The sequence below is a fragment of the Lathyrus oleraceus genome, chromosome 2 (genome assembly GCF_024323335.1).
Source record: "Lathyrus oleraceus cultivar Zhongwan6 chromosome 2, CAAS_Psat_ZW6_1.0, whole genome shotgun sequence".
Lineage (NCBI taxonomy): Eukaryota > Viridiplantae > Streptophyta > Magnoliopsida > Fabales > Fabaceae > Lathyrus > Lathyrus oleraceus.
The window spans coordinates 377,840,688-377,912,776 of NC_066580.1; the positions used below are offsets into that span (position 1 = coordinate 377,840,688).

The 72,089-nt window shown below is 40.0% G+C and overlaps 1 pseudogene; it reads left to right on the forward strand.

Moving 5' to 3' along the window:
- Window positions 1-30,565: 30,565 nt before the first annotated feature.
- On the forward strand, window positions 30,566-36,894 carry LOC127121447 (serine/threonine-protein kinase AFC3-like; annotated as a pseudogene).
- The last annotated feature ends 35,195 nt before the right edge of the window (window positions 36,895-72,089 follow it).

Consider the following 72,089-nt stretch of genomic DNA (forward strand, 5'->3'; position numbering starts at 1 on the left):
GTTATGTGTATTTGGTCTTATTAATAGGATGATTATGCATGTTTTCAATTAATCTTTTCATATTCACTCATATTATCGCATTTGCAAAGCACAAACACATACTTTTCCACTTCACCTTCTTTATCACACTATTGTTAGTAAATGTTGGAAGGAGGATGACGAAAACAAAATACTCATAATTGCTGATTGAATGCTTTCGGATAAAATCCTGCTAATGATGTAGATGCATTGTTTCAAAACCCCAAACACTAGAGACATAAGGAGTTAATCCCTAGTCAACCACTTCGAGCCTAGAAGTAGGAGTTTCTTCCGGATCTACAAACCCTTACGCTTAACCTGGGGCAGTGTAGTGTTCAGTTGATTTGATTACGCATTCAAATTACAAAATGAAATATCCCATACAAGGATCAATCACATGATATTCTTCGCACACATCCTGAAGTGTAGAAGGAACTACACAAATCCAAATTTTATGTCGGTTGTTCTTCAATGACCAATGACTTGGCAGTCACAATTTTCCAAAAAAAATAATTAAAGAAAGAGCCCACTAAGTCCAAAACCCTAAAAGGAGACTTAGGCAAAAACTGGGGTAATCCCGATGGATTAAAGCTTCAACAAGCGGTCCCTGCAAAAGTTAGGGATCAAAACAAAAATCGAAAGAGACAATGAGAATCCTCAACAAGACAAAACAAGATTCGGTGACCGCTATACCAAAATCAAAGGGTCACCAACATCCATGAAGAGCAAAATAAAATGACTGTCATTTCAAGAGATCTTACACTGCTGAACTCTCGTAAAAGTAAAGTGTGTGTCGAATTAACTGAACGTAGGATTAGAGATCATCATGAAGAAGGGGTGGGTTAAAATAAACTTTGAGCCTTATATCCTTTCGTTTCAATAACCGTGAACCAAGCCACGTTACAACCTTCAAAAGACCTAATTGAAGTAGGGTTTATTCTGAAAGCATACTACAACAAGGTTGCGTAAGCTGACTCCTAGAGATTTGCTAATATTCTATTCTCACTATATCACTCACACGCTAGTGTAAGAACCCAATTTTGACCCTAAGATCCCTCATGGCATCATAACATTGCGTTTGCATTGCCTCAAGGATCTTTAGCATCTTGGTTCCCTTTGCCTTTGGGTGGGACTCCTTGTGATTGGTTTGAGATCACCAAGCATGCTTGAATTATACATCATTGTTTCTCTTACTAACCAAAAGCACAAAAATGTGTCACTAACATCTTTTGTTTGAAGCTTGAGTATCATCCAAGACACTTTGTGGGTTCTATTTAGATGATCAGTCAACACAAGGGAATGGCTTGAGATACTTCCAACAGGTTCAAATGGGGTCTATTCGTCAGTCAAAACGTTAATCTTGAAGGAGCAAAAGTTTGTTCATGAGCTGTCATGATCGCTAGGCGATCAGAATGGGTCGCCTAGCGAGTCCCAAGAAAAGCCACCAGAATCACCTACGCTCAGAGGAATTTCTTGAACTGTCATGCTCGCTATGCGAAGCCCACGTGTAAAAAAAAAGAACGAAAACGAAAAACGAAAAAAATAAAAATAAAATAAATAAATAAATAAATAAAATATAACAGAAATTTTTTGGACTTAGGCCTCTCTCATTTGAGCCCACAGGTCCATAAAAATCAGGTTATAAATTCAGAGTTTCAGTGAAACAAAATTCCATTCTATTCCAATTACCCTGGCAGGGAAAAAGATAGTGAGAGAAGAGCTAACAGAGTTCAGAGCAACCTCTAGAGACTGAAGGGAACTCATCTACAAAGAGCCAATTCCATCTCATATAAACCCTCAGATTGCTTTGCAAACCCAACCGGGCAATTCAATTTCATTCGATCTCTCCAGTCAGGTTTGCCTTATTCCCATTACTTTATGCTTTTAATTTGAATGCTCTGAATGTATGAGGTATTATGGGTGAATTTGATACCCTTTTGATGCATGTGTTTGACAAGAGGTTTAGGCCTCCTACCCTTGGTTGCTTTTTGTAAGCTTTTTGTGAATTTTAATGGCATGATTCATGTGGTTACATTTTGATTTGGGGGCAACTCTTGATTACCCTGTCTTGTTTCTCTAACCTGTTTGTTGAGTTTTTTTTATGAGGGCTCACATAACTCTTGCAGAGATGGCTTGCCTGGTGTTCCACTTTATTTGTGGGATACCACCTGGAGGTTTATTCCGATTACCTGTACTGACTCACTTTCTTTGATGGTGCTAGCTTGAGAGATCTCTGGGTTTCTTATCTCTTTAATTGCTGTTACTTCGGATCTTTATCCGTACGGTAGATCTCTCGATCCATTTACTTTTCCCGCATGTTACCGATTTCTTAGGTTTCGTATAGCCTCTCGTGGCATGTCAATTAAGGTTGTGCGGTTCCTTCATCTAGGACTGCCTTTTTGCATGAGCATCCCTAAAACCCCAAACTCATTGATTTTTCTTCTCCTAAGAACACATTATCTCTTTCTACTACAGGCGAGTAAGTCTCCAAAGGTCGAGCATCCGGTAGATTGCGTAGTAACGTCGTTCACCCCAAAACACAACCCTTACCCCGTAGGTGGTCGAACTACGTTTTGCTATAATTTTCATCCCATATGAGATACGTAGGCATAAGACGCGATGTCTTAGCGAGCACACTCCTCTTTAACCCATAGGTAGCCGAGCTACGAAGACTCTGATTCTCAGATTCAGATGAGATACGTATGCAGTGGATGCAACGTCTGTGCGAGTCATTTTCTTTTGACCCTTCGTTTAGTAAGTAGTACATTAGATAAACATACATGCTTTTCTCATCCCTTTAATCATGTTTGCACAAATAAATTTTCAAAAAAAAACAACAACCTTTGCAACAAATGTGAAAAGGGCTCCCTAGGAGTACCTAGGATGCTTTGGGTGCCTAACACCTTCCCATTGCATAACCAACCCCCTTACCCAGATCTCTGACATTTTTACTAGTTTTTGATTCGATAAAACTTTTAGGTTTTTGTTCGCTTTCTAACCATTCCTTTGGATAAATAGAAGTGCGGTGGCGACTCGACTTGTATGATTTACCTTGGATTTAGTCAATATCTCTAATGGTAACGAATACCCCGCTATAGAAAAGTGGCGACTCTGCTGGGGATTAATAAGAAATCCTAGTGGGTTTTGCCTACTTTTCATATTTGTTGTATTGTATTGTATATTTTTTTTTGTGACATATTTTTATGCAATTTGGGATTACTATATTGTATGTAATGATTGAATTGCTTGAATATTAATTCCTTGTATGCTTGGTGATCTTTGTGAGATGAGTTCTATACCCGAACTCGAGTGCACTTAGGATAGGAGAATGGCACAGTCTTGTCGACTTGTGTGGAGTTATTCCTTAGCAAGTTGACTTGCAAGTCCATTCACTTGGTGGAGGTCATGTTGGGATCAATAATGTCACACAAGTAAGTTGTGGTTAGACATTACTCTTTCCAATATAGACCTTAGAAGCCAAGGACCTTAGTTTACCAAGCCCATCTTGGCCTATTCTTAGGATAAAGTGCGAAAGTCGTTCAAGTGTAAGATTTGATACGGTTGTTACGCGATACTACACTCATAAGAGTCTCTCTTGAGAATATTTTCGGAATACGAGTAGTCGTTTCTCCAATAATATCTGAAAGATGGGATGATGACTATGAGAACCTCTTTTAGAACATGTTTGGCAGGTTTAAACCCTAGTACACTCCCTTTTGGGTGGTTCTTAACCTAACTCCATGCTCGTGACTTACAACAAACCCTTGATCCATGGTTGATCCGTTCAGGTATCCTTAATATCAATGGAACTTGGGTGTTGATAAGGTGTAAACCATAATCCACCAAAATGGATGATTGATATTAAGGATAACATGATCCATCCCATGACCTTTGTTTGGTGTGCTTTGCTTGATCCTTGAGTGTGATTGTTGCATTCATGCATTCATGCACTCATTTGCATCCATATCATCAATAAATAAGAAAATTTTCAAGGAACTTAAGGGGTTTATTTGCAAAATTATCAGACATGGAAAGACAAAGAAGGAATACAAAGAAGTACAACTTCAGGCAACCAGATTTGAAAGAGTTAAGAAATTTGACATCTTATGTATTAGATCCTTTAGGTTTCAAGGCTCGTTTTGGGAAGCTTCTTCCTCTTCTGACTACTCAGGTGGATGAAGGATTGGTGAGTGTATTGGTGCAGTTTTATGATCCCTTGTACCGTTGCCTCACGTTTCCGGATTTCCAGCTTTTTCCTACCCTTGAGGAGTATGCTTACCTTGTGGGTATACCTATTCTAGACCAATTGTCGTTCAGTGGCTTGGAGAGTATTCCTACTTCTCAAGAGATAGCTGACATGTTACACATAGATGAATCTCTGGTTGGTGCTCATATGACTACCAAAGGTGGAATTCAAGGTCTCCCTTCTGAGTTCCTCATTGCTCAAGCTACTATATATGGGAAGGCCATGAGTGAGGATTCCTTTGAAGCCATATTTGTACTTCTCATCTATGGGACAGTGTTATTCCCCAACATCGACAAGTTTGTGGATGTGAACGCTATTAGGATTTTCTCTACTCTTAATCCCGTTCCGACTCTGTTGGGTGATACCTACTTCTCTTTGCATATGAGGAATGCAAAGGGTGGTGGCGCCATTGTGTGTTGTTTGCCTCTGTTGTATAAGTGGTTTATTTCTCACTTACCTCAGACGGTCGCTTTCAAGGAGAACAAGGAATGTCTACGGTGGTCCACGAGGCTTATGTCTCTCACTAATGATGATATCTTTTGGTACAACCGTGTTAATGATGGTGTGCAGATTATTGACTCTTGTGGCGAATTCTCCAATGTACCTCTTCTTGGTACGTGTGGTGGAATTAACTACAATCCTGTTTTGGCATGTCGGCAACTTGGGTTCCCCTTAAAGGATAAACCCAATAACATTCTGTTAGAGGGTGTATTCTTTCAAGATGGTAAAGATCCCCAAGGCTTGAAAGCTAGGATGGTCCGCGCTTGGTGCAAGATTCATAGGAAAGGAAGGAAAGAGTTGGGTCCTAAGAATTGCATCGCTTTGGAGCCTTACACTGTTTGGGTTAGGAAGAGGGCGTCTGAGTATCTCATGCCTTACGAGTATCCGAGACCTACACCTATGATTATGGCTGGGCCTTCAACCCTCCCTAATCAAGGAGTAGAGGAGTTGAGAGACGAAGACCGTTCACGTGCCTGGATCCGTGAACGTGAAGAGTTGCTTCAGCAAATTAAGGAGAAGGATGCGTTGATTGAGTTTCTTGAGCATCAGGTTATTGATGACCCTGATAATGTATGGACTTCTCTACTTCCTCAATCTTCTAAGTTCTGGAAGAGGAGGTACGATCGACTCGCCAAAGAGAAGGTTGATATGGAGGCAGCCTACGAGAGGGAGGTGAAGAGGCTTCGCGCATCTTATCTTCCTGTGTCCCGAGCTTTAGATGATTGTTTCTAGGGATCCATAAGACGATTATTTTCCTTTTCTCTTGTATATGATTGACAATGTTGCACTTCTTTTCCCTGATATTATTTGGTGAGATATTTCCATATGTGATAAAATGCTTAATATTTCCAGAATTTGCAAATAAAACTCTAAAGTTCCTTTGAAATAAAAAAACAAATCATATGCACAAACATTGCATGCATCATATGCATAAGCAGGTTTTGTTTCCGGTCCCTTGCCCTGTGGTCTAACTCTGTGTCCTTCATTTATTTTAAAGACAAGCTGACTCATCGGTACTACACTAGAGCCAACATTTCAAGACTGATGGATCACTTAGAGCAAGAGAACCGCGAGCTGAAAGAGGAAGTGGCCAGATTGACTGCCCTAATGGAGTCACTCATGGTTGCCCAGAGCCAGTCTTCTCCGACACCTTCAACTCCTCCCCAAAGGACAGTTATCTCCGAGATTGTCTCCTCTACTGTGCCCGCTGCCAGTGCACACTTTGTTCCAACAGCCATGCCAACCAGGTTCCCGTGGGGGATGCCTCCCAATTTCATGCCTGAGGGTCCTGTTCCTACCTTTGCTTCTCTGCCGGCATCTAGCCCGGTCATTGCCGTTCCTCCTCCTGTCGTGCATACTTTGCCTAGGGTAGACAACACCATCTATCATTCTGAGCCGTCTGAGGGTCCAGATGTCTATGAGAAGATGGATTCTATGAACGATCAATTTCTTGAGCTTCGCAAGGAATTGAAAACTCTCAAAGGGAAGGATCTTTTCGGCAAGTCTGCTGTCGAACTCTGCTTAGTTCCAAATGTGAAGATCCATGTGAAATTCAAGGTCCCTGACTTTGAAAAGTACAAAGGAAATACTTGTCCTCTCAGCCACCTGGTCATGCATGCCAGGAAGATGTCTACTCAAACTGATAATGACCAACTACTCATCCACTACTTTCAGGACAGTTTGTCCGGTGCCGCTTTGCGTTGGTACATGGGTTTAGACAGCGCGAACATCCGATCCTTCAATGATCTCGGCGAAGCCTTCGTCAAGCAATACAAGTACAACGTGGATATGGCTCCCGATAGAGATCAATTGAGTGCCATGTCCCAGAAGGATAAAGAAACATTTAAGGAGTACGCCCAGAGGTGGCGAGAGGTGGCAGCACAGATCGTGCCTCCGCTAGAAGAGAAAGAGATGACTAAGATCTTTTTGAAGACTTTAAGTTCTTTTTATTATGAGCGGATGATTGCTAGCGCTCCTTCTGACTTCACCGAGATGGTGAATATGGGGATGCGTCTAGAAGAAGGGGTCCGTGAAGGACGGTTAACCAGAGAAGAAGGCTCTTCTGCCAAACGTTATGAGGCGTTTGCAAAGAAGAAAGATGGAGAGGCACATGTTGTGATCTCCCATGAGAAACCAAGAAGACCCTCTGTGAGGAGGAAGACTGTGCGTCCCGCCAGTAACCAGCACCAGGTGGCTCATATAGCACCTGTTTTCAGAGACAATCAACAGTATCAGCAACATAGTAACAATCAACAACCACATCCGCAATATCAGCAACAACAGCACCGACCGCAGCAGCAGGCCTACCAGCCTCGAAATAGTAATCAAACCAGCACAAGTCACGAGAGGAAAAGGGTCACCTTCGATCCTATTCCTATGACGTACGCAGAGTTATATCCCTCTTTGATAGAAAGGAAGCTGATTACTCCGAGAGACCCACCGGCTATACCTGCTAACCCCCAGTGGTGGTATAAGCCTGAGTTACATTGTGTTTACCATTCTGGTGCTCCCGGCCATGACGTGGAGAATTGTTACCCTTTGAAGACCAAGGTTCAAGACCTTGTGAGGTGTGGTATTTTATGTTTTGAGGACGTAGGCCCTAATGTGAAGAAGAACCCATTGCCCGAACATGGGAAATCTATCAACATGACCATGATAGATGCCGAGTCTGCTTTGTTAACCGATTGGGTTGTTGCCAGGTGCGCAAGGATGTTCAGGAAATGCTGGACGAAGGAGTCATTGAGATCCTTCAAAACAGGAATGTTGATGAAAATGAGCCTGAGGTCAATGTGATCTCCCCAGTGTTCCGGATACCCGAGCCTGTTATCATCAAGTACAATGGTAGCAAGCAGAAGGCTTCTCCCGCTCTGATCATTAAGCCTGCTGGTCCTGTGCCTTACTCTTCTGAAAAGGCAGTTCCCTATCGCTATAACGCCGTAGCAGTAGAGAATGGGAAAGAGGTGTCCTTGCCCTCTTCTTCTGTTGTGAATATTGCCGATGTTAGCGGTTTGACCCGTAGTGGCCGTGTATTTTCAGCACTGCAGAAGCCTCAAATTAATGTTGATTTTGTTGAACGCCCGATTGGGAACATTGTGAATTCTCCGAATCCGGCACTTGCTGTTAAGCCCTCCTCCGTACTGAAAACTCCTACTTCTGTTGGCCCGAGTGGCAATGCGAAAGAAGACTGTGATGAGATGCTGAGACTCATCAAGAAAAGCGAGTACAATGTTGTAGACCAACTTCTACAAACGCCATCCAAAATATCTATGTTATCCTTACTCTTAAATTCAGAACCACACCGAGAGGCTCTGCAGAAGGTGTTGGATGTGGCATATGTGGATCACGATGTCACTTTGGAGCAATTCGATAGCATTGTTGCAAACATTACTGCTTGTAACAACCTGAGCTTTTGTGACTCTGATCTCCCTGAGGAGGGAAGAGATTACAACCTGGCATTACATATATCTATGGGTTGTAGAGACGACGCCATGTCCAATGTACTGGTGGACATTGGGTCATCATTTAACGTATTGCCAAAGTCCACTCTCTCAAAGCTATCATATCAAGGGCCTCCCATGAGGCAGAGTGGACTAGTTGTGAAGGCTTTCGATGGGTCTCACAAAACTGTGATTGGGGAAGTTGATCTCCCAATCAAGATCGGACCAAGTGATTTCCAGATTACCTTCCAGGTTATGGACATTCACCCATCGTATAGTTGTCTCTTAGGAAGACCATAGATTCACGAGGCAGGCGCCGTGACGTCCACCCTACACCAGAAATTGAAATTCGTGAAAAACAAGAAGCTGGTGGTGGTAGGGGGAGAAAGGGCTCTCCTAGTTAGTCATTTGTCTTCCTTCTCTTATATAGATGCTGAGGTTGAAATTGGAACTCCTTTCTAAGCTTTATCTATAACTGAGCCTATTGAGAAGAGAACTCCTTCATTTTCTCCCTACAAAGATGCAAAGTTGGCCATTGAGCGTGGTGCAACCACTGGTTTAGGAAAAATGATTGAGTTAGAAGACAACGAGTCCCGAGCTGGCATAGGTTTTTCTTCTGGTACTTTCAACAAGCAAGGGTTATTCAAGAGTGGAGGTTTCATCCACACTGGTCTAGATGAGGAGGCTGCTACCGTTTTAGAAGAAGATACAAAGGATTCTGGAAATTTCATCATCCCTGGAGGGATCTGCAACAATTGGGTCGTTGTGGATATTCCAACAGTTGTCCATAAGTCAACGTAATAATCGCTTTGTTTGAAAATCCTTCTCCCATGCCAAAAGGAGGAGTGATGACATTGATGGCGCATAAGTACAATGATATTTTCATTCAATAAATTCATGTTAAATGTTTGTTTTTCCCATTTATTTTCCCTTTTTGTTTTTGCATGAAATTGGTGATCACATAATACCCTAAAAAATAAAATAAAATCAATCTTCTCATCTGCATAATGATTTGCCTTGTTTGATTTCTAAAAGCTTTTCATATCCAAAATCATTATGCAGGTTGATTTCTAAACCCATTGAACATAATGACCCAACATCATCTCCCAATTTTGAATTCCCTGTATTTGAGGCAGAGGAAGATGATGTTGAAGAGATTCCTGATGAGATCACCCGGCTACTTGAGCATGAAGAGAAGATCATTCAGCCGTATCTTTGGAATCTGGAAATAGTCAACTTAGGGTCTGAAGATTGTGTGCGAGAGGTAAAGATTGGGGCACTTCTGGAAGAATCTGTTAAGAAGGGGTTGATTAAGTTGCTACGAGAATATGTTGACGTCTTTGCCTGGTCATATGAAGACATGCCTGGTCTAGATACAGATATTGTGCAACATTTCCTACCTTTAAAGCCTGAGTGCGTGCCTGTGAAGCAGAAACTCAGAAGAACTCATCCTGATATGGCAGTGAAGATCAAAGAGGAAGTTCAGAAGCAAATCGATGCGGGGTTTCTGGTGACTTCTATATATCCTCAATGGGTGGCCAATATTGTGCCCGTGCCTAAGAAAGATGGAAAAGTCCGGATGTGTGTGGACTATAGAGACTTGAATAAAGCTAGTCCGAAAGATGATTTCCCCCTACCACATATGGATATGTTGGTAGACAATACAGCTAAATTCAAAGTTTTCTCGTTTATGGATGGATTTTCCGGATATAATCAGATTAAGACGGCACCCGAGGATATGGAGAAGACAACTTTCATCACACCTTGGGGAACATTCTGTTATCGAGTGATGCCCTTCGGTTTGAAGAACGCCGGAGCCACGTATCAACGAGCTATGACCACCTTGTTTCATGATATGATGCACAAGGAGATTGAGGTATATGTTGACGATATGATTGCTAAGTCAAGAATGGAAGTTGAACATGTAGAGCATTTGTTGAAGCTTTTCCAGTGTTTGAGGAAATATAAGCTTCGTCTGAATCCCAACAAGTGTACATTTGGAGTCCGTTCTGGCAAGTTATTGGGCTTCATTGTTAGTGAAAGAGGTATTGAGGTTGATCCTGCAAATGTCAAAGCAATACAAGAGATGTCTGCGCCCAAAACTGAGAAGCAAGTCCGAGGTTTTCTTGGCCGCTTGAATTATATCTCCAGATTCCTATCCCACATGACTGCCACATGTGCCCCTATATTCAAGCTCCTCCGGAAAGACCAATCCCATGATTGGACCGAGGATTGCCAGAAAGCTTTCGACAGTATTAAAGAATATCTGTCTGAGCCTCCGATTCTGTCTCCGCCTGTAGAGGAAGACCTTTGATCATGTATCTGACTGTTCTTGAAAACTCGATGGGTTGTGTCCTTGGTCAGCAAGACGAATCAGGGAAGAAGGAGTATGCTATTTACTACCTGAGTAAGAAGTTCACTGATTGTGAGTCTCGATACTCAATGCTTGAAAAGACATGATGTGCTTTGGCTTGGGCTGTTAAGCGCTTACGCCAGTATATGATAAATCATACGACTTGGTTGATATCCAGAATGGATCCAATCAAGTACATCTTCGAGAAGCCTGCTTTAACAGGGAGAATTGCCCGTTGGCAGATGTTGTTATCTGAGTATGATATTGAGTATCGAGCTCAGAAGGCTATTAAAGGTAGTATCTTGGCTGACCATTTGGCACATCAGCCTATTGAAGATTAGCAGTCAGTTCAGTATGACTTCCCGGATGAGGAAATTATGTATTTGAAAGTGAAAGATTGCGATGAGCCTACACTTGATGAAGGGCCAGAGCCTGGTTCCAGATGGAGTATGGTGTTTGATGGCACTGTAAATCAGTATGGAAATGGTATTGGGGCCGTGATTATTACTCCTCAGGGCGCGCATATTCCTTTTACAGCAAGGCTAACTTTCAAATGCACGAATAATATGGCTGAGTATGAGGCCTGTATTATGGGATTGAAGGAATGTATTAATCTAAGGATCAAGCATCTTGATGTATATGGTGATTCGGCCCTCGTTGTTAATCAGATTAAGGGTGAATAGGAAACGAATCAGCTTGGCCTCATTCCATACAAAGATTATGCGAGGAGGATTTCAACGTTCTTTACTGAGGTTGACTTCCATCATATTTCTCGAGATGAGAATCGGATGGCAGATGCTCTTGCTATGCTTGCTTCAATGATTGTGGTTAAATTGTGGAATGAAGTCCCCAATATCACCGTGATGCGCTTGGACAGACCAACTCATGTATTTGCAGTAGAAGAAGTAAAAGATGATAAGCCGTGGTATTATGATATCAAGTGTTTTCTTCAGAGCCAGATTTACCCGCCTGGGGCATCTGTAAAAGATAGGAAGACTTTGAGGAGATTGTCAGGCAGTTTCTACCTCAATGGCGAAGTGCTTTACAAAAGAAATTTTGACATGGTTCTGCTCAGATGCGTGGATAGACACGAAGCAGACCTGTTGATGACTGAGGTCCATGAGGGTTCATTTGGTACTCATTCCAATGGACATGCCATGGCTAGAAATATGTTGAGAGCATGCTACTATTGGCTGACAATGGAGTCTGACTGCTGCAAATTTGTGAAGAAATGCCACAAGTGTCAGATTTATGCTAATAAGATTCATATTCCCCCGACACTTTTGAATGTGATCTCATCACCATGGCCTTTCTCCATGTGGGGAATTGACATGATTGGCATGATAGAGCCGAAAGCGTCCAATGGACATTGATTTATTCTCGTAGCAATTGATTACTTCACCAAGTGGGTTGAAGTGGCGTCGTATGCAAATGTGACCAGGCAGGTGGTCGTGAAGTTTATCAAGAATCAACTCATATGCCGATATGGTGTGCCAGATAAGATCATTACTGATAATGGATCTAACTTGAATAACAAGATGATGAAAGAGTTGTGTAGTGAATTCAAGATTGCACATCATAATTCTTCTCCGTACAGACCCAAGATGAATGGGGCTGTTGAAGCTGCTAACAAGAATATCAAGAAAATTATCCAGAAGATGGTTGTTACGTAGAGAGATTGGCATGAGATGTTGCCATTCGCTTTGCATGGCTATCGTACATCTGTCCGCACTTCAACAGGGGCAACCCCTTTCTCTCTTGTTTATGGCATGGAGGTTGTACTCCCAGTAGAGGTGGAGATCCCATCAATGAGAGTCTTGATGGAGTCCAAGTTGACTGATACTGAATGGGTTCAGAGTCGTTATGACCAGCTAAACTTGATTGAAGAGAAGAGATTGACTGCTATGTGCCATGGTCAGTTATATCAGCAGAGAATGAAGAAAGCTTTTGATAAGAAGGTCAAGCCTCGTGTGTTCCGAGAAGGTGACCTTGTGCTCAAGAAAGTTTTGTCTTTCGCGCCTGATGCTTGCTTTTCGCAAGTGTACGAACGCGTCAGAGTAATATAAAAGTATTATAACCTGGACTTCTTAACCAAAAGAGGTTCTTACGAACCAGACTCTAAACTTATAAATGCGTCCGAAAATAGTTTTAAAATCTCTTTTCTTTTTAATGTTAAAAACTCCTAATGAACTAGACAAAGCGCTTTCGCTGTTTTTGAAATAGTTAAAAACAATTAAGTTTATAAAGACGTTGGACGACTTTCGATCTTACCCAACGAAATTGAAGTGCGGGAAAACTTAAGTTGAAAGTTAAAATAGCCCTTAAGTGTTTCTACGAACAATTGTACGGATTATTGGTTTAGTTACGATCCTTACATTCTAGCCTTATAAATTTAGCTAGACATGGTAAAGTAAAAGTGCATAAATTTAAATAAAAGTAGTACGAGTGCGGAAAGTAAATAAAAGTAGTGCGAGTGCGGGAAGTAAATAATTTAAAGTGAGTGCGAGGAAATAAATAAAGTAAAAGCGAGTGCGAGGAAATAAATAAAGTAAAAGCGAGTGCGAGAAATAAATAAAGTAAAAGCGAGTGCGGGAAATAAATAAAGTAAAAGCGAGTGCGGGAAATAAATAAAGTAAAAGCGAGTGCGGGAAATAAATAAAGTAAAAGCGAGTACGGGAAATAAATAAAGTAAAAGCGAGTGCGGGAAATAAATAAAGTAAAGACAAGAAATAAAAACATGCTCCAATCGGAGGGCTGAGTAAATTGCAATGCGGAAAAGAAAATGGCGGCAGGATTAACTTCCTTCCAAAGTGCTCTAAACTCGATTACAGACTCTATCACAGACTTGATGACACAATTGTGGTAACACTCCAATGCGAAGCGATTACCACTATGAAATACTGAATATATGCCTAAGTGAAACAAAGTTGCTTCTGAGTTTGCCTCTGCTCTAAGTTTGGATGATTGTAAAACTGAATTCGCGTTTCTATTTATAGGCAAATAAAAAAGGTGGAATTGACTTGGATGCCCTTCAACTTGAAAATAGAGGAAATCGTTTCCTTCTTGTGGCGCCCGCCACAAGGCTATGGCGCCCGCCACAAGCACAAAGTGGGGCGCCTTAGTGGATGTAGTGGGGAAACGTGGGAGTTGAGGGAGTTGGACTTGGACACGTCATGGCTTGGTCTGTGGCGCCCGCCATGGGGTAGGCCATAAGCACAAAATGCTGAATTTTAGGGTTTTTAGCCCTTTTTCACTCCTTTTCTCGATCGGGGCTCCGATTAAAGTAAAAACCTGAAAACAAAGGAAAACACAGTAATAACACAACAAAATGACAATAAAACAACTAGAATGCATGTGAAATCGGAGTCGAAAATACGTAAATTTTAGTGTGATCAAACTCTCCCACACTCAAACCTTTGCTTGTCCTCAAGCAAAACATTGAAAAGCTCATAAAAGAAAATTTGTGTAAACGAGTGCTTCAGGTAAAAATTCCAAGTTCAAGTCGGGATGCAGTGATAGGTACTAACTGAGTGAACTAAGGGTATCATGATGACACTGATCCGCGAATACGGACATAAACTTTATTCCTATATTAACCAACCCATATTATCCCACAATACCTAGGCCTGCCTCTTCATCTCTTTTTGTGTCCTTTTCATTCAGGCGCAATCACATTAAGCCCGTTATCCGTACATACTTCATAGTAGAGTGGCATGTTAGTGATTATGATCAGAGCTTGGGGTTTCTGGCACATATACATGTGTAAACCCTTTTATTAGGCCCTACTGTAGTTGTGGGGGATCGGATCGTAATCCGCCCTACCGAGTTTAGTGCCAGATACCTCTGAACCAACTAACAGTGAGTACTGCTTTTCTTTTTCTTTTTCTTTTTCTTTTTGTAGCAATTTTTACAATCCTTTGGTTTAAACGACTTTGTGAGGGTCACCTATACCGGAGTTGCCTTTTTGTTTTTTTTTTCTGGATCATTCACTTATTTGGATCGGTCCTCTACGTAGAGGATGCGTAGGCCGGAGCTGACTGCTGAGATAAACTACTAAGGACTTATACGGAAATGATGATTAAGGCCATGGTATATGGGGTTTCGGGAATGATTCCTATATTTACGAAGCTTATGGTGCTAAAACAGATACTGATGTTTCGCAAAGTTCTCCCAAGTCACCGCATCCTTACTCAAAGCGTGTCCTTAAAACCTGCAAACTTTCGAAATAACACTATTTTCTTTTGCAAAAAAATAAATTTGGTGGGGCTAAAGATATGGGGAGGTAGGATTGTACTAAGGATCTACTCTATTTGGTGACTCGTCAGACTCATGCATTATACTAAAAAGCAAAATAAACAACTAAAAGGGAAATTAAACAACTAAAAGGAAATAAACAGTCTAAAAACAGCAAATAAAACTGAAAATAAAAGGAAAATGATAAATGCTCCTCCCACACTTAAATCGAACATTGTCCCCAATGTTTCGAAATAAGGTAAGGGAAGAGTTACCTGGAAACCTATTGCTGACCACTAGTGCCTTCGCCATCCTGAGGTGGACGACGGGATCGGGTACGACGACGGTCTCTCCGATCCATCCTCGCCTGCAGGGCATCCTGAGTGGTCCTCACCTCTCAAAGGTTACCTATAATGGAACCTTGATTGGCTTCAATTAGTGCCATGTGTCTCTGGTTATAATGTTGTTGACGGGCCTGTGTATCTGTGATCACTTGTAGAGACTGTAGAACAGTGTCATAGGACCTGTCTGTCCTCCGCTGTGATTCTTGCATGAAGTTCATATTATCCGTCATTTGTTGCTGGAGGATAGAGAGTAGGTCGTCACGCCTTTGCTCTCTAGCCAGGTGGTCACGCCACATCTCCTCTGTAATATAGAAGCCAGGAGTGGTACCTGCAGAAGAAGAAGATGGTGTGGTGTGTGGTGGTGAAGGATGATGGGGGGACACATGTGGTACGGGAGATCTCTCTCTCCGATCATATTCATCATCAGTGTCTGGTCCCGCCTCATCAGGAATGTTAGGAGGAAGAGGACCCAAAACAGGTGGAGCATTTAAATCGTAGGTCCAATTCCTCTCATCACGTATATCTGTACGTCTAGTGCAAGGTAGAATAACAGATGGGATGGCTACACCATGAATCATAAGTGTATAACCTCCTTCTCTCCTTGAACGACACAATTTCATGTCTCTCAGAAATTTTAAGTTAATTGTGCGAGGAGGTAAGGGGTCTAGGGTAGCCATCTCATTGTTCAGGTTAAGTGCCCGAGCAATAGATGTAATCAAGCCACCAAAAGAAATCGGTCCCGCCTTATTCAGAGTTAAAATCATATGGGCGAGCATAAACGGAACCGAATTAATTTTCCTATTTGTGAGGCTTCCTTGCAAATATAGAAGCTCTTTAGCGTTGACCTTATTTGGATTCTCCCGGCCAAAAATAGTGCATGCCAACAGATATCTAAAAACTCTGATGACCGGGTTATGGATAGTTGAGGCAAGTACTCCTTCAAAAGAGTTAATGGAAGTGTTTGATAAACGCTCCCAGAAGGAAAATACCTCAACAGACCATTCGGAATCCAAAGGGGCCTCACAAATAGCACTTTCCCCATGAGGGATCCCTAACAGACTGGCTAGTTCATCGGTACTGAATTGGTATTCAACAGCAAACATTCTAAATTTGACAGTACCGACTGTGCTAGCAGTGTTAGGGATGACAATATAAATTAAGGAACTTAAAAATTCGATTGTCAGCCGCTCATAGGTGGGTTCTTTGTTGATAAAGAAATTATGTAATCCTAAGATGTCTAATAAATGAAAAACGCTATGGTAGATACCTAAAGTGTAGAGACAATCTTCGTCAACATACCTTGTCGGGAGGATTTCCCGATTCTGCAACCGTTCAATGATTTTTCTTTGTCTCTCCCCTGGTTTCCCTTCTCGAAGAATGAATCCGTTGAACTCCATTTGAATGCTCTTAAAATGTGGATGAAGAAGATGAAGTGGTTGGTGAAAAGGTTGGATTTTTACAAAATCCGGCGGATGAAATCAAAAACGGAAAGTGGAACGATGATATGTGTGGTATGATGGTTAGGAAAGTATGAGCTTTTTGGGGGGTTCAAGGACTTTTTTCCAAGGTGAAAAAAATGGGTTTTGGAGGTTGGAAGTTGCAAAAATGGTGAAGAAAAGTGGTCATTTTCCTGTTTCCCCGTGGTAAATGAATAATGGCTTAATAATTAGTAATCATTATCCCCGGCGGAGTCTGCGGTTCTCTACCCTCATACCGGTAGTTGTAAACCCTATTTCTTCCCTTTTTGCAGAGTAACTATTTTTGCTCATCTTTAATTGGTGACAGTTATCTTCATCCAATATTCGGTGATGATATCCCCTCATCTGTTTGGATAATTGCCCTGATTACGCAATTTATCCCCAGCGGGTCATCTCTCGTCTACCTTGTTGTTGTTGGTAACGATTGTTCCTCCCCTGAATTGGTCATCATTATATACCTAGTTTCGGTATCCTGATGCCTTTTCTTTTCAGTCGATTTATCCTTTATTAACCCAGTAACCGGTTGTGGATAATCGTCCATGCGAGTATATTATCTACATTCTGACGGTAATAGATAGTATATCTCATACACTCTCGGGTCTGAAGCCTTTTGTTCTTCCCTAGTTGAGTAAGATTCGTATCCCCTTTATGGAGTCGAATATCCATCCTGTAATCGAGTTTGCTTTTAGCCCTCTTTTGGATGATGAGTGTTTTGGGAATATTCCCCAATTCACGCCTTGGTTGGTCACCTATTATATGCCCAGTAACTGGTATCCCTGGTGTTCCTTCCTCTCTGCTCCCTATTATGACTTTTTGTCCCCTGTGGAGTCAGAATCCCTGAGTTGAAGTATACCTTTTAGGTTTTCCTCAGACGTTTTGAAGTTTTGATATCTCTCACCCTTATACCGGTCTTGGATATTCATCTCTTCCTGAGCATGTTGTATCTCTCACCCTCATACCTGGCGTTCAGATCACATGTCTCCTTGAGCTTATTACCCAGTAACCAGTAATACCTCGTCCCGCTGCTTCCCCAGGAGTGTCCTTGTGGACATCCCTAGTGAAGTCCCTTAGTGGATTGTTTTCATCCGGATTTTATCCGAAGTATCCGTTGTGGATAGTTTTTTGTTGTATTGGCATATTCCCCAATACATGCATCTTCGAGTCAGCTCGAGTCTTTCCATTGGATCTTTTCCCTTTGGAATTCTGTTCCCCACGCTTTGAGTCGTGACCTGCTCGCGCATTTTTATCCCTTTTCTATCCCCAGGGTCTTGGTCCCATGGAGTGAATTGCTCATATGGATTATCAGTGGCTTATGATTTCTTTGCTTTTATGGACACATATCTCCACAGAGTGCTACCATTTTTCATACATACATTTGCATCATGAGGTCTCTTAAGGACCAAAATTCGGCTATGATGTTAATGCTCACTACGAGTATCACATGGGTGCCCCAAGGCACACAGTGGAGGATTGAAAGGCCTTCAAACATAAGGTTCAAGACTTGATTGACAGTAAGGCAGTTTCTTTCACGCCAGTTAGGCCAAATGTTGCAACATACCCTATGTCGGCGCATACGGAGCAGAGTGAAGCTCGAAGATAAAGCTTCTCACCGGCCTGAACAAGCAGAGCAATTCCTAACGAAGAATCAAGAGATGAAGGCCCGTTGCTTTGAATGAAGGCAATGATTATGCCATTTTTTACCATTTCGCATTCTTGTAATTTGTTCTTGTTTGCCTAAGTACTGTATGCTTTAAAACATTGTTATGTGTATTTGGTCTTATTAATAGGATGATTATGCATGTTTTCAATCAATCTTTTCATATTCGCTCATATTATCGCATTTGCAAAGCACAAACACATGCTTTTCCACTTCACCTTCTTTATCACACTATTGTTAGTAAATGTTGCAAGGAGGATGGCGAAAACAAAATACTCATAATTGCTGATTGAATGCTTTCGGATAAAATCCTGCTAATGATGTAGATGCATTGTTTCAAAACCCCAAACACTGGAGACATAAGGAGTTAATCCCTAGTCAACCACTTCGAGCCTAGAAGTAGGAGTTTCTTCCAGATCTACAAACCCATACGCTTAACCTGGGGCAGTGTAGTGTTCAGTTGATTTGATTACGCATTCAAATTACAAAATGAAATATCCCATACAAGGATCAATCACATGATATTCTTCGCACACATCCTGAAGTGTCGAAGGAACTACACAAATCCAAATTTTATGTCGGTTGTTCTTCAATGACCAATGACTTGGCAGTCACAATTTTCCAAAAAAAAAAATTAAAGAAAGAGCCCACTAAGTCCAAAAACCTAAAAGGAGATTTAGGCAAAAACTGGGGCAATCCCGATGGATTAAAGCTTCAACAAGCGGTCCATGCAAAAGTTAGGGATCAAAACAAAAATCGAAAGAGACAATGAGAATCCTCAACAAGACAAAACAAGATTCGGTGACCGTTATACCAAAATCAAAGGGTCACCAACATCCATGAAGAGCAAAATAAAATGACTGTCATTTCAAGAGATCTTACACTGCTGAACTCTCGTAAAAGTAAAGTGTGTGTCGAATTAACTAAACGTAGGATTAGAGATCATCATGAAGAAGGGGTGGGTTAAAATAAACTTTGAGCCTTATATCCTTTCGTTTCAATAACCGTGAACCAAGCCACGTTACAACCTTCAAAAGACCTAATTGAAGTAGGGTTTATTCTGAAAGCATACTACAACAAGGTTGCGTAAGCTGACTCCTAGAGATTTGCTAATATTCTATTCTCATTATATCACTCACATGCTAGTGTAAGACCCCAATTTTGACCCTAAGATCCTTCATGGTGTCGCATTACGCGAAAAACCGGCGGGAAAAAGACACAGAGAGCCGCCACCGTGCGTTATTTATCCCAAAAGAGGGAAAGGAAACGCTCGAAGTAAACCTGGAAAGGAATGGTCTCGCGACCAGAGATTGATAGGATCGGGAGTCGGTTATTCGAAGGGAAGGTATTAGCACCCCTACGCATCCGTCGTACTCGACGGGATCCACGCTCAGAAAGAATAGAAAGAAGGTTGCTAAAGATACTGCTCAAACACTGCACAACACTGGAAGGAAACACAGAAAAGACGGAAGAAACGGGACTCGGCATGATATCGCATCCTGGGCCTACGTAGTCTATCAGACACAGACATCAGAGTCGACGTAGTTCGGGGCGGGGGAAACGTTCTCGCTAGGATGTCGCATCCTATGCATACGTATCTTCTCTAACCAGAGAAGAATCAGAGCACTCGTAGCTCGGCTAACGCACGCCAAACAAAACACAAACAGGAAACCGACTGCCAATCGCTGGACTTACATCAGACTCCGAACCAACAAACACACACAGGAAACAGACTGCCAATCGCTGGACTTACGTCAGACTCCAAACAAACAAACAAGACACAGGAAACTAACTGCCAATCGCTGGACTTATGTCAGACTTCAAACACACGCAAAGGGCGAAAAAGAAAAAGGGCGAACAAAACACACGCAAAAACAAAAAGGTCACCCGGAGAGATCAGCTCAATCTCCTACCTACGTACCTCATCTGGTATGAGGATCAGGGCGACGTAGTTCCCCTAAACAGGGAAAGAACTTCTAACCTAACCAGAGACAAAGGGGGATAACAAGCTACTAGGGAGACTACGACTCGAGCCTAGAAGTTGTCATGCATACGATCCCTATGTTGAGGTCTATATCCTAACTTACACAGAAGCAAGCTAGCCTAAACAGCACAATAAAGCAAACACAAGCATAAGAGAGCAAGCACACACACTATATGCAAACAATTGGCTCATACAAGGCTAGGTTGTAGAAACAAGCCAACTGGAATGGGGTGTTTTTAGCTCTTAACCCTAACATTGAGAGTTAGGGTGAAGCAGATGAAATGGAGATGAGGGTTATGCCTCATAGCTCTTATCCCTGGCCTGGGAGAGCTTGAATCAAATAGAAAGTGTGGGAGTTCAGAATGAGGGAACTCTTCTCCACATGACTGACACAACAAGATTTTGGGTTCTTATTCACAATGCATCAACACATGGTGTGAGCAAAGTGAATGACACAACTGAATAGCAGGGAATGGATTGCACATCCCTTTTATCTGCCAATTTCCTCTTAAGAGGTCTTTACCTGCTTGGCACAAAATTAAACAAACACAAGCATTGCCTCTTAAGGAGGGCTTCAGACAGGTGCCTGCCAAAGTAACATGACAGGTCTTCCAGACTACATGAAGATCAAGGAATTATACCTCAGTGGTTTTCCAACCACAAGCAAGCAAAGCAAATTTCAAATGAACTTAAAGCAACTTAAGTACCTGTGGAAACAGCTAAACCAATCAGTACAAAATCCAGACAAGCAATCAACAGTCAATATTCAAACAGACAACCCAATATGCAACACACGAGCCATAAACACAAGTGAATTATCATCAAGGCCTACAAAACAAGAAAATGTTAGCCAACAATAACAAATGATCAAGCTCAAATGAAGGAGCAACATCAACCATGGAGATGTATACTTGAACCTGAAATTCACAACTCAAATGTAAGTAACAAACCGCTAGGTCAAAGCCTGGGGTCAAAAGGGGATCAAAAATCCAAAACAGAACTTGATATTCAACATGGATCATATTTAATCAATCAAGAACAAGTCCTAAAAAGGACCAAAGCAAAATCAACATGCAAGTTCATGTAATAGGCAAGAGAAGTCAATGACCAATTCAAGGCACACATGTGAACATCAAGAATGAAAATTCCAAATCAAAACAGAAATGATTTAAATAATTCTGGAAAAATTCATGGACATTCATCACATCTAACATGATCATCACACAAAAAATCAGAAGCATCAGAGGTCATTTGGCATGGAAATCAAATTGCACAAGTTGATCATCCAAAGGTGTGACACAAATTGTCACACCATGCAAACACAAGCATAAAACAGAATTGGCACATGAGAAAAATACCAGATCAAGCCTCAAAGGTCCATCAATGTGTCTAGAATCAGCATGTAAAATTTCAAATCCATTGGATTAAAAACAAGCATTTCACAATGGAAAGAGTAAGGCAAGGTCATACATACACACATGATCAATCAACCTAGAGCCAATAAAATTCCAGCCATGCACAACTTGCAAATTCATCATCATAAGAAATTAGACATCTCAAGGATCAATGTGCAAAAAATTGGGGATGAATTGATGCATTTTTCAATTAATTATGAATTTTCTAAGTTGGCATACAAAATGAAATCCAAAAATGAACATGTATATGGAATATGGAGGGAAAACAAAAAGAATGAAGCAATTTGAATATTTTGCACTCGGCCAGAATCGATCCTTGTCAACATTTGAATGTGGCGCGCGCCAGGTGCCAAAACGCACCGTTTCATTTAATAGGTGGCAGTCAACACGCTGAAGTGGCCAAGTCAAACCAATGGAGACCAATGGAAATGCAACATAAGCGCACACATGGACCAATAACACTCAAACCCTAAGCCAGCATGGATATACGCAGGAACCGTCGCTATTGCCAGAAAACCGTCGCTAATCTCCAGAACGCATGAATCTTCATCTTCTTCATGAGGAAGAAGATGAACATGACGAACTTCATGCATCAATTTTCCAGAAAATCTAGAAATGTCCAGAAATCAACAAAACTTATTTCACTAGCAAGATCTTTCAATGGTGAGCAAGGATCAACAAACATTTAAGCTTAAAACATCAAGATCAACAAGAATCGAGCATGAACATTTTTGGATGCAAAACTTCAAATGCACATAACTCAGTCAATAATGCTCCATTTCACACGATTTTTAGCTCAGAATTCTCAGCAAACAACGATCTACACAAATATACTCATGGATTGGAGGATTAAGAGAGTCAAAAATCCTACCTCTTGAAGAGTAGGTTCTTGTTTTGCACGATTCAGCACTCCAAATGATCCAGATCAATTCCAGGATGCTTATAGAGATGATTGATGAAGAATTGGAAGCTCAAACACTTGTGAATCCAGCTTAATTTGAAAACTCCATTAACACCTTCAAGCTTCAAGCATGGTTGAATCTGACACGAATTCTTCAAAGTGCACGTTGAATCACACTCTAAACTTCACCAGGATCAAGAATTATGCAAGGAAATGAGTGTTTGTGTGAAGAATTTGGAAGTTCTTTGTGAGAGAAAATTTTGAGCAAAATTCTAAATCTAGATCTGAAAATGTGTGTTGTGAATGAAACAGTTGTGATTAAGCTTATATATGTCCTCTTAATCATTCTGAAATTAAGCTTAAGCCATATTTAATTGGGATTAGAGGAGTATAAGGTGTATGCACCAATTTGCATTTTCACCTCATGCATGAGATGCACACGTGAACAGTGCACACCAAGGCCCAAATCCACTCAAAATTACTCCATGCACACATTAGGATTGGAATTTCATGCATGTGATCAACCAAATTTGATTTTTGCAATTTTCCTCCAAAATATTCATGAATAAACAAGTGACCATGTGATAACAATTCATGCAATGTGATGAGGTATTTGGAAAATACATGACATGAGAAACATTTTGCAAAAAGAACCACCAAATTTGGAGTCTTGGTTCAAAAGATATGGCCATTTGAAGTTTCAAGCACACTTTGCCATGATTTGATCATAACTCCTTAACCATTCATTAGAAATTCATGATCTTGGACTTTTTGGAAATGGGAGAGAGAGATATTCAACTTTCATGTTGGACAAAATTTCATTTGAAGCTTCTTTGATGTTGGAAAGTTGAGTTGAAGTTGGTCCAAAACTTGCCATTTTTGGAAACTTGAAATTACAGGTCACTTTCCATTTTTGGAAACTTTTGATCTGTCTTCAAAATCTTCAAGGTAGATGTTTGACATGTTGAATAACCTTCTTTGGGACATGAATGAAGTGTCTCAAACCATTTCTCCATCTCCTAGCCCTCATTTGACTTGCAGTTGACTTTTATGGGCCTCAGATGACTTGGTCATGCACTGTGGACTTTGAGCCTCTAGCCTTTGGTCAAGTTGCTTCAAAATGATCCTTGACTCATGTAAGATCTCTAGAACAACCATATGGCCTTCATCTCATGGAAAAACCCTTGCTCTCTTGCACAGATGGATTCTCCTGATCAGTTTTGACTGATGCAATGCAATGGACTATACAATGTGAATGCAATGTTAATGACCGAAAAATGAAATGAATGTACAAATGGGAGGTGCAAATTTGAGGTGCTACACATGGCATCATGACATTGCATTTGCATTGCCTCAAGGATCTTTAGCATCTTGGTTCCCTTTGCCTTTGGGTGGGACTCCTTGTGATTGGTTTGAGATCACCAAGCATGCTTGAATTATACATCATTGTTTCTCTTAATTTTGTTTACTAACCAAAAGCACAAAAATGTGTCACTAACATCTTTTGTTTGAAGCTTGAGTATCATCCAAGACATTTTGTGGGTTCTATTTAGATGATCAGTTAACACAAGGGAATGGCTTGAGATACTTCCAACAGGTTCAAATGGGGTCTATTCGTCAGTCAAAACGTTAATCTTGAAGGAGCAAAAGTTTGTTCATGAGCTGTCATGCTCGCTAGGCGAGCAGAATGGATCGCCTAGCGAGTCCCAAGAAAAGCCACCAGAATCACCTACGCTCAGAGGAATTTCTTGAACTGTCATGCTCGCTAGGCGAAGCCCAGGTGTAAAAAAAATAAAAAAAAATAAAAAAAAATAAAATAAATAAATAAATAAGTAAAATATAACAGAAATTTTTTGGACTTGGGCCTCTCTCATTTGAGCCCACAGGTCCACAAAAATCAGGTTATAAATTCAGAGTTTCAGTGAAACAAAATTCCATTCTTTTCCTATTACCCTGGCAGGGAAAAAGATAGTGAGAGAAGAGCTAACAGAGTTCAGAGCAACCTCCAGAGACTGAAGGGAACTCATCTGCAAAGAGCCAATTCCATCTCATATAAACCCTCAGATTGCTTTGCAAACCCAACCGGGCAATTCAATTTCATTCGATCTCTCCAATCAGGTTTGCCTTATTCCCATTACTTTATGCTTTTAATTTGAATGCTCTGAATGTATGAGGTATTATGGGTGAATTTGATACCCTTTTGATGCATGTGTTTGACAAGAGGTTTAGGCCTCCTACCCTTGGTTGCTTTTTGTAAGCTTTTTGTGAATTTTAATGGCATGATTCATGTGGTTACATTTTGATTTGGGGGCAACTCTTGATTACCCTGTCTTGTTTCTCTAACCTGTTTGTTGAGTTTTTTTTGTGAGGGCTCACATAACTCTTGCAGAGATGGCTTGCATGGCGTTCCACTTTATTTGTGGGATACCACCTGGAGGTTTATTCTGATTACCTGTACTGACTCACTTTCTTTGATGGTGCTAGCTTGAGAGATCTCTGGGTTTCTTATCTCTTTAATTGCTGTTACTTAGGATCTTTATTCGTACGGTAGATCTCTCGATCCCTTTACTTTTCCCGCATGTTACCGATTTCTTAGGTTTCGTATAGCCTCTCGTGGCATGTCAATTAAGGTTGCGCGGTTCCTTCATCTAGGACTGCCTTTTTGCATGAGCATCCCTAAAACCCCAAACTCATTGATTTTTTTCTCCTAAGAACACATTATCTCCTTCTACTACAGGCGAGTAAGTCTCTAAAGGTCGAGCATCCGGTAGATTGCGTAGTAACGTCGTTCACCCCAAAACACAACCCTTACCCCATAGGTGGTCGAACTACATTTTGCTCTGATTTTCATCCCAGATGAGATACGTAGGCATAAGACGCGATGTCTTAGCGAGCACACTCCTCTTTAACCCATAGGTAGCCGAGCTACGAAGACTCTGATTCTCAGATTCAGATGAGATACGTATGCAGTGGATGCGACGTCCGTGCGAGTCATTTTCTTTTGACCCTTCTTTTAGTAAGTAGTACATTAGATAAACATACACGCTTTTCTCATCCCTTCAATCATGTTTGCACAAATAAATTTTCAAAAAAAAACAACAACCTTTGCAACAAATGTGAAAAGGGCTCCCTAGGAGTACCTAGGATGCTTTGGGTGCCTAACACCTTCCCATTGCATAACCAACCCCCTTACCCATATCTCTGACATTTTTACTAGTTTTTGATTCGATAAAAATTTTAGGTTTTTGTTCGCTTTCTAATCATTCCTTTGGATAAATAAAAGTGCGGTGGCGACTCGACTTGTATGATTTACCTTGGATTTAGTCAATATCTCTAATGGTAATGAATACCCCGCTACAGCTAGCTAAAATCAACACTGCGTTTGGACTCATGGTCCAATCGTCACGCAGTACCACAACACTCCAAATGAATGATTGTTTTTTTCAAAACTTGCATAATTATTGCATTAAAATCACCATTTCTTGAATGAACAATTCTTAAACTTCAAGTTAATACCTGACATCAAGGAAATTCCAATAAGGGGCAATTCAAGAGGCATTTGATGGTTGGTGTTGACACGAATCAAGACCATCTCATAATCCTATGGATCAGGGGCATGGCATCTTTTGATTATGTTGACTTAAAGAAGTAGTCAGTGTAAGAAAAATCTCCAAGCATCGGTTGATCAGGGAGGAAGAACACTTCAATACTCAGTCCGTCTGAGGCAAGCCCCTCAAAAGGCTAATCTAGGGTCAGACCATTGCAAGAGTCAGACATTGAAGGAAACAAACTCAGACCATGTCATGGGATAATCACTCCTAAGGTTTCCTTGAAAGGAGAATTCTTTTGAATACCCTACAGACTGGGGCAAGGCAAGTTGCAAGGGGCAAGTTCCCCCTATATCTTCAAGTCGGTCAAACAGACTGTGTCAGACACTAGTAACTGTTTGAATTTACAACAAAAACGTCGAAAATTCATGCTAGTACGACATCATATCTTGACAAGAATCCTCATGGCACGTCAAAGGCATAATCATCATGTGTTGATCATGTCGCTATGCTCAGTTACAGGCTGGTCAGACATCTTAGAAGAAGAAGTCGAGATCGCCTCTGGGGCAAAGACACAACGTACCAGCAAGAGATCAAACTTGGGGCAACATGAGTATCCACTCCTATTACGTGTTCATCACATCATCAACTATCGAGTGTTGGGAAGTCAAATCCTTTCACCAACTAATAGTTCAATCCATATTGGCAATTACCAGAAAACGAAGCCCACCTTGCTGGCATCCTCACAAAAACAAATACAACCAGCATTGGTTTCCAGAAAATATATCGCCTTTGAAAAGGGGGAGCCAATCCCAAACAAACCAATCATCCTTAGCATTCAAACATGCGTCACATGCATCACCTTGTACATAACGCATACATGACATTTATGCATATAGCATGAATCAATACCCAAGGTTTAGTCGTAGGCATCCAGGCCAACCCTCAGTTGAGTCATTGTTTTTCTCTAAGTAAGTTCCTACCCTACTATCGGGAGTTCCCCATTGAGTTACATCCTTCAACCTTTTGTTGATAAGATGTTATCCTCAGCTAAGTCAAACAATGTTTCTTTAAATACCTACCTTGTTTCGCCTTGAGCATCCCTCAATAAGTTGTTTCAGGTAACCTTTTGTTGAGGGAAATTACATCTTCCCAAAAGATTTTTTTTCTGCAACCTTTTGTTGTTGATATCCTCAAGGGAATCTTACCCAACGTTATTCCAATACCACCCAATAGGTCTATCCTATTTGAACCTTTGTTGGTAGTCTGATTTTCCAACATGTTTTTCCCTAATGTCATCCTTTTGGTGAAAGTCCCTTAATGAATAATGATCACCATCCTGTTTATGATAACCGTTATTCTTTTGATAATGGTAAGTCCTTGACATTTGTGATCTCACAGCCATCCTTTTGGTGTCGACGATCCTTGAAGTTTTGACCCAACCTTCATCCTTTTGGTGAATGGCGACCTCTGCAATTATTACAGCTTACCGTCATCCTTTTGGTGTCGGCAATCCTTGTGGTAATAGGGTTCCTTGTCATTTTGGTTCAACCATCATCCTTTTGTTGATGGTGATCTCTATTATTATCTATAAACCTCATCCTTTTGGTGATGGCATCCAGTTCGATCTAAACATCATCCTTTTTATGATAGAAATTATGGAGTTTGGTCTATTATCATCCTTTTGGTGATTGTGACATTGAGAAAGTTCAATCTTATTGTCATCCTTTTGGTATCAGTGGTATTTAAAGTTATTATAATTTGGTATCATCCTTTTGGTGGTAACAAGTTTCGAAGTTATGATCTCACCTTCATCCTTTTGGTGATGGTGATTGTTGACTCATTATCATCCTTTTGGTGATAACGAGTTTTGTTTGGATCTTACCCTCATCCTTTCGGTGATGACGATCATTGAGTTTGTTTCGACTTATTATCATCCTTTTTGTGGTAATAAGTTTTGTTTCTGATTTTATGATCGGTCACCATTTTCACTATATTTTCGTTGCTTATCCGACAAGAAACCAAGGATTTTGAGACACTGTGTATGCATTATGGTACCTTTATAGTTAATTTTCATTCCCGTAAGATATTTAAGCAATTTTATTAATTATCAGTGTTATTTTGTGTTTTCGTGATTTTACGCTTCGGTTGTCGTGTTTATATGCCCTCCAGGTACACAGAGAAGATCCAATGGACTCAATGCAAGAAAGTGGAAAGTTTCGGCATCCGAAATAAGAAGATTTTCCAGTTCAGGAAGCCTGACACGGCCACCTGTGTTACCTGACACGGGCCGTGTCAGGAAGAAGGTCAAGAAAGCACAAGAAATGCCTAAAACAGTGGCCTGACACGACCACCCGTGTCATCCTGACACGGCCGTGTCAGGTCACCTGGGACGTGTCATCAAGGAAAGAGAGCTGACACGGCCGCCCGTGTCAGCCTGACACGCCCGTGTCAGCCTGACACGGCCGTGTCAGCCTGACACGGCCGTGTCAGCCCAAAACGTGGATTTTCCAGTTTTCGGGCTTTTTCACCGGGCTTGAGCTGCATGGACGTTTTGGAGATTTTCACCTTCTGCCAAGGGATTTTCACTATATAATGAGGTCTTCTGCTAAAGGAAAAATCATCTTGGAAGACAGCAAACCACAATATTGTGAAGCAATCAAGTATTACAGAGATCAAGGCATTCGGAGAGTTGAAGAGATTCATGAGCGGGAGCGATTGAAGATCAAAGTCATCCAATTACTTGTAATGTGTAATTTTTATCTTGAATTTGTTTTAAACAATATGAGTAGCTAAACTCCCCAATGCTAGGGGGTGTCCCTGATTTAGAATTGTAATGAATTTGAGTTTACAGTTGCATTTATAATATTTTATTTACGGTAACCTTTTGATGTGTTTATTGCTTTCTCTTTCGGACCAATTGAGATTGATCTATGGTTATCACTTAGGCTGGACCGCCAGTGATAAGGTTTTCATCAGGTTACTCTGCAGTAGATATCACCTAGGACTAGGGATACCCTGTATGAACCATAGCATTCTTGATATTATACAACTTAACTTCACCCTAATTGGCTATGGACATAGGAATTAGGGTAGATTGATTAAAGGTTTTCTCACCAAGGACTTGGGAGAAAATACCCTTGATAATTGGTAGTAATTGATATTTGTTGATGCAATAGTAACTCAGAGTTGTTACAGGGATAAATCATACACTTTCCCTGGCATTGTTCCTTTTTCTCTATAAACCCTTATTTTCATATTTCTTTATTATTTTCTTTTTACACTCAAAAACCAAATTAATACTTTTTGTTTAATTGAATGATAATTTAAACTCAATACTAATGTGCAGTCCTTGAGATCGACATTCGAGGAATTTCCCCATTATTACTATAAAAGGCAAAATAGTACACTTGCTATTTTCCCGATCATTTTACCTTCATCCTTTTGGTGATGGTGATTGCTGACTTATTATCATCCGTTTGGTGGTAACAAGTTTTGTTGTTTGATCTTACCTTCATCCTTTTGGTGATGGTGATCATTGGGGAAGTTATTGACTTATCATCATCCTTTTGGTGGTAACAGGTTTTGTTTTGATTTTACCTTCATCCTTTTGGTGATGGTGATCATTTAAGTTGTTGTAATTTATTATCATCCTTTTGGTGATAAATACCATTAAAGCTTGGTATTCCATTATCCTTTTGGTGATGACGATCCTGGAACTCGTGGTGAATTACTATCATCCTTTTGATGATGATAATTAATTCTACTGTCATCCTTTTGGTGCCAGAAGCCTGTTCAGTTTTAGACCCACATTTATCTCTACATCTATAATGGCCTATGCAAGATTTGAATGTCTACTTGAGGGTTGGCATTGATTTGACGTGCTAAACCATAATACCTGAGTGATGTTAGGATTTGTTGCATTTTTTTCCGGCATTTCACCATTGAATTTCAAAGGACAAAATTTGGTACTTTTTGTATTTAATTACCTTTCACCACGAATGTATGAAGACCGTGGTCGTTCTTACCTTCTAGTTTAAGTTAATTAAATAGGGGCAGCTGTCATACCCAAATTTTGTCCATGCATTTTTAAATTTTTTCATAATTCTGATTTCATTTTCAAATTGCATCATATGCACAGCATGACATACATTTCATCACGGGAATACCTCACCTTAGTTTCATATCACTATTATGTCATTTCCGTACTACCTAGAAACATGCATTTCATGAAATCCATTTCGTCTAGGAGTGTGATTTATTATACGAATACGAGGAAAAGGATATAGCAAAGGGATACTACCAAAGATGGAATGCTAGTTTGAACCAAGGACATGGGCGAGTCTTTTCATGCAAGTATCATGTCGATGAATCCATAGGCTCAACCATGGGCAAAGTTTATTACAAGCAAGAATCGTCGATACGCTTTTCAACGCTTAACCTTATCTGCATGTCATTGGTATCTATCATGAAAAGGGAACGAACACGGAAACGACATCGTCTCGAATGGGATGTAGCTCCTCCTCCATCTCCACAGGCACATGGAAATTTCGCGGTGGTTGGTTATGAAAAAAAGTATGCATCGCCTTCGAGAAGAAATGACGATCGTGATGGACATTATACTTTCAATCTCGGTGAAAATCTCACTCCTAGATATAAAAATTATCGGCAAAATGGGTGAAGGTTAGCGATCAAGTTGTCTCTGAATAGAAGTCTAAATTCTTATTGTAACTTTGCTTATATCATTCAACATATTTATAGTGTTGTAGGAACTTTTGGTTGAGTTTTGGAATGTTGGGATCGTTAAACAAGAGATTATGTAGCTATCAAGGTAATTAGAAGCATTCAGAAGTATCGTGACGCAACAATGATCGAGGTTGGTGTGCTGGAGTGTTTTGTGAAGAGAGATGTGGGATGCTCACGGTGTGTACAGTTCCAGAAGTGGTTCGATTACCGGAGTCACATACGCATTGTCCTTGAGAAGCTTGGGCCAAGCTTATTTGATTTTCTAAAGAGAAATAAATACTGCCCATTCCCTGTGGATCTTGTTCGCAAATTTGGATGATAGCTTTTGGAATCTGTAGCATGTTTGTGGATATTATTCTTGACCTCAAGCGTTCATTCCTCGTGTTTTATTCATATATCTCTTGGTTATAAATCATCTTTTTCCTTAGCTTGCTTAGTTTGTCTCAGGATGCAGTGTATCTTTGTTGTGTCCGACTTACTTTATAATATGATTCTCATGCATTATCATATTCAGATATGCATGAACTACGGCTAATCCACATCGGCCTGAATCCAGAAAACATACTTCTTGTTTCTTCTGACTATGTAAAGCTTCCTAGTTGTAAGAGGGTTTTCTCAGATGAAACACAATTTAGGTACTTGCCTAAATCTAGCGATGTTAAGCTGATTAATTTTGGTAGTACTGCATCTGCATATCAGATCCATAACTCCGTTGTTTCTACAAGGAATGGAAGTACCCCTGTCATGAAGGCAATCATATCCACTTCATGGATTAAACAAATCAGCCGGCATTACATACCGTGAACCAAACAACATGGGAAGATTTATTAAGCCACTTCACAGGCAAAACATCCCAAGCGAAAAATCCCCAAAGAACCAATCTACAATATTGGAATTCATTTTAAATGTCCAAAACAAAAAATAATTGTTACCATAGCAAGGTTTCACTCAACTTCTAACACAATAGCTAACATCATCACATTCCAAGTAAACCAATCGCATGTTCATATAAATACAGTGACATTACAAAACTGTAGAGTAGCCAAGCAAGCAACATAATGATAAAATAAACCAAAGTTGATAGTGGAAACACTCCTAGCTGCAAGCAAAGCCGCAACACCAAGCCAACTGCAAATCACGACATTGTAAGACCCCAATTTTGTCCCTAAGATCCCTCATGGCATCATATCATATCATATCATTGCCTCAAGGATCATTGTGCACCTTTGCTTCCCTCCTTGTGGGTGGGTTATCTTGTGAGTGTGGTTCTTGATCACCAAGCATGTTTTGCATTTGTATATCATTGCTTTTCATTTGTTTGCTAACCAAAAGTACAAAAATATTGTCATCTAACCATGTTACTTGCAGATGAAGCAAGCTAGGTCAAAACAGTCAAATCATTCATTGAGCAGTGGATGGTGGCCATTCTTGAAGAATTTGGGCACCATGATCATTCATCAAGAGTTCATATAAGTTGTGACATCATTTTGAATCAAGATCTCAAGTGGTAGGGGCTTGGAATTCATCAGAACATGGTTCAGTCAACCAAAACCCTAGCAAAGTCAACTGTGGTCAACTGTGCATTTAATCAGTGATTTGATGGTGGGAATTGGTTTGAGAGGTCTCATTCATGTCCATATAAGCCTCATATAACATGTCAAACATCATCATTGAAGAATTTGAGGTCAAATGAAAAGTTTCCAAAAATAGTAAGTTGACCTGTAATTGGAAATTGCCAAAAATGGAAAGTTCTTCTCCTCAAAATTACTTCATCATACAAGCTTCAAATGAATTTTTGTCCAACATGAAAGTTGAAGATCTTGTTCTCCCATTTCCAAAAAGTCCAAGAACACTCATTTCTCATGTGTGGTTGGCAAGTTATGATCAATTCATTCTCAAGAATTTTTGAACTTCAAAGTGAGATAACTTCCAAACCATTTGGCCAAATTGAGTGAGGTTTTTTGCTACAAGTCACATTTGACCTGCTCTATCCAAATCCTTCATCACATTTCACCAAAAATCATCCAATCAAAATGGCCTTTTTCAAGTGACTTGAATTAAAAATGGGAGGGGTGAAAAATTGACTTTCAAATTAAGCCTTGCCTACACTTTCTACCAATTGCAAATGATCAAAAACCATATTTGGAATATGTTTAGGCCCATTTTCACACTGTAGCATGCCATGCACATGCAACATGAGTGATTTCACTAATTGGCCAAAACACCTCCACTTAGCTAATTGCATTTACCACTTCATTAACCAAGTTTAGGCATTGTTAATCAGGAGTATATATTGCATATTTCAGACTGAAAACCCGAGCCACAATTTACAAAACTCAGATTCAAACCTTTTCTCTCAAAAACTCTCAATTCTTCACTTGGATTTTTTCTGAAAATTGCCAAAGAACTCGTGCCTTGGTTCATTGATTCATCATCTACCAACATTTTTGAAGCTTCTGCAAGCATCATTTCGCAGCTGTTGAGCCGTTTCCAGCACTGTTCCATTGAAACTCTTCCATGGCAGTTGAGCTTTTGAGCTGAAATCAAAGCCACTGAACCTTCAACACTCTTTCATTCATCATCTGGGACACCATTGAACTTCTGTTTCTACTTGGCAAGGCTGGAAAACCACTGTTTCGAAACTGCATCTTCAAAGAGGTACCCTTAGTTGCTAATAGTTCTTTGAGAACTTGCATTGCTTTGCTTGATAGCATTTGCATTGAGGTATAGCACCTTCTTCTTCATGTAGTCTGGAAGACCTGGCCTGTTACTTGGCCAGGCAACTGTCTGAAGTCCTCCTTAAGAGGCGATGTTTGTGATTGTTTACTTTTGTCCTAAGCAGGAAAAGTCCTTTGAATAAGGCAATTGGTAGAACCCAAGAGATATGTAACCTATCTCCTACTATTCTGTGTGTCACTCACCTTGCTCACACCACATGTGTTGATGCATAGTGAGTAAAAACCCAAGATCTATCGAGTCTATAATCTGTGGAGAGAGTTCCTACTTTCTGAACTCCCACACCTTCTATCATTTGAAGCTCTCCCTGACCAGGGATAAGAGCATGAGGCACACCCCTCATATCCTTTCATCTGCTTCACCTTGGCTCTCAATGTCAAGGTTAAGAGCACCATTAACCCTATTCCAGTTGGCTTCAATGCCTAACCCTTTGTATGAGCCTAATTGTTTGGTTATAGTGTGTGCTGAATAACTTTGGTTGATTGATTACTTAGTTCATTTGTATATGTCTGCTTGCATGCTTTGTGCATTTATCATCAATTGCTCATTAGTGCATGATCATTTCATTTGTCTTTGTGTCATATCTTTGTTGTTTGCCCATTGAGGACAATTGTAAGACCATTCATTGGCCATTGTTCCTATGATATGGAAGTGAGTATAAGACCATTTTATTGGCCACTCATCTTCTCTTTGCTTGATACATTTGTTTGTTGTATGTGAGGATGCAATTGTAAGTCCATGTAATTTGGCATTTGTTTACCCATGATCATATGTTGGAGGTTAGAGTAAGCCCAGATAAATTGGCATCTGACATCCAAGTGTTTGCTTTATTATTGGAGATTGGTATAAGTCCAGATAGATTGGCATCCGGTATCCACTTTTTATTTCTTTGTTGAGGAGATTGGTATAAGTCCATAGAGTGGCCTCTGATATCCAGTTTTGTTTTAGGAGATTGGTATAAGTCCCGTGATTGGCATCCGGTATCCGCTTTGGTTGACTTTCTTCTTTTGCTTTGCTTGTTTGTTATTGCTCATTGCCTATTCCAAAGGACACACTTGAGTCGTCTTCTATATGATTTCAAGAGGTGAACCTTCTAGGAAGTTTTACACTCCATCTTCATCCATTCATCCCTCTTTGTCCTAAACCTTTTCACACGTTGCTCTCAAAACTTGAGATAAATATTGTGCAAACATCTTCATGCTTTCAAATTAGAAACCTGGACCCTAAGTCCTTGACTTTTCAAACTCCATTTCATAATACTTCTTTTGAATTAATCTTAATCATACTTTGACCCTCCTTTTGTAAATACTCATAATCAACTAACTTCACCCATTCAATTGTTTTGTGGCTTTGTCCATTCTTGTTAAGTTTTCATACATTAGCCATAGGTTTGATTTATCCTAGTTGGTTGATGTTAATCTCACCTATTCGTCCTTAGTTGATTGAATTGTAAGTCTTCCTTGCTTATTATAGGGTTAACCCCTCGCTAGCAAGTTGAAGCTTTTCTCACATGGTGGACTCGTTGTTTCATAAGGTTGAGTTTTCTCCCGTGGATAACGTAAGACCTTAGGGCTTGTGTTTAAAATTGAATCCACTAACTTTTGGAAATCTTTTGGCCGAACTACGACGTTTTGATCCTTACCTTTGATGGAAGGTACGTAGGCAACGGGTTCATCCGTTCAAACACAAAAAACAATAAAAATTGTATATTCTTTTCTCATCATCCCATTCATGTTTGCACAATAAATATTTCATAACAAATAACAATTTAGTACAACAAGTGTGAAAAGGGCTCCCTAGGAGTACCTAGAACGTTTTGGGTGCCTAACACCTTCCCATTGCGTAATTTACCCCTTACCCAGACTCTCTGATCTTTTATTGGTTTTCTATGTGTAAAACTTCTTAGGCTTTTGTTCGCTTTTTAGCCAGTCCTTTGGATAAATAAAAGTGCGATGGCGACTCGATTCATTGTATGCTTTGCTTTTGATTTAATCAATAAATCAGAAAGTGACGAATACACCGCTACAGAAAAGTGGCGACTCTGCTGGGGACACTATCCTTGGTGGTATTGCCTACTTTTCACCCTTGTTGTGTGATATATTGTTATTTGTTATATGACATATTTTTGTACCATTTGGGATAACTGTATTGATTGTAATGTTTGAATTGCTTGATATACAATTGCTGTTTGCTTTGGTGATCTGTGAGATGAGTTCTATACCCGAACTCGAGTGCACTCTAGGATAGGAGAATGGCATAGTCTTGTTGACTGGTGTGGAGTATTCCTTAGCCAGTTGACTTGCGAGCCCATTCACTTGGTGGAGGTCATGTTGGATTAATAATGTCACACAAGTTATTTGTGGTTAGGCATTATTCTTTCAATCATGTGCCGCAGAAGCCAAGGACCGTAGTTTACCAAACCCATCTTGGCCTATTTTTTAGGACGTAGTGCGGAGGTCGTTCAGATGTAAGTTCTGATGCGATTGTTACGCGATACTACACTCATAAGAGTTTCTCTTGAGAATATTTTTGGAATACGAGTATTCGTTCCTCCGATAATATTCGAAAGATGGAATGATGATTATGGGAACCTCTGGTAGAACATGTCTGGCAGGTTTAAACCCTAGTACACTCCCTTTGGGTGGTTCTTAACCGAGACTCCATGCTCGTGACTCTCAGCAAACCCGTGATTCATGGTTGAGTCGTTCAAACAACCTTAATATCAATGGAACCTGGGCGTTGATCAGGTATAAAACCTAAATCCCCCAAAACGGATGGTTGATATTAAGGATGTTCGAGCCGGTTCATGTACCGTTAATATCAATGGAACTTGGGTGTCGATAAGGTGAAAACCTAAATCCACCAAAATGGATGATTGATATTAGGGATACAATGAGCTTTCCCATGACCTTTGTTTGGTGTGACTTGTTTGATCCTTGAGTGTGATTGTTGCATTCATGCATTCATCTGCACTTCATGTCATCAGAAAAAAAGAAAATTTTCAAGGAACTTAAAAGGGTTTATTTGCAAAATTTTCAGACATGGAAAGGCCAAAAAGGCATACAAAGAAGTACAGCTTTAGACAGCCCGATGTAAAAGAGTTAAGGAATCTGACATCTTATGTATTAGATCCCTTGGGTTTCAAAGCTCGCTATGGGAAGCTTCTGCCTCTGTTGACTACTCAGGTCGATGGAGGGTTGATGAGTACTCTAGCCCAGTTTTATGATCCCCTGTATCATTGCTTCTCATTTCCGGACTTCCAGCTGTTGCCTACTTTGGAGGAGTATTCTCATCTTATTGGGATCCCGATTCTGGATCAAGTGCCGTTCAGTGGCCTGGAGAGTATTCTGACTGCTCGAGAGATTGCCAACTTGTTGCACATAGATGAAGATCTGATTAGAGCTAATTTGACTACCAAAGGCGGAATTCAGGGTTTTCCTTCCGAGTTCCTCATTGCTCAAGCTACCTTTTATGGGAAGGCCATGAGTGAGGATGCCTTTGAGGCTTTGTTTGTGCTGCTCATCTATGGATTGGTGTTGTTTCCCAACTTCGACAAGTTCGTGGACATGAACGCCATTAGGATCTTCTCAGTTCTTCATCCCGTTCCGACTTTGTTGGGCGATGCCTATGTCTCTTTGCATCTGAGGAATGCAAAGGGTGGAGGAGTTATTGTCTGCTGTCTACCCCTGCTGTACAAGTGGTTTATTTCGCACTTGCCGCAGACAGTTGATTTCAAGGAGAACAAGGGATGTCTACGGTGGTCTCAGAGACTCATGTCTCTCACTAATGATGATATCTCTTGGTATGATCGCGTGTATGATACCGTCCAGATCATTGACTATTGTGGTGAATTCCCTAATGTGCCTCTTCTTGGCACATGTGGTAGGATCAGCTACAATCCTATTCTTGCACGACGTCAGCTTGGGTTCCCCCTAAAGGATAAACCTCATAACATTCTGTTAGAAGGTGTGTTCTTCCAGGAGGGTAAAGATCCCCAAGGCCTGAAAGCCAGATTTGTCCGTGCTTGGCGCAGTATTCACAAGAAGAGTAGGAATGAGTTGGGTCCAAAGAACTGCATTGCTTTGGAGCCATACACCTCTTGGGTCAGACAGAGAGCTGTCGTGTACTTGATGCCATATGATCATCCGAGACCTACACCGTTGGATGTGGCTGGGCCTTCAACCCTCCCTACCCAACGTGTAGAGGAGTTGAGAGAAGAAGACCTTTCACGTGCTTGGATCCGTGAAAGAGAAGAATTGCTTCAGCAGCTTAAGGAGAAGGACGCTATGATTGAGTTCCTCGAGCATCGAGTGATCGACGATCCGAACGACACTTGGACCTCTCTGCTTCCTCAGTCTTCCAAATTCTGGAAGAGGAAGTATGATCGACTTGCAAAGGAGAAAGCAGACATGGAAGCGACCTATGAGAGAGAGATCAAGAAGCTGTGTACTTCTCGTCTTCCAGCATCCCGAGCTTCTAGGGATCCATAGGATGTTTATTTCCCTTTTCTCTTTGTAATGATCAAAAATGTTGTACTTCTTTGTCTCGATATATTGAATGAGATATTTTCCATGAGAAATTAAAATGCTTTAACTATTCAAAATATTGCAAATAATACCCTAAGGGTTCCTTGAAAATAAACAAAGCATCTGCATAAGCATTTCATGCATCATTTTTGCATAAGCAGGTACCCTTTGTTTCTGGTCTTCTTGTCCTAACTCTGTGTTCTTCATTTATTTTGAAGACAAGCTGACTCACCGGTATTATACTCGAGTCAATTCTGCAAGAGTTATGGAGCAGCTAGAACAAGAGAACAGAGAACTGAAAGAAGAGGTCGCCAGACTTGGCGCTTTGATGGAGCAACTCCTCGCTGCTCAAAATCAACCTGCTCAACCGCCTGCAACTCCTGCCCAGAGGACGGTCATCTCAGAGGCCTTCGCTTCGACTGTGCCAGTCAGTGCTCATCATGTGCCCGATGCTATGCCAGCCGGTTTCCCTTGGGGAATGCCTCCAGGTTTTATGCCTGATCGGTCTGCTCCAACTTTTGCTCACATGCCGGCATCTAGCCCGGTCCTTGTTGCCGCTCCTCCTGTCGTGCATACCATGCCAAGGGTAGACGACACCATATATCACTCCGAGCCATCTGAGGGCCCGGACGTTCATGAAAAGATGGACGCCATGAACGACCAATTCCTTGAGCTGAGAAAGGAATTGAGGACTCTTCGAGGTAAAGATTTGTTCGGCAAGTCTGCCGCCGAGTTGTGCCTTGTTCCCGATGTGAAGATACCGATTAAATTCAAAGTACCTGACTTTGAAAAGTATAAAGGGAACACCTGTCCACTCGCTCACCTGGTCATGTACGCCAGGAAGATGTCTACCCAGACTGATAATGATCAGCTTCTGATTCATTATTTTCAAGACAGCCTGTCCGGTGCTGCGCTCAGATGGTACATGAATCTGGACAGTGTTAGTATTCGATCCTTCAACGACCTTGGCGAAGCCTTCGTCAAGCAATATAAATACAACGTCGATATGGCGCCTGACCGAGATCAACTCAGGTCCATGTCTCAGAAGGACAAGGAGACATTCAAGGAGTACGCCCAGAGGTGGCGAGAGCTGGCAACTCAGATTACTCCACCGCTGGAGGAGAAAGAAATGACCAAGATCTTTTTGAAGACTCTTGGCTCATTCTATTATGAGCGGATGGTAGCAAGCGCTCCCTCTGATTTCACCGAGATGGTGAACATGGGGATGCGTCTTGAGGAGGGTGTCCGTGAGGGACAATTGGCGAAAGATGAGAGCTCTTCTTCTAAACGATATGGGGCGTTTAAGAGGAAAGACGGGGAAGCACATGCTGTGCAATCCCATCCCAAGCACAGAAGACCCTCTGTTCAGAGGAAGCCTGCACGTCGTGCCGGTCATCAGCACCAGTAGGCTCATATAGCACCTGTCTTCAAAGACAATGCTCAGCAACATCAGCAATATCAGCATCAGCAACAATATCAACAGCCTCAGTACCAGCAACAACATCGTCCACAGCAACAGGCTTACCAGCCTCGGGGAAGTACGACCAATCAAGCTAACTTGAGTTATGATAGGAAGAAGATCAACTTCGATCCAATTCCTATGACATATGCAGAGCTTTATCCTTCCTTGTTGGAAAGGAAATTGGTTTCTCCCAGGGATCCTCCTGCCATTCCTGCAAATCCACAGTGGTGGTATAAACCAGATCAGCATTGTGTTTACCATTCCGGTGCTCCGGGCCACAACATCGAGAATTGCTACCCACTCAAGACTAAGGTTCAAGACCTTATGAGATGTGGAATTTTGAGTTTTGAAGATTCAGGCCCGAATGTCACCAAGAACCCATTGCCTGCGCATGGGAAATCGGTTAATATGGTTCAGGAATGCCTTGGGAAGTACAAGGTCAGATATGTAAGCCACATTAGACAGTCGTTGGTTGAATTACATCGTTTGCTGTGTCAGTACAGCTACTTAGAGCATAACCACGACAAGTGTCGCGTCTGCTCGGTTAACCGCTTGGGTTGCAATCAGGTACGCCGAGAACTTCAAAAGTTGTTGGATGAGGGTACCATTGAGATTCTGCAGAATCGCAATGTTGATGAAGACGAGCCTGAAGTGAATGTGATTTCACCAGTGTTCAAGCTGCCCGAGCCTGTTGTTATTCGTTACGATAGCAGCAAGCCGAAGGTTTCTCCTTCGTTGGTCATTAAGCCCGCAGGCCCTGTGCCCTATTCCTCTGACCGAGCCGTACCGTTCAGATATAACCCTGTTGCTGTGAAAGATGGGGTAGAAATGCCTTTACCTTCAACTTCTGTGACCAACGTCGCTGATGTAAGTGGGTTGACCCGAAGTGGTCGTGTGTTTTCTGCGCCTCCTAAGGCTGTTGCTTCTGATACTGTTGAGCGTCCTGTAGGGACAGCTGTGAATATTCAGAATCAGGCACGTGATGTTGCCAAACCATCCTCCTCTGTACAAAAAACTCCCGTTTCTTCAGTTGGCCCGAGTGGCATTGTAGATGAAGAATCTGATGAGATGCTGAGGCTCATCAGGAAGAGCGAGTACAACATTGTAGACCAGCTTCTACAAACGCCATCCAAGATTTCCATCCTTTCTCTGCTGCTGAATTCAGAACCCCATAGGGAGGCTATGCAGAAAGTCTTGGATCTGGCGTATGTTGATCACGACGTCACCATTGAGCAATTTGATGGTATTGTTGCAAACATTACCGCTTGCAACACTTTGAGCTTTTGTGACGCTGATCTCCCTGAGGAGGGAAGAGACCACAACATGGCTTTACATATCTCCATGAATTGCAAATCTGATGCAATGTCCAATGTGCTAGTGGACACTGGATCATCTCTAAATGTATTGCCAAAAACCACACTCTCCAGATTGTCATATCAAGGTCCTCCTATGAGGCAGAGTGGGGTTGTTGTGAAGGCATTTGATGGGTCGCATAAGACCGTGATTGGGGAAGTTGATCTCCCAATCAAAATTGGACCAAGTGATTTCCAGGTTACCTTCCAGGTAATGGATATCCACCCATCTTATAGCTGTCTCTTAGGCAGACCATGGATTCATGAGGCTGGCGCCGTGACATCCACCCTACACCAGAAGTTGAAATTTGTCAAGAACAAGAAATTGGTTGTAGTAGGGGGAGAAAAGGCTCTCCTGGTTAGCCATCTGTCTTCTTTCTCGTATATTGACGCTGAGGACGAAGTTGGAACTCCGTTCCAAGCTTTATCTATTGATGAACCAATCGAGAAGAAGTCTCCTTCATTTTCTTCCTACAAAGATGCGAAGCTGGCCATTGAATGTGGTGCAGTTGCTGGTTTAGGGAAGGTGATCGAGCTTGAAGACAATAGATCTCGGGCTGGCATTGGCTACTGTTCTGGGGCATATAATGAGCAAGGTTTGTTCACGAGTGGAGGATTCATCCATGATGATCAACCTGAGGAGGAAGCTGCTGCTATCTTGGAAGAGGATGCAGAGGACCTGAACAATTTCGTCATTCCTGGTGGTGTCTGCCACAATTGGGTCGTTGTAGATGTTCCTACGGTCATCCATAGATCAGAGTAATTGTTCACTTTGTTTGAAACCCTTCTCCCATGCCAAAAGGAGAAGTGATGACATTGTTGGCAAAGCATATATACAATGATGTTTTCATTCAATTAATGCATTGTTAAACATTTGTTTTTCCTTTGTTTTCACTTTTTGCTTTTGCATGAAATCAGTGATCACAAAAAACCCATAAAAACAAGAATAAAAGCAATCCTTTTTTTTCATCTGCATAATGGTTTGTTTGTTTAAATTCTGAAGTTTTTCATTAACCAAAATCATTATGCAGGTTGATCCTAAAACCCATTGAACATAATGATCCAACGCCATCTCCCAATTTTGAATTCCCTGTATTTGAGGCAGAGGAAGATGATGTTGAGGGGATTCCTGATGAGATTACCCGTCTCCTTGAGCACGAAGAGAAGATCATTCAGCCGCATCTCGAAGACTTAGAAACAGTCAACTTGGGGTCTGAGGATTGTGTTCGTCTGGTAAAGATTGGGGCACTTCTTGAAGGGTCTGTCAAGGAAGATTTGATCAGTTTGCTACGAGAAGATTCAGATATCTTTGCGTGGTCATATAAAGAAATGTCGGGTTTGGATACAGATATTGTGCAACATTTCCTGCCTTTGAAGCCTGAGTGCGTGCCTGTGAAGCAGAAGCTCAGAAGAACTCATCCAGATATGGCAGTGAAGATCAAAGAGGAAGTTCAGAAGCAAATTGATGCGGGGTTTCTGGTGACTTCTACATATCCTCAATGGGTGGCCAATATTGTGCCTGTTCCTAAGAAGGACAGAAAAGTCCGTATGTGCGTTGATTATAGAGATTTGAACAAAGCTAGTCCGAAAGATGATTTTCCTCTACCACACATTGACATGTTGGTAGACAATACAGCTAAATTCAAAGTCTTCTCGTTTATGGACGGATTTTCCGGATATAATCAAATCAAAATGGCACCAGAGGATATGGAGAAGACAACATTCATCACACCTTGGGGAACATTCTGTTATCGAGTGATGCCCTTCGGTTTGAAGAACACCGGAGCCACGTATCAACGAGCTATGACTACCTTGTTTCATGATATGATGCACAAGGAGATAGAGGTCTATGTTGATGATATGATTGCTAAGTCCCGAACGGAAGTTGAGCATATTGAGCATTTGTTGAAGCTTTTTCAGCGTTTGAGGAAGTTTAGACTTCGCCTGAATCCGAACAAGTGTACATTTGGAGTCCGTTCTGGCAAATTGTTGGGTTTTGTGGTAAGCGAGAGAGGTATTGAGGTTGATTCTGCAAAGGTCAAAGCAATACAAGAGATGCCTGCACCCAAAACTGAGAAGCAAGTCCGAGGTTTTCTTGGCCGCTTGAATTACATTTCCAGGTTTATATCCCACATGACTGCCACATGTGCGCCGATATTCAAGCTTCTTCGGAAAGATCAGTCTCACGATTGGACCGAGGATTGCCAGAAAGCTTTCGACAGTATCAAAGAATATCTGTCTGAACCTCCGATCTTGTCTCCGCCTGTGGAAGGAAGACCTCTGATCATGTATTTGACAGTTCTTGAAGACTCGATGGGTTGTGTACTCGGTCAACAAGATGAATCAGAGAAGAAGGAATTTGCTATATACTACCTTAGTAAGAAGTTTACTGATTGTGAGTCTCGGTACTCTATGCTTGAGAAGACGTGTTGTGCTTTGGCTTGGGCTGCTAAGCGTTTGCGCCAGTACATGATAAATCATACAACTTGGTTGATATCCAGAATGGATCCGATTAAGTATATCTTCGAGAAGCCTGCTTTAACTGGGAGGATTGCCCGTTGGCAGATGTTGTTGTCTGAGTATGATATTGAGTATCGAGCTCAGAAAGCTATCAAAGGTAGTATCTTGGCTGACCATTTAGCGCACCAGCCGATCGAAGATCATCAGTCTGTTCAGTATGACTTCCCTGATGAGGAAATTATGTATTTGAAGATGAAAGATTGCGATGAGCCTACACTTGATGAAGGTCCGGAACCTGGTTCCAGATGGACGATGGTGTTTGATGGCGCTGTTAATCAATATGGAAATGGAATTGGGGCAGTGATCATTACTCCTCAAGGTTCACACATTCCGTTTATAGCAAGGCTAACTTTCAAATGCACGAATAATATGGCGGAATATGAAGCCTGTATTATGGGACTTGAAGAATGCATTGATTTGAGAATCAAGTATCTTGATGTGTATGGCGATTCGGCCCTGGTTGTTAATCAAATCAAGGGAGGATGGGAGACGAATCAACCAAGTCTCATCCCATACAGAGATTACGCAAGGAGGATTTCAACATTCTTCACAGAAGTTGAATTTTATCACATTCCTCGAGAGGATAATCGGATGGAAGATGCGCTTGCTACGCTTGCTTCCATGATTGTGGTCAGACGGTGGAATGATGTCCCCAATATTACTGTGATGCGCTTGGACAGACCAGCTCACATATTTGCAATTGAAGAAGTGAAAGATGACAAGCCTTGGTATTTCGATATCAAGAATTTCCTCCAGAACCAGGTCTACCCGCCTGGGGCATCTGTGAAAGATAGGAAAACTTTGAGAAGGTTGTCAGGCAGTTTCTACCTCAGTGGTGAAGTGCTGTATAAGAGAAATTTCGACATGGTTTTGCTCAGATGCGTGGATAGACACGAAGCAAACCTGTTGATGACTGAGGTCCATGAGGGTTCATTTGGTACTCATTCCAATGGACATGCCATGGCTAAGAAGATGTTGAGAGCAGGCTACTATTGGCTGACAATGGAGTCTGATTGTTGCAAGTATGTGAAGAAATGTCACAAGTGTCAAGTTTATGCGGATAAGATTCATATTCCTCCGACACTTCTGAATGTGATTTCGTCACCATGGCCTTTCTCTATGTGGGGAATCGACATGATCGGCATGATTGAGCCGAAAGCGTCCAACGGACACAGGTTTATTCTCGTAGCAATTGATTACTTCACCAAATGGGTTGAATCCGCTTCGTACGCGAATGTAACCAGGCAGGTAGTTGTGAAGTTTATCAAGAATCAACTGATTTTCCGTTATGGTGTGCCAGAGAGGATCATTACTGATAATGGATCTAATCTGAATAACAAGATGATGGATGAGTTGTGCGCTGAATTCAAGATTGCACACCATAATTCCTCTCCCTACAGACCTAAGATGAATGGGGTTGTTGAAGCTGCTAATAAGAATATCAAGAAGATTATCCAGAAGATGACTGTCACGTACAAAGATTGGCATGAGATGCTGCCATTTGCTTTGCATGGGTATCGTACATCTGTACGCACTTCAACAGGGGCAACCCCTTTCTCTCTTGTTTATGGCATGGAAGTTGTTCTCCCAGTAGAGGTGGAGATCCCATCAATGAGAGTCTTGATGGAAGCCAAGTTGACCGATGCTGAATGGATTCAGAGTCGTTATGACCAATTGAATTTGATTGAAGAGAACCGGTTAACTGCCATGTGTCATGGTCAGTTATATCAGCAGAGAATGAAGAAAGCATTCGATAAGAAGGTCAAGCCTCGTGTGTTCCGAGAAGGTGACCTCGTGCTCAAGAAAGTTTTGTCTTTCGCGCCCGATTCCAGGGGCAAGTGGACTCCAAACTACGAGGGTCCATATGTTGTTAAGAGAGCCTTTTCAGGCGGAGCTTTGATGCTTACAACAATGGATGGGGAGGATTTCACTCGTCCTGTGAATTCAGATGCAGTCAAGAAATACTTTGCCTAGAAAAAAAAAGTATATGCAAATGAAAAATAGAATAGCTCGCTAAGTTGAAAACCCGAAAGGGCGGCTTAGGCAAAAATGAGCGTCTCGGTGGAGAACCCGCAAGGGTAATCCAGGCAAAAATTAGAGACTTGAAAAAAGAATATTTGCATCCCGCTAGATTGAGTACCTCACTCTGGGGCAATCTAGGCAAAAATTAGGGATTTGGCAAGTAACTGCATCCTGACAAGACTTTCTGTTCCACAGCTGTCATTTCGTCAGAGGATTCTCGATTCGTCGTCAAACTGAAGCTTCGAATACATCGAGATTCAAATTGGTAGAGAAAGGATCATTATGTTCAATGTAGCCCTCTTCCAATATATATCACTGATTTCAAATTTGTACAGATCTATGGAGTCTTGTCATTTGCAGGCTACCATTCCAGCAAAAGAATTTGAGCTTTTATCCAATTATTTGCACTCTTATTTGTTTCAATTCAACAAATGTTTTGCATGTTTTAATTGATAAAATATCATTGTTTTTAAACAAATCAAATTTTTCAAAATTTGCTGTTTTTAAACAAAGTGAATATCCATAAGGTTGAAAGGATACTCAAGAATATCTCAGTGCTCTCCCAAGGGTGGCATGATCTCCAACAGGTAAGACATTTGGTTCATATTCCTGGTTTGGTTGTATCTTCTTTCTCCAGATCTTGTGATGGGGTTGTTCCCCAGCATAGTTGCAAGCAGAGTGTTGTTGAAGACTCAGTTTTCTCCAGCAGCAGTTTTCCCCAGTAGAATTGCTTATGCAGTTGGATTCTACTTGGATGATGTTATTCTCCTTCAATGGTTTGTTCCCCGGAGTTGTTTGGAGTTACAAAGCTCTTTGTTTCTCAGTTGATGCTGAGATCCCCTGCGGATCTTCGAGATTTTCTCTTGTTCCCCAACAGATTCGTCTTGGTAGCTGTTTTGCCCGTTGTGACTTTCTGTACCCTGGTTGGGTTGTTTGCTGACCCGTCACTCAGAGATTTGGTGTTTCCTGATATCTTTGGTCCTCTGCTTCCCCAGCAGTACCCGCAGATCTATGCTTTATAGCATGTAGATCTCCGCAGATTGGCTTTCCAGTTGGTTCTCCCCTGGAAGTATAGTACCGGGCGTTTGATTCCTGGACCTGTTCGTGTTAGATATGTCTGTTTTGTCAGCATTCATCAAACATAAATCACGCATATTCATGCATATTCATAAACATTCAGATATTCATGTTGCATTTCTCGCCATATATCTCTTGTTGATTGTTCCTTGCTATGGTGATGCAGATCCCCAATAGATCTCCCCTAGCGGATGTCGGGTGTTAAATCTCTCCATATAGAGTCAGCCCCATAAGCAGAAAGTGTCTTTTGTCTGTCCTTCTGCAGTTCCCCACTGAGATATATCCTCGTGGATGACGGTTTCTTCCGTTTCCTCCCAACATATATATTGGGATGGATTTTCCTATTTGAGTTACATCCTCATTAGGACGTGTCTTGATTCAGTCTGTCTTTTCGGATTATTCGCGAATTGGCTATTTGTCAACTGTCTTGTGCTTCCCAGTGGGTTGTTCCCCAGCGGAGTTTTTCGGGCCTCTACCCTTATACCGGTAGTTGTAAGTCCTATTTTTCTTTGCCCTTTCAGCGGAATTGGTGGTTATATACCTTTTATTCCTCGGCAAGTTTTTGGTTTTCTACCCCTTATTCGGTAGATGTAAACCCTAATTCATGGTTATCCCCACCAGAGTATGGCTATTACCCCGTATTCGGTAGTTGTAAGTCCTATCTCTTTTTCCCTAACAGAGGTAACCTTTGTGGTTCGTTCTGGTTGTTGGTGGATTGTGTGCTGTTCTGGCCCCATCCCCAGTTGAGTCTGTGGTCTTCTACCCCGTATTTGGTAGCTGTAAATCCCAGGTGTTGATTCTTTCTCCTCAGCGGAGTTTGTGCCTTGTGGTACAGTTGTGGATAATTGCCGGATGCTTGCAATTTATCCCCAGCGGGTCTCCTTTCATTTACCCTTGTGTTGGTAATGTTGTTGTTCCCTTTGATCGGTTATCATTATATACCTAGTTTGGTATCCCGATACCTTTCTTTTCGGTTGATTTATCCTTTATTAACCCAGTAACCGGTTGTGGATAATCTTCCATGCGAGTGTGTTATTCACGGTCTGCCGGTAATGAATAATATATCTCATGCACTCTTCAGTCGAAGCCTTTTGTGTTTCCCTGGTCGAATAAGTTTCGTTATTTCCCTTTGCGGAGTCGAATATTCTTTATTGTTGGATAATTGTCGGATGCTTGCAATTTATCCCTTTGAGTTGTCTTTCGTTTACCCGGATGCTTGGTATCGATTGTCTCTCTTTTTGGTTAGTCACCTATTATATAGTTCGGTATCTCTGGTGTCTTTTCCTTTCGAGTATATTATTCACGGTCTGCCGGTAATGAATAATATGTCTCATGCGCTCTTTGGTTGGAGTCCTTTGTTGATCTTCCCCAGTCGAGTAAGATTCGTATTCTTTGTAGAATCGAATATCCATCCTTTAACCAGTTTGTGTTTTGGATGATGAGTGTGTTGGCATATATACCAATTCACGTGTTCGGTAGATCACCTATTATATGCTTCGGTATCTCTGGTGTTTCTTACCATGCGAGTTTATTATCTACGTTCTGACGGTAATAGATAATATATCTCATGCGAGTATTCTTATCCACGGTCTGCCGGTAATGGATATTATATCTCATGCACTCTTTGGGTTTGTGTCCCCAGTTGAGTAAGGTTCGTTTTCCCGTTGTGGATTCGAATGTCCATCCTGTAAGTCGATTTGCTTTTTCAAGCCCTCCTTTCGGATGATGAGTGTTTTGGCATATATACCAATTCACGCTTTGGTCGGTCACCTATTATATACCTCGGTATCCCTGGTGTTCCTTCCTTTCTGCTCCCTATTATGACTTTGGTCCCTTGTGGAGTCAGATTTTCCTGAGTTTATGTACCATTTCCAGGTCTTTCTCAGATGTGTGGTTGATTGATATCTCTCACCCTTATACCGGTCTTAGATATTCATTCTTCCTGAGTTTGTTACCCTTATACCGGTAACACTTCAATTCTTTGGTGCTTCCTCAGTGGAGTTTCCTATTGCTTCTCCCCAGGAGTCAGTTTGTGTCTCTCCAATGGATGTTTTTCCTTTGGAATTTTCTTTTCCCCAGTGTGAGTCCTTCACTCCCCAGGGAGGTCTCCGGTTTGATTTCTGTTATCCCCTAATCAGAGTCGTGTCTTGTTCACGCTGTGTCAGTTTCGTTTTTCCCCAACTCAGAGTCGTGTCCTGCTCACGCATCCTTTTTCTTTTACTATCCCCAACAAGAGTCTTGTTAGAGTCTCTGTTCCTGGTGAGTGTATTACTCCGACGGATCGTCTTTTCTTCTGTGTGAATCATATATCCCCACAGAGTTTGTGTCTTTTGCATGCATACATCTGCATCATGAGGTCTCTTAGGGACCAAAATTTGTCTCATTACTGTTATTTAAGCCCATTCTACCGCGTCGAGATGAAGATTTCTAAACTTCACTTCTCCGGCTAGAATGACCTTAAATAGGGGCATCTGTAAGACCCCAATTTTGTCCCTAAGATCCCTCATGGCATCATATCATATCATATCATTGCCTCAAGGATCATTGTGCACCTTTGCTTCCCTCCTTGTGGGTGGGTTATCTTGTGAGTGTGGTTCTTGATCACCAAGCATGTTTTGCATTTGTATATCATTGCTTTTCATTTGTTTGCTAACCAAAAGTACAAAAATATTGTCATCTAACCATGTTACTTGCAGATGAAGCAAGCTAGGTCAAAACAGTCAAATCATTCATTGAGCAGTGGATGGTGGCCATTCTTGAAGAATTTGGGCACCATGATCATTCATCAAGAGTTCATATGAGTTGTGACATCATTTTGAATCAAGATCTCAAGTGGTAGGGGCTTGGAATTCATCAGAACATGGTTCAGTCAACCAAAACCCTAGCAAAGTCAACTGTGGTCAACTGTGCATTTAATCAGTGATTTGATGGTGGGAATTGGTTTGAGAGGTCTCATTCATGTCCATATAAGCCTCATATAACATGTCAAACATCATCATTGAAGAATTTGAGGTCAAATGAAAAGTTTCCAAAAATAGTAAGTTGACTTGTAATTGGAAATTGCCAAAAATGGAAAGTTCTTCTCCTCAAAATTACTTCATCATAAAAGCTTCAAATGAATTTTTGTCCAACATGAAAGTTGAAGATCTTGTTCTCCCATTTCCAAAAAGTCCAAGAACACTCATTTCTCATGTGTGGTTGGCAAGTTATGATCAATTCATTCTCAAGAATTTTTGAACTTCAAAGTGAGATAACTTCCAAACCATTTGGCCAAATTGAGTGAGGTTTTTTGCTACAAGTCACATTTGACATGCTCTATCCAAATCCTTCATCACATTTCACCAAAAATCATTCAATCAAAATGGCCTTTTTCAAGTGACTTGAATTAAAAATGGGAGGGGTGAAAAATTGACTTTCAAATTAAGCCTTGCCTACACTTTCTACCAATTGCAAATGATCAAAAACCATATTTGGAATATGTTTAGGCCCATTTTCGCACTGTAGCATGCCATGCACATGCAACATGAGTGATTTCACTAATTGGCCAAAACACCTCCACTTAGCTAATTGCATTTACCACTTCATTAACCAAGTTTAGGCATTGTTAATCAGGAGTATATATTGCATATTTCAGACTGAAAACCCGAGCCACAATTTACAAAACTCAGATTCAAACCTTTTCTCTCAAAAACTCTCAATTCTTCACTTGGATTTTTTCTGAAAATTGCCAAAGAACTCGTGCCTTGGTTCATTGATTCATCATCTACCAACATTTTTGAAGCTTCTGCAAGCATCATTTCGCAGCTGTTGAGTCGTTTCCAGCACTGTTCCATTGAAACTCTTCCATGGCAGTTGAGCTTTTGAGCTGAAATCAAAGCCACTGAACCTTCAACACTCTTCCATTCATCATCTGGGACACCATTGAACTTCTGTTTCTACTTGGCAAGGCTGGAAAACCACTGTTTCAAAACTGCATCTTCAAAGAGGTACCCTTAGTTGCTAATAGTTCTTTGAGAACTTGCATTGCTTTGCTTGATAGCATTTGCATTGAGGTATAGCACTTTCTTCTTCATGTAGTCTGGAAGACCTGGCCTGTTACTTGGCCAGGCAACTGTCTGAAGTCCTCCTTAAGAGGCGATGTTTGTGATTGTTTACTTTTGTCCCAAGCAGGAAAAGTCCTTTGAATAAGGCAATTGGTAGAACCCAAGAGATATGTAACCTATCTCCTACTATTCTGTGTGTCACTCACCTTGCTCACACCACATGTGTTGATGCATAGTGAGTAAAAACCCAAGATCTATCGAGTCTATAATCTGTGGAGAGAGTTCCTACTTTCTGAACTCCCACACCTTCTATCATTTGAAGCTCTCCCTGACCAGGGATAAGAGCATGAGGCACACCCCTCATATCCTTTCATCTGCTTCACCTTGGCTCTCAATGTCAAGGTTAAGAGCACCATTAACCCTATTCCAGTTGGCTTCAATGCCTAACCCTTTGTATGAGCCTAATTGTTTGGTTATAGTGTGTGCTGAATAACTTTGGTTGATTGATTACTTAGTTCATTTGTATATGTCTGCTTGCATGCTTTGTGCATTTATCATCAATTGCTCATTAGTGCATGATCATTTCATTTGTCTTTGTGTCATATCTTTGTTGTTTGCCCATTGAGGACAATTGTAAGACCATTCATTGGCCATTGTTCCTATGATATGGAAGTGAGTATAAGACCATTTTATTGGCCACTCATCTTCTCTTTGCTTGATACATTTGTTTGTTGTATGTGAGGATGCAATTGTAAGTCCATGTAATTTGGCATTTGTTTACCCATGATCATATGTTGGAGGTTAGAGTAAGCCCAGATAAATTGGCATCTGACATCCAAGTGTTTGCTTTATTATTGGAGATTGGTATAAGTCTAGATAGATTGGCATCCGGTATCCATTTTTTATTTCTTTGTTGAGGAGATTGGTATAAGTCCATAGAGTGGCCTCTGATATCCAGTTTTGTTTTAGGAGATTGGTATAAGTCCCGTGATTGGCATCCGGTATCCGCTTTGGTTGACTTTCTTCTTTTGCTTTGCTTGTTTGTTATTGCTCATTGCCTATTCCAAAGGACACACTTGAGTCGTCTTCTATATGATTTCAAGAGGTGAACCTTCTAGAAAGTTTTACACTCCATCTTCATCCATTCATCCCTCTTTGTCCTAAACCTTTTCACACGTTGCTCTCAAAACTTGAGATAAATATTGTGCAAACATCTTCATGCTTTCAAATTAGAAACCTGGACCCTAAGTCCTTGACTTTTCAAACTCCATTTCATAATACTTCTTTTGAATTAATCTTAATCATACTTTGACCCTCCTTTTGTAAATACTCATAATCAACTAACTTCACCCATTCAATTGTTTTGTGGCTTTGTCCATTCTTGTTAAGTTTTCATACATTAGCCATAGGTTTGATTTATCCTAGTTGGTTGATGTTAATCTCACCTATTCGTCCTTAGTTGATTGAATTGTACGTCTTCCTTGCTTATTATAGGGTTAACCCCTCACTAGCAAGTTGAAGCTTTTCTCACATGGTGGACTCGTTGTTTCATAAGGTTGAGTTTTCTCCCGTGGATAACGTAAGACCTTAGGGCTTGTGTTTAAAATTGAATCCACTAACTTTTGGAAATCTTTTAGCCGAACTACGACGTTTTGATCCTTACCTTTGATGGAAGGTACGTAGGCAACGGGTTCATCCGTTCAAACACAAAAAACAATAAAAATTGTATATTCTTTTCTCATCATCCCATTCATGTTTGCACAATAAATATTTCATAACAAATAACAATTTAGTACAACAAGTGTGAAAAGGGCTCCCTAGGAGTACCTAGGACGTTTTGGGTGCCTAACACCTTCCCATTGCGTAATTTACCCCTTACCCAGACTCTCTGATCTTTTATTGGTTTTCTATGTGTAAAACTTCTTAGGCTTTTGTTCGCTTTTTAGCCAGTCCTTTGGATAAATAAAAGTGCGGTGGTGACTCGATTCATTGTATGCTTTGCTTTTGATTTAATCAATAAATCAGAAAGTGACGAATACACCGCTACAGACGTCACAGCGACGAAAAAAATTGTAGCCAGGTTCAACCTGCAACAAGCAAGATCCTGCAGAAGCAAATCGATCTGATCAACCATAATAACCAATGCAATTCGACGAATTTTTTTTAACCAAATTCAAATTAAATCAAGTTTCAACCAAGTTTACACATATTCACATCTCCGACAATAAGTCCAAGACCATATTGCACTTACAAAAATTACAACAACATGATCAACAAAACGGGAGCATGCGAAAAATCTCCTATTGGTCTGGCAGACGTCGGAAGCTTCGCTATTCAACAACATAACAACAATGCGAATGTGCTTCTTGAAAATGTTAAGGTGTTGAAATCCAAAGAACGGATTGTAACATGTAATGTATATACTCTTACCATGGAAGCAGTTAATGCAGGATAAAGGAAGAAATATGAAGCCAAATTTTGGGTGAGGCCACGATTGAATTTCATGCGGTTGCAAGAGTTCAATGTTGCTCATGTCATCTCTCCCTTTATGAATTTCCAAATCACGATCCCAATGCAAAAAATATGGTACGACAATCAGATCCAACTGCAAAACACACTAGACCTACAGGACATGAGCTAAATTTCACTTAAAGCCTTGGTCCAAAAATGATTCAATGATCCCTACCTACTGAAACATGAACCAAAAATTTGATGTTACTTATCACCCAAACCATGAACTAAAACCAGTATAACAAGCTTCCTATATCAAATATTAAAACAACATGAATTGAGTATGCATATACATGGATCCAAACCCCCTTTCGCACTACAAATTTAACATACACCAATTACATGTCCATATCAATACCGTTACATTACAAGACAGAAAATCTAGCCAAAGCATGAGCCATAGCAGGTCGAGGAAAGTTTAAGACCAAAATGAAATAGCAAACCAATTCCATCGATGTAGTCGTATACATGAAAAGTTTAAAACAAAGGATGATGTCATGCTAAATGGGCGGGACCACCCGAGTTCCAAATAGATCAAGATACGTCATTACAGACAAAACGCAAATGGAATTTGCTTTCAACAAATTGAAGATCCACGATCGGTCCCAACCAAATCTAAGATAAATCTAATCCTAACAGAATGATTCGGAGGATCCTCTACCAACTCATAATCCACACAAGATTTGAGACCTCATATTTCTTCTATAAAAGGGATCCTAAGCACTGCAAACGGGGAGGTCGAAATAAGCACCGTTACCCTGCGCAAAAAAATGGAAACTGTGAGAAGCTCCAAAATATCTAAGCTTTTGAATCTCAATAACCTTAACCTTAGATTCACAGCCCTAATGATTACATCAATGAAACGGTAAACAACCATACACACAGAAGAACGGGAGAAGAGTTCGAGGATTTAAAGCGGAAAAGATAAAATCATAATCCTTTACCTGAGGTATAGTTTCGGCCGCCGGAATCTCGTCGAAGTTGTGAAGCTCCGGTGAGATCTATTCTCTTTGTGTTAAGCTTCTCACCATCGAAGTCTCCATTTGTTCCTAGGTTTTAGAATTTAAAATTGATTATGGTCGATTGTTGTTGTTGTACATATAAGTCCTTTTCGCGATTAACCCTTGAATAAACTTTGGAGTTCAATTCGGTTTATAAGAGTCTATAAGCAGGGTTTTCATTTGTTTGATCATGGACCTTGGATGTTCTAAAGTTTTATTTTAGGTTAGGTTTGTGGGATTTGTTTTGGGGATTGTCTATTTTTTCTAAAAATTATAGGCTTGAAGATGATGAATGCCATCTATTGTTCATCAAGCTCCATTATTTTGGCCATGTGGATCTTTCTCTTTTTAGTCCTCTACGAATGTACTATTATGTTATGATAGTGAGAGAAAATGCATAGAAGAGAGGGGAAGGGTTATTGGAGTTTAAAAAAACATAATGTGTGCAGTCAATTAGAATTAATCATCATTACGCTACCATTAATGCGATGACGGTTGGGAGTTTTCTTTGGGCAGTGCGCCTTCTCATTGCCACGCCAAGCGGCTGCATTGGGAACACCGAAGGCTTAACAAAGCCACACGCTTAGAGCAGCTGTACAGCTGCCCCTTTAAATCCCATGTTTTCTTTGGTGGGCACTTAAGTGGGATTGAGCTTAAGGCCCATTTCATTTTATTTATCCATTTCGTTAACTGTTTGTTTTTTTGTGTGTTAGGTCATGGGCCTTAAGGCCCATTCTTAGTCTATTGTAATTCGTTTTTTCGAGGCCTTACCCCTGTCTATCTCTTATACCCCTAGTCAGCCCTATTTTTATTTTTGTTATTTATTTCATACTTTGATCTTGGCATTTTTAATTAATAAAACATGATGACATTAGTAGTAAATTGGACATTTATTAGGTTTTAATATCTTTTTTTAGAATATATGGATAGTTGGATATTAATAGGTAGAGTAAATATTCTTTTTATCCTCATTATGGTGAAGTATCGGTCCAATACCAAGTAATCGTTCTCAAACACCTTTTAATTCTATAGAATCGAAATCAAAATATCTAATTTTAATATACTCCTTCAAATTTTTTTAATTGATTTTTTGGATGAAAAAGGGAATAGTGAGCATCCGCTTTATTATCTCTCGATTATTCGAATAATTGACATTCACCATACTGCTCGAATTTTCGTTATTCAGTTAAAACCCTAAAAATGTACAAGCTCGAACCACTTTCCCAAATTAAAATTTCTAGAGACTTGATAACTAAGCTTTGGACGGAAAGGAGAATAGTATACGCACGCTTAATTATCTCTTGAACATCCGAATAATTGGCGCTCGCCATATTACTCGAATTTTCGTCGTCTAATTAAAATATCAATCGCACAATATCCAATACATTTCAAATTTAAATTAATACAAACTCTAAACCCTTTTAATTCTAAATTTCGGGTAATAAAAGGATGGGAGGTGTAACACCCTTCTAAAATACCCCAATTATTTAATAACAACAACAATATTTATATCAGAGTAATCATGCACCAAGGGTGTCACACAACATTTCACGCCATAATAACTGTCATGCTCTTTATTTAATCAAAACAACATTTTTGCAAAATTCACAGCGGATAGAATCAACCAATCATTCAAAACATATAACGTTTTACAGGTAAAAAGGTTCGACAATCAACAATAAACAATTAAAACATCCCGTCCCGATGTTACATCTATCAGAGCACGACCCACTACGTAGACTACACTAGACTCCAGGCACTAGCTTCTACTCACTCACTGCTCGTTACCTGAAAAATAGTTGAAAGGGTGAGTTCCTCGATCGATATAATAAGCATTATAAATCATCATGTAATGCTAAGTAAATTTACACGTTAATCACCCTAATCATATCCTGCATTCAGTAACGGCACATCAACTCAAATATCATACTCAATAACAACGTAAAATGCAACTCAATAACAACATAAAATGCAACTCAAATGAGACTCGACTCGTCATGCATGTGGTACCATTCGGAGTAAAACTCCCAACTTAAAATCATTGCCATTTTAGTGGGCATCAAGGCATAAGCCTTCAACTTTCAACTTAAAATTTGCCAATCCAGGCCAACGTGGTGTGAGCAAAGCTCCGACTTAATGCATATGAATGTACATGGCATACACGACTTTAAATTCCGACAACATAATAATAACAGCAACACAACAATGTTTTCAACATAATCAACTTATAATCAACGTTGGCTCATCAAGCCTACAACTCAGTATTTTCAACAACTTAACACAACTTATCAACATTTCATAACATAAACTCAACAAAATTACTCATCGAAATCAACGAGAATATGCAAATCACCAATTATGTTCACAACATTAAAATATCAAATTTTCCAATTTCCAACAGTGTTAACCGGTTAACGCCCTGGGTTAACCGGTTAACGCAGGACAAAACACACTTTCTGGCAAAACGCAACAGTGTTAACCGGTTAACGCCCTGGGTTAACCGGTTAACGCAGGCAAAACAGCACATTTCCACAAAATATAACAGTGTTAACCGGTTAACGCCCTGGGTTAACCGGTTAACGCAGACAAAACAGCAGTTCCTGCGCTAACACAAGGCAGAATGCAGAGTTCTCCGCATTTTCCGCCGTCGGAGGACTTCCGGACCTCCGATTCAATTTCCGTAAAAAGCTATACGTTCGGGGGAACACGACTCACACAATTACGGACTCAATTACAGCTTTAATACAACTTATTCATCACAATATTTCAGCATTCAACATCCCAATTAGGGTCACTTCAACGGTTTATCACTACCCATGACATGTTAATCTATAATACCCATTAAACGACGATAAACCCCCCTTACCTGAGTTAATCCGACAAATCTTTGAGCTTCAAGCCTTTCCGTTCTTCAACCTCTGCTCTTGCTCTTCCCCTTTGCCCTTTTCCACTTTTCTATCGCTTCTCTGCTTTTTCACGTAAAACTCTTTACCAACAATGAAAACCCTTTTTCTTATTCCAACTTATATATTTTCCAAATAATAATAATAATCCAATAATATTTCCAATTAATTAATTAAATTAATAAATATTATATTAATTCAAATTAAATAATTAGCCTTATTTTATCGGGGTGTTACAACTCTCCCCCACTAAAAGAGTTTTCGTCCTCGAAAACATACCTCAAGCGAACAACTCTGGGTAAGACTCCTTCATCTTACTCTCAAGTTCCCAAGTCACATTGCCACCTGCTGGTCCTCCCCAAGCTACTTTCACTAAGGCAATCTCTTTACCCCGCAACTGCTTCAACTCTCGATCCTCAATCCTCATAGGCGATATTTCAACAGTCAGGTTATCTCTCACCTGTACATCATCTACTTGGATCACATGCGACGGATCATGAATGTATCTCCTCAACTGAGACACATGAAAAACCTCATGCAAATTCGCAAGTGACGGCGGTAAAGCGATACGATAGGCTACCTCTCCTATCCTCTCCAAAATCTGATAAGGACCAATGAATCGAGGTGTCAACTTCTTTGACTTCAAAGCTCGACCAACCCCAGTTATCGGAGTGACACGAAGAAACACGTGATCTCCCTCTCGGAACTCAAGTGATTTCCTCCTCTTGTCATGATAACTCTTCTGACGACTCTGAGCAATTCTCATCTTCTCCTGAATCATCTTAATCTTTTCTGTAGTCTGTTGAACAATCTCCGGTCCAACCACAACACTCTCACCGGACTCATACCAACATAACGGTGTCCGACACCTCCTACCATACAAAGCTTCAAACGGCGCCATACCAATGCTCGAATGAAAACTATTGTTGTAGGTAAACTCAATCAAAGGTAAATAACAATCCCAAGCACCTCCCTTTTCCAAAACACAAGCTCTCAAAAGATCCTCTAATGACTGAATCGTCCTCTCAGTCTGACCATCAGTCTGCGGGTGATATGCAGAGCTCAATCTCAGTTTAGTTCCCAAAGCCTTCTGCAAACCTTCCCAGAATTTCGATGTAAATCTAGGATCTCTGTCCGAAACAATACTAGACGGAATACCATGCAAACTTACAATTTTCTCAATATACAACTCAGCTAATTTCTCTAACGGATAGTCCATTCTGATCGGAATGAAATGAGCCGACTTTGTCAATCTGTCAACAATCACCCAAATAGCTTCAAAATTCTTAATTGTTCTCGGTAACCCAGAAACAAAATCCATACTGATACTATCCCACTTCCACTCTGGAATAGCCAACGGTTGCATTAGCCCAGACGACTTCTGATGCTCAATCTTTGACTTCTGACAAGTCAAACAGGAATAAACAAAACTCGCAATTTCTCTTTTCATTCTCGGCCACCAAAATAACTTTTTCAAATCGTGATACATCTTCGTAGCCCCAGGATGAATACTCAGGCCACTACGATGTCCTTCTTCAAGAATGCTCTTCTTAAGTTCAATAACATCCGGAATACACACCCGATTACCAAATTTCAAAACATCATTCTCATCAACTCTGAATTCACCACCTTGACCCTGATTCACCAGAGTCAACTTATCAACCAAAAGCACATCGGATTTCTGACCCTCTCTGATCTCATCCAGAATACCACTTGTTAACTTCAACATTCCCAATTTAACACTATTGTGAGTACTCTCACACACCAAACTCAAGTCTCTAAACTGCTCAATTAAATCCAATTCCTTAACCATTAGCATAGACATATGTAATGATTTCCGACTCAATGCATCAGCCACTACGTTTGCTTTACCCGGATGGTAATTCAAACCAAAGTCATAATCCTTCAGAAACTCTAACCATCTTCTCTGTCTCATATTCAGCTCTTTCTGATCAAACAAATACTTTAAACTTTTATGGTCACTGAAAACCTCAAATCTTGACCCATACAAGTAATGCCTCCACAACTTCAGAACAAATACCACAGCCGCCAACTCTAAATCATGCGTCGGATAGTTCCTCTCATGAACCCTCAGCTGCCTTGAAGCATAAGCTATAACCTGCTTATTCTGCATCAACACGCCACCCAAACCCAACAATGAAGCATCACAGTAAACTTCAAATGATTCCGACGAACTCGGTAATATCAGAATAGGAGCAGTAGTTAACCTTCTCTTTAACTCTTGGAAACCTTCTTCACATTTTGAGTCCCAAACAAACGCTTGCCCCTTCCTAGTCAACATCGTCAATGGTAACGCCAACTTAGAAAATCCCTCAATGAACTTCCTATAATAACCAGCCAAACCAAGGAAACTTCGAATCTCTGCAACAGACTTCGGAGCTTCCCACTTAGATACCGCTTCTATCTTAGAAGGATCAACAGCAACACCACCTCTTGAAATCACATGACCAAGAAAACTTACCTCTTCTAACCAAAATTCACACTTGGACAGTTTAGCAAATAACTTCTTTTCTCGGAGAACTTCTAAAACCACTCTCAAATGTTCAGCATGCTCTTCTTCAGATTTCGAATACACCAAAATATCATCAATAAACACCACAACAAACTTGTCTAGGTACGGATGGAAAATCCTATTCATATACTCCATAAATACTCCAGGCGCATTAGTCACACCAAAAGGCATTAAAGAATACTCATAATGTCCATACCTTGTTCTGAAAGCAGTCTTCTGAATATCCTCGGTTTTCACACGGATCTGATGATACCCAGATCTCAAATCTATTTTGCTGAACACACTTGCACCAACCAACTGATCCATCAAATCATCAATCCTCGGCAAAGGATACCGATTCTTGATCGTCACTTTATTCAGTTGCCTGTAGTCCACACACAACCTCATAGTACCTTCTTTCTTCTTAACCAATAGCACTGGTGCACCCCACGGTGACACACTCAGACGAATAAATTTCTTATCCAACAGATCTTCCAACTGACTCTTCAATTCAGTTAACTCAACAGCAGACATACGGTACAGAGCCATCGATATCGGCCTAGTACCAGGTACCAAATCAATCGAGAACTCCACTTCGCGTTCTGGTGGTAATTCATTCACCTCTTCCGGAAACACATCAGGAAAATCACACACCACGGCTAGATCGCCAATCACCAGTTTATCTTTAGCCTCCAAAGTTGCTAACAGCATAAACAACTCTGCCCCATCAGCTACTTCTTCATTCACTTGCCTTGCTGATAGAAACAAACTCTCTCCCTCCTCAATCTCAGGAAAGACCACCGTCTTATCAAAACAGTTGATAGAAACTCGGTTAAACACCAACCAGTTCATACCCAGAATAACATCAATCTGCACTAGTGGAAGACACACTAGGTCCATCCCAAAGTCTCTACCAAAAATACTCAAAGGACAATTTAAACAAACCGAAGTAGTAGTCACTGAACCCTTCGCAGGAGTATCAATCACCATACTACCAAACATCTCAGATATCTCTAACTTAAGTTTCACAGCACAATCCAAAGATATAAAGGAATGAGTCGCACCTGTGTCAATAATAGCTACAAGAGGAAAGCCATTAATATAACACGTACCTCGGATAAGTCTGTCCTCACTGGAGGTTTGAGTTCCGGTCAATGCGAACACCCTCCCCGTCTGAGATTTCTTTGGCTTCTGACACTGACTTCCAATATGCCCTTCTTCGCCACAATTAAAACAAATCACTTCCTTGTGCTTGCAATCAGCTATTGCATGACCAATCTTACCACAGCGAAAACACCTCTTTACTTCAGCAGTGCATACATTACTCTTATGACCAGCCTGACCACATTTGAAGCAAACTATACCAGCAGGAGCACCTCCCCTACTGGTCCTCTGAGCCGGAGCAGCTCCTTGTTTCCCTTTTCCCACTGGGGCATCATACGGCTTGCCACGAGTTTGATGTTGCTTGCTTCTGCGATCACTGACAATCTTGTAATGAGCATTATTGTCTTCTTCAAATATCCTGCAGCTATCAACCAATTCAGTAAAAATGCGTATCTTCTGATACCCAACAACCTTCTTAATTTCAGAGCGCAATCCGTTTTCAAACTTGATGCACTTTGAAAATTCAGCACCAGCACCAGTGTAATGAGGATAAAATTTGGACAGCTCCACAAATTTCGCAGCATAATCAGTGACAGACATGCTTCCTTGCTTCAGCTCAAGGAACTCAATTTCCTTCTTACCACGGACATCTTCCGGATAGTACTTTCTCAGAAATTCCCTACGGAATACATCCCAAGTAATGGCTTCACCTGCCACGGTCAACCTCTCGTGAGTCTCTAGCCACCAGTCATCAGCTTCGACTGCTAGCATGTGAGTACCATACCGAACCTTCTGAGCTGGAGTGCAATCCATAACACGGAAGATTCTCTCAATCTCTTTCAACCATCCCAAGGCTGCATCTGGATCATGCTTCCCTTTAAACACCGGCGGATTCTCTCTCTGAAAATCGCCAAGCTACGTGATCCAGCATCACCACCAGCATTTGGCAAGTTCTGCACAGCTTGTGCCATCGCTTGCATTGCGGCAGCCATTGCAGCGTCATTCCTTCCAGCCATTCCAACTTATCACTACAACACAACTTAAAAGTTAGACTAGTAACAATTACACAATTGTTAGACAGTAACGACACGACAACTGGTCGGACAGACCGACCTGCTCTGATACCACTAATGTAACACCCTTCTAAAATACCCCAATTATTTAATAACAACAACAATATTTATATCAGAGTAATCATGCACCAAGGGTGTCACACAACATTTCACGCCATAATAACTGTCATGCTCTTTATTTAATCAAAACAACATTTTTGCAAAATTCGCAGCGGATAGAATCAACCAATCATTCAAAACATATAACGTTTTACAGGTAAAAAGGTTCGACAATCAACAATAAACAATTAAAACATCCCGTCCCGATGTTACATCTATCAGAGCACGACCCACTACGTAGACTACACTAGACTCCAGGCACTAGCTTCTACTCACTCACTGCTCGTTACCTGAAAAATAGTTGAAAGGGTGAGTTCCTCGATCGATATAATAAGCATTATAAATCATCATGTAATGCTAAGTAAATTTACACGTTAATCACCCTAATCATATCCTGCATTCAGTAACGGCACATCAACTCAAATATCATACTCAATAACAACGTAAAATGCAACTCAATAACAACATAAAATGCAACTCAAATGAGACTCGACTCGTCATGCATGTGGTACCATTCGGAGTAAAACTCCCAACTTAAAATCATTGCCATTTTAGTGGGCATCAAGGCATAAGCCTTCAACTTTCAACTTAAAATTTGCCAATCCAGGCCAACGTGGTGTGAGCAAAGCTCCGACTTAATGCATATGAATGTACATGGCATACACGACTTTAAATTCCGACAACATAATAATAACAGCAACACAACAATGTTTTCAACATAATCAACTTATAATCAACGTTGGCTCATCAAGCCTACAACTCAGTATTTTCAACAACTTAACACAACTTATCAACATTTCATAACATAAACTCAACAAAATTACTCATCGAAATCAACGAGAATATGCAAATCACCAATTATGTTCACAACATTAAAATATCAAATTTTCCAATTTCCAACAGTGTTAACCGGTTAACGCCCTGGGTTAACCGGTTAACGCAGGACAAAACACACTTTCTGGCAAAACGCAACAGTGTTAACCGGTTAACGCCCTGGGTTAACCGGTTAACGCAGGCAAAACAGCACATTTCCATAAAATATAACAGTGTTAACCGGTTAACGCCCTGGGTTAACCGGTTAACGCAGACAAAACAGCAGTTCCTGCGCTAACACAAGGCAGAATGCAGAGTTCTCCGCATTTTCCGCCGTCGGAGGACTTCCGGACCTCCGATTCAATTTCCGTAAAAAGCTATACGTTCGGGGGAACACGACTCACACAATTACGGACTCAATTACAGCTTTAATACAACGTATTCATCACAATATTTCAGCATTCAACATCCCAATTAGGGTCACTTCAACGGTTTATCACTACCCATGACATGTTAATCTATAATACCCATTAAACGACGATAAACCCCCCTTACCTGAGTTAATCCGACAAATCTTTGAGCTTCAAGCCTTTCCGTTCTTCAACCTCTGCTCTTGCTCTTCCCCTTTGCCCTTTTCCACTTTTCTATCGCTTCTCTGCTTTTTCACGTAAAACTCTTTACCAACAATGAAAACCCTTTTTCTTATTCCAACTTATATATTTTCCAAAATAATAATAATAATCCAATAATATTTCCAATTAATTAATTAAATTAATAAATATTATATTAATTCAAATTAAATAATTAGCCTTATTTTATCGGGGTGTTACAACTCTCCCCCACTAAAAGAGTTTTCGTCCTCGAAAACATACCTCAAGCGAACAACTCTGGGTAAGACTCCTTCATCTTACTCTCAAGTTCCCAAGTCACATTGCCATCTGCTGGTCCTCCCCAAGCTACTTTCACTAAGGCAATCTCTTTACCCCGCAACTGCTTCAACTCTCGATCCTCAATCCTCATAGGCGATATTTCAACAGTCAGGTTATCTCTCACCTGTACATCATCTACTTGGATCACATGCGACAGATCATGAATGTATCTCCTCAATTGAGACACATGAAAAACCTCATGCAAATTCGCAAGTGACGGCGGTAAAGCGATACGATAGGCTACCTCTCCTATCCTCTCCAAAATCTGATAAGGACCAATGAATCGAGGTGTCAACTTCTTTGACTTCAAAGCTCGACCAACCCCAGTTATCGGAGTGACACGAAGAAACACGTGATCTCCCTCTCGGAACTCAAGTGATTTCCTCCTCTTGTCATGATAACTCTTCTGACGACTCTGAGCAATTCTCATCTTCTCCTGAATCATCTTAATCTTTTCTGTAGTCTGTTGAACAATCTCCGGTCCAACCACAGCACTCTCACCGGACTCATACCAACATAACGGTGTCCGACACCTCCTACCATACAAAGCTTCAAACGGCGCCATACCAATGCTCGAATGAAAACTATTGTTGTAGGTAAACTCAATCAAAGGTAAATAACAATCCCAAGCACCTCCCTTTTCCAAAACACAAGCTCTCAAAAGATCCTCTAATGACTGAATCGTCCTCTCAGTCTGACCATCAGTCTGCGGGTGATATGCAGAGTTCAGGATACCTCCTAGTTGTTGCGTGGACAATGATCTTTTTTTCAACCTCCATGGTTGGTGACCTTTTTTCACAAATGGTTTCCAGGTACACAATATCTAATTTCACTCCCATTACGATTATCTAAAATCCTAAACTAACTTGGAAGTTGGAGTGCTACCCATGCAAGTACCCTCTCCCCCTTTGAACCACTGTATCAATGATTAGCAACGCCGATTCAAGATTGACATCGATCAACAACGTTGATTCAATATAAACGATTTCAGTCAAAGACACACAGTGATCGCAATCTTCGATCCACTATGCCACGTCATCATAGTACTCAGGAAACCTCACTCCACAATTCTCGATTTCCATAATCCTCTCTATTTTTGTTTCTACAACGAAACTCATAATATGAGAAAAATAAATTCATAGTTATTTTCCTTTATTCATGATCTCTATTTCTATTTCTACAACGGAACTCGTAATATGAGAAAAATAAACCTTGCTCCATAATATGAAAAACGGAACTCATAATATGAAAAAAATAAACCTTGCTCCATAATATGATTTTTTTTAGTAAATGAATATGCCTTCCTTTAATAGAATAGGAGGAATTTACTTTTCACTCCTAGATTGCGCATGACACCCTTATATTTTTATTGAATGTCCATTTTGCCATTTTACTAAATAGAATAAAATATTAATTTTTATTTTATTTTTTTGAACTTTTTATCATTTATACGATATATTTGAATAATTTAATATAAAATTATAAATTTTAGAAAAACATGTGATTTTGTACTGGATTTTTCAAACGTTTGATGGAAAACTATAAAATTGGGAAAAACCTTTTGTTTTCTACTTGATTTATAAAAGAAATAGCATAAAGTATAAAAGTGTGCCCTTTTTTTTATAAATTTAATAGGCTATTCTTTTTAGTTATTTAAAAAACAAAAAATTAACACTACCAAACTTTTAAGAAATTTCATTTGAATTATAGATGTGTTTGAATATTTAAAATATCCAGTATAAAATGATATATATATATATATATATATATATATATATATATATATATATATATATATATATATATATATATATATATATATATATATATATATATATATATATATATATATATATATATATATATATATTTATATATAGATGTATGATTGAAGTTGGTGTATCGTGCCACTTGACAATTTTGTTATGATTAAATACATTATTTTTAAAAATCAAGTATAAAATCATAAGTTTGTTTTCTTTAAATTTATAATTTTATATCAATTTTAAAACTCAATATTAAATCATACTTTTTAAAAAAAAAGTATATGATTAAAAAGTACGGTATTTTAAATATAAAACTATGATTTTTTAATCATTGATATTTGAGTCACTACATGACTTTAATAAACTTGATTTAATTTACCACTTTGAGGTACATGTATAATGTGTTCTAGAAAAAGTAATTTCGAACCCAAGCAGGATTAAATATACACTTTAAAAATTGGTTAACTTAAAAATAATTATTTTAAAAATACATATATAATCATTTGAAAATAATATTGATATTAAATTCCATATACAGTGTCGCATTTAAAAATTAAGAGTGAACAACTAGAAATCATAAAATTCAGTAATTAAAAATATTTTAATTATAAAATTAATTGCAAATAAATATCTATATGCTCTAACAAACAAGATTATTAGAAAGATGACTAACATAGACTTCCATCCATGTTCAAGGTATTTGACATCGACACAATGGACACGAATAAGTTAATGAACGCTCGATGCATTGTTGGATCCATGAGACCATACATTTTTCATGAAAAACATGAGAGCATTTGTAGAAACATGTTCTGACTTAGGGCAAAATTCCTCCAAACAAATTGAACATACTCTTGTTGAGTCAGAAAAAAACTTCTCACTCCGTAATTTGTCCATCAAATCAACAATTTGTTGGGCTTGAATTTCATGATTTTGATTTATATATTCTATTTCTTCATCAGAAACATGAAGCAACACATCCATCTCCAAAATATCACGTCCTTCAAAGTTGTTTGCCATCATTTGTGTCGCACATTCTTCTATATCCGATATAATCTCACATAATATGTGATGTGGTACGAAATCGAACATATTATACAAGATATTACTAAGATATTCGTTCGAATAATTACATAATATTTCAAAATGAATCACCTTGATCATGTTGATTGTAGTCATATATCTTGAGTATAACTCTATGTAATTGAACTCAAAATTAATTACAAAGCAATTTCTAAAATTTGGAAAGTCATGTGAAGTTCTGGTTAGATGACGGGTCGGACCGACAGAGAAAGTGATTGAGGTTTCCATAGATGATATCTATAAAGTGTTTCTTTTTTTACAAATAACAGTGGAGAAAAGTATAGTATAAACTTCAAAGTGGGTTTATTATTTCTGTTGAATTTGTTTTATATTGATTGTTCTCTCTCACTCTATAGGGCTACGGCTAGAGTTTTAATCGATCTATAACTCCAATCACATTACAGCATTAAAAATATCTTAGCTTATTTCAGTTTTTTTAACAATATCTTATTTTGATTTATTGATAAAAATAAATAGTTTAGATTTTTTTGCTATATTGTTTCTATATATAAGGTTAAAGATAGAGAGAAGCCCCTTCTTTCGATTAGTGTTGTTTCCTTGGTAAGGGTAGAAAACTAACCAATAATCTAAAAACAATATTGTTTTTTAAAAATTTAAACCTTTGTTAAGAAAAACCCTTATTATTATAGAATATCAGACATTTTTAAATTTTAAATTTTGAAGTTATATGATATACAAATAATAGTTAACTTTGAATTCATATAAAAAAAACTAATTCCAAATTATTCGTATGAAAGGAAATTGAAATTATAATTTAAATAAACTAATTACTAAAGTTGCTGCTTATTTTAAGGAAATATGGTTCTAATTTTTGTTTATATTATTTACCTTAAAAAAACTAATCCATGCTATAATATTGCCTTTAAATGTAATATAACACGTATACTTTCAATTTCTTTTTATTGTTAAGATGTTTATTTCCTATCATTATTTTTATTATATTTATTTAAGTATATTATCAACTTTCTCACAAACTTCAGTTTCTCAAATGAATACTATTAGATATAAATAATATTTTATAGTTTTAATTATTTATTTTATAAGTTTAATTCTTATGTATGTAAGACTTTCAGTATCTATCACAACTATCGTTACCTATGATCTTAGAAGTAGTAGTAAAGAAAAAGACAACTTTTAGATTTTGATTGAATTACAGTATAAAACCTTTTAGTATGTATGTATGACGATAGTTGGTATAAAAAAGTTTTATTATAAACATTCGATCAAAATATTTTACTCTATTAAACCATTATTAGAACTAATTCATATTTAGTTGTACTATTTTCTTAGCCCCTAAGTTTGTTAGAGGATATTTTAGTATTTTATCCTATTCTAGTAACCCTAGTTTTAGCTTATAAATAGGGTGACAATCATTGTAACTTTTATCATGTTTTGTAGCCGTCATTCTTAATAGAATATTTCCATTCATTCTACCTTTGCACCAACAATTGGTATCTAGAGCTCCGGTTCGGATTCATTAGGGAAACACGAGTGAACGTGAGGTCTTGTGTGTTTGATTTTGATTCTTAGATTCGTGTTGAATCTTGAACAAAATCTGATCAGAATTTTAATTCTGTGGGTTGGAAAACACTGTGAGAAATCTGAGTGTACTGTGCAAGGTAGAAAGATGAACGGAAACGGCAACATGAACACCAAACTTCCAGTATTTGACGGTAAAAACTGGAATCGTTGGATGATCCAAATGCGTGTACTGTTCGGTGCTCAAGATGTTCTAGATCTTGTCACTGATGGTTATGTTCCGGTAGCAGCAGATGCGACGGATGAACAGAAAAACGCGCAGAAGGAAGTAAGGAAGAAGGATCAGAAAGCATTGTTCTTCATTCATCAATGTGTTGATGTAAATGTGTTTGAGAAGATTGCAGACTCAATGACAGCAAAGGCTGCGTGGGACACACTGGTTAGATGTTATGGTGGTGACGCATCAGTGAAGAAGGTGAAGCTTCAGTCCTTGAGAAAGCAATATGAGAATCTCAACATGAAGAATAATGAGAAAGTTTCTGAATACATCTCCAGAGTGATTCTGATCACTAATGAGATGAAAGCGTGTGGAGAAACTCTTTCTGAAGAAACAATCATGGAGAAGGTATTGAGATCCCTTACCTCTCAATTTGATTACATTGTGGTAGCAATAGAACATTCTAAAGATCTGAGCACCATGAGAATTGGAGAGCTGCAGAGCAGTCTAGAAGCGCAAGAGTTGCATTTGACTGAAAGAACTTCTGAAAGGGAAGTAGAGCAGCAGGCTCTGAAAGCAACTTCTGATAGGAGGTATCAGAAGCAGTCAGAAGCCAGGAGAAGAACTGATGGTGGTCAGAAGTCAGAAAGCTCAACCTCTGATAGACAAAAGAATGCTCAGAAGGGAAAAGAGAAGTATGACAAGAAGAAGATCCAATGTTACTGTTGTAAGAAGTTTGGTCACTTTGCTAGAGACTGTTGGTCAAACAAGGAGAGAAAATCAGAAGAAGCAAATATAGCCAGAAGTTCTGATGACGAATCTGTGCTATTGATGGCCTCTGAATCTGATGATATGGATCTGATAGACTGGTGGTATATGGACACTGGCTGTTCAAATCATCTTACTGGAAACAAGAAATGGCTGGTTGACTTTGACTCTGAAAAGAGGACAAAGATCAGATGTGCTGATGACAAATATCTTAATGCAGAAGGTATGGGAAATGTCAGAGTGATTCTGAACAATGGGAAAACAGCATTGATTTAGAACGTGTGGTATGTACCTGGCATCAGAAGCAATCTGATGAGTGTGGGACAATTAATTGAGAAAGGTTTTTCAGTTACCATGAAGGACAATCTTCTGAAGTTGTATGACTGCAACCAGAAATTGATTATGGAGTCAGAACAGGGAAGGAATAGAACATTCAAGGTGAATGTCAGAACTGCAGACTCAGAATGTCTTAGTGCAACAAGTGCTGAGAAGGAGAGTGAGTTGTGGCACAGAAGATTTGGTCATTTGAATTTCAGAAGCTTAAAACATCTGAATTCAAAGAAGTTGGTACATGGAATTCCTGCAATTAAGAAGCCTGAAAAGTCATGCAAAGTTTGCATGGAAGGAAAACAACCACGATTGCCATTTGCGTCAGAAACTGCTCCAAGAGCAAAACATGCCTTGGGAGTTGTACATTCTGATGTGTGTGGTCCATTTCCAGTAGCATCGATTGGAGGGAATAAATACTTTGTGTTATTTGTTGATGAATTCACAAGAATGACATGGGTATCCCTTATTAAGTTTAAACACGAGGTGTTTGATGAATTCAAGAAGTTCAGAATGAAGGCTGAGAATCAGAGTGGTCAGAAGTTGAATCTTCTTAGAACTGACGGTGAAGGTGAGTATAACTCCAAAGAGTTCCAGAAGTTCTGTGAGGAGAATGGAATTGAGCATGAGGTTACTGCTCCTTATACCCCTCAACACAATGGTCTTGCTGAAAGAAGAAACCGCACTTTGCTTGATATGGTGAGAAGCATGCTAAAGGAGAAGAAACTTCCTCAGAAGCTCTGGGGAGAAGCTGTTGCCACTACAACGTATGTACTCAACCGATGTCCTACGAAGAAGTTGAAGGAAATAGTTCCAATACAGAAGTGGACTGGAGATAAGCAAAGTGTTAGTCATCTGAAGGTGTTTGGTTCTGTTTGCTATAAACATGTTTCAGAAGCCAGAAGACAGAAGCTGGATGATAGAAGCAAAGTGATGATTCTGATAGGGTACCACAGTACAGGTGCATACAAGCTCTATTGTCCAGAAACCAACAAAATTGAATTCAGCAGAGATGTGATTGTGAAGGAATCAGAATTTTGGAATTGGGATAAGTCTCAATCTGATTCTGATGTTAGAACTTCTGAAGAAAGGTCAGAGTTAAGAAGTTCTGAAGTTGGAGTAAACTCTGACGTTGATTCTGATTTTGATAGTGATTCTGACTCTGGAGAAGACTCAGAAGATGAAGGTGACTCTGATGATTCAGACTCTGATGACCCAGACTCTGATGGTAATCCAGATTCTGGTGGCAATTCAGACTCTGGAAATATGCCAGCCCCTGAAGATGGTCAAAGCTCTGGAGGAAGTCAACCATCTGAAGCTAGAAACTCTGAAGCTCAAGACTCTGAACAAGTTCAGAGACCACAAAGAATCAGAAACATCCCCAGAAGATATGCAGAATTTGACATGCTGCAAGACACTGAAGTAGACTCTGAAGGAGAAGTTATTCAGTGTGCCATGTTAGTAGACTCTGAACCCATAAGTACAGAAGAGGCTCTTAAGCAGAAGCTCTGGCTGAAGGCCATGAAAGAAAAACTTGATGCTATAGAGAGAAACAAGACTTGGAAGCTGACAGAACTTCCAAAAGACAAGAAAGCCATCAGCGTCAGATGGGTTTTCAAGCAGAAGTTAAAGCCAGATGGTTCAATTGGCAAACATAAAGCAAGGTTGGTAGCCAGAGGATTTCTACAGAAACCTGGGTTGGATTACTCTGAAGTGTTTGCACCTGTAGCATGACATGAAACAATCAGAATGGTGATTGCAATAGCTACTAACAGGAATTGGCCTTTGATGCATTTAGATGTAAAATCTGCATTTCTGAACGGTCCATTAGAAGAAGAAGTTTACGTGTCACAACCTCCTGGATTTGTGAAAAAGAATCAGGAAGGGATGGTGTACAGATTATACAAAGCTCTATATGGATTGAAACAAGCACCCAGAGCTTGGAATCAGAAGATTGATTCATTTTTCAAGAAGCAAGGTTTTCAGAAATTGAGATGGAGTACGGTGTCTATGTTCAGCATACTTCTGAAGGAAATATGACTCTGGTATGTTTATATGTTGATGATATACTGCTGACTGGAAGTTCTGAACAGAAGATAGCCAAGTTCAAGAAAGTTCTGATGAATGAATTCGAAATGACTGATCTAGGCAAAATGACATACTTTCTAGGGATGGAGTTCAGATACTCTGAGAAAGGTATTATTTTGCATCAGCTCAAGTATGAATTAGAACTTCTGAAGAGATTTGAACTGAAGAATTGTAAGATTGCTGTCACACCTTCTGATACAAATCAGAAACTGGATTCTGACTCTGATGGAAAGGATGTGGACGCTACAACCTTCAAACAGTTGGTTGGTTCTCTGAGGTATTTGTGCAATACCAGACCTGATATTTGCTATTCAGTTGGGATGGTTAGTAGGTTCATGAGTAAACCTAAGTGGTCCCATTACCAAGCTACTGTCAGGATTCTGAGGTATATCAAGGGAACTCTGAAGTATGGAGTATTATTTCCTTCTGGAAGAAAGGATGAGTCAGAACTTCTGAGTTATTCAGATTCTGATTGGTGTGGAGACAGAGTTGACAGAAGAAGTACGTCTGGGTACTTATTCAAATTTCTGGGAGGTCTCATCTCTTGGTGTTCCAAGAAGCAACCTGTTGTGGCGTTGTCAACTTGTGAAGCTGAATACGTTGCAGGTGCTGTTACTGCATGCCAAGCTGTGTGGATTCTGAATCTATTGCAGGATCTGAAGATTAAAGTAAACAAACCTCTGAAGCTGATGATTGACAACAAGTCTGCAATCAATCTTGCCAGAAACCCAGTGTTGCATGGGAGAAGCAAGCACATTGAGACCAAGTATCATTTTCTGAGACATCAAGTTCAGAG